At 35.7% G+C, this 72089-nt stretch overlaps 4 protein-coding genes across 5 annotated transcripts in view; 3 read left to right on the top strand and 1 right to left on the bottom strand.

Moving 5' to 3' along the window:
* Positions 1–10566, top strand: part of Smp_159150.1 (hypothetical protein) — a gene marked incomplete at both ends in the record, with an annotated part of 64772 nt that extends 54206 nt beyond the window's left edge. The window contains 4 exons of one of the 2 annotated variants that reach the window (XM_018794962.1): positions 976–1731; positions 4804–5025; positions 7523–7713; positions 9482–10566. In XM_018794962.1, coding sequence (XP_018649321.1) covers positions 976–1731; positions 4804–5025; positions 7523–7713; positions 9482–9692 — 1380 coding nt within the window. The remainder of the gene's footprint in view (positions 1–975; positions 1732–4803; positions 5026–7522; positions 7714–9481) is intronic. The other variant, XM_018794961.1, reaches the window with a different exon arrangement.
* Positions 10567–18044: 7478 nt separating this feature from the next.
* On the top strand, positions 18045–50106 carry Smp_159160 (putative ef-hand domain (C-terminal) containing protein; the record flags this gene model as incomplete). Its single annotated transcript, XM_018794959.1, has 11 exons — positions 18045–18092; positions 18129–18504; positions 20837–20973; positions 21980–22207; positions 24008–24161; positions 25364–25551; positions 28363–28503; positions 35870–36003; positions 39061–39336; positions 43386–43449; positions 49886–50106. 11 exons carry the CDS (start codon positions 18045–18047, stop codon positions 49955–49957), a joined length of 1818 nt encoding a protein of 605 aa, XP_018649319.1. The 3' UTR covers positions 49958–50106.
* Smp_116370 (hypothetical protein) lies at positions 44038–44226 on the top strand (the record flags this gene model as incomplete). Its single annotated transcript, XM_018794960.1, has 1 exon — positions 44038–44226. The coding sequence occupies one exon, from the start codon at positions 44038–44040 to the stop codon at positions 44224–44226; it is 189 nt and encodes a 62-aa protein (XP_018649320.1).
* An 8923-nt stretch (positions 50107–59029) lies between the features above and the next one.
* Smp_196690 (nuclear lim interactor-interacting factor-related) lies at positions 59030–64708 on the bottom strand (the record flags this gene model as incomplete). Its single annotated transcript, XM_018794958.1, has 6 exons — positions 64219–64708; positions 62574–62644; positions 61753–62303; positions 60597–60795; positions 59849–59991; positions 59030–59192 (listed from the first exon to the last, which is right to left on the bottom strand). The coding sequence occupies exons 1-6, from the start codon at positions 64379–64381 to the stop codon at positions 59030–59032; spliced, it is 1290 nt and encodes a 429-aa protein (XP_018649318.1). The 5' UTR covers positions 64382–64708.
* Between the last annotated feature and the right edge of the window lie 7381 nt (positions 64709–72089).

Genomic DNA, 72089 nt, shown 5'->3' with positions numbered 1-72089 from the left:
CCTCGACGAGGGGTAACAGGCGTAAGTAAGTAAGTAAGAAACGTTATTCGTTAAAACTGGATAGCCTTGGTCCCAATCTACCGGCCAACATCAGTTTCCTGAAGATTTCAGATACCCCTTGCTATGGCAAACCTTATTAATATGAAATATATAGATTTCCTGCCTACTATCTTAACCACTTACTATTGTCTCATAACTCTTGCGATTATCGTTATTTCCACTTGTTAATTATACTATACAATTTAAACGTAATAATTCAAGTCATGAAACGTTACTATTATCATTATTATTATTTGGTTATTTATTCTCTGAAGAAGTGACTTACACTTAGTCCCGAAATGTCAGAAAATCTAATTTTTCTACTCATTAGGATATTACAAATATATTATTTAATAATTAATTAATTATTATTAAAGTCAATCAGTTATTCACGCTAACTTGAATTCTGTCAGTAACTTTATATCTGAATTACCTCCAATATTGTTGTACTATCTATTTGGATTTGAGCAAATAACGGAATTTTCATCCTTCTTTTATATCAACTAGAATTAACCGAAAATCTTGAGTTCTCTGTTTTATCGATAACAACTCAATCATATAGATCATTAAATTATTTATGATTGTTGAAATTTTACTATGCATTTTAAATACTAAATATACAATCATCTCAGTCACTTGTTTTCTTATCTTTTCCACTTACTAAATGTAATTTTTATATCCTATCAGTGATTGTCAAGATACCGGCTGTGAAGTCTCATACTAAGACTAATAGTTCACCATTCCCACCAGTTTTCTATGGTGACCCAACTGATGTTATCCCTTACTAAAGCCACTTAACAAAAGGGTTTAGTTCCCCTTAAAGTCATCTCTAAATTAATGTTTGCTCGAATAGTTCACGTTTAGTACAAAATATGCTGTAAATATTTTCATGTTCTATTTGCTTATCGGTTTCTTTTTATATCTTCCTTTTTTCAGCCTGATACATCCAGTTTACTCCTACCTGAGAATGTAGCTAGTGGTAGTTCTCAACCACTTCGAACTGGTTCATTACCTTCTACTAATGGGGTTAACCCTATCAGTTGTGGTGGATATGACGCTGGTGGACGTAGTATGATTAGCGGTCTAAGCGGTATGATTGGTACATCAAAAGATGATACATGTCCCAGTATAGATCCATCTGTTGCTGTCAATTCGAATACAGGTGCATTTTCGTGGTCAGACAGTGGAGATAATACACTGGCACGAATATTTGAGTTTCTTGGCGTATCACCAAATCAAGTGTTCAATAGTCAAAATCTAATCTCCATCGGTAATAATAATGTTCCAGGTGTTGGTTCTTCAGGTTCATCTGCATTGTCTGCTTCAGGATTAGGCGTTTTAGATAAAGCTAAAGCTGGATCTAAAAGTCATATAAGTGGGGCTAATGTTATCTCACCAGAATCACTTAGTACTCCTCATACTGGCGGTATTGTTACAGGGGGTTTAAGTGGTGGTGTTGCTGCTGGTAGTATTGGCCACCTAGGTAATTCAACAATGAACATTTCGCCACATAATCTGGCACTTGCATTTGCTTATCTTTATCGTCGTCAAGAATGTCAATTCGCCTCTCTAACCAATCAACAATCACAGATATTTCAAGAACTTCGTGATGAATTATCTGTTATGCATAGTGAAACACTTAGTATTCAGTCTACACTGAATAATTTAACAACAGAATTAGAAGCTATTCGAGTTAGTTTGTATTTGTTATCAATTTTACTAATGTTATTCGACTGTTTATTATCATTACTATAGATTGTATTTGTGTTTATTTATTTTGTTTTATTGTTCATGTGACATTGTTTTTCGACATTACTTGCCTCCTGATAGTTATGTTTTTTTTCAACTAATGATCAAGATATTCTGGTGGCATTTTTTATATAATAGTATAGTAGTATATTTTAATTGATTTAAATAGTGAGATAATGAGTAACCATACTACTATCTATAGCTGGTTTCATTCCCCATCATTGTTCATGGACAGGTACTCTTTTTAAAATAAGATATCGTATGCTGTCTTTACATCTCTATTGTCATATTGATACATCAAAAGTAATGTACTGAATGGATTTCTATGGTCTGAAGCATTTAAAGTACATCACTTCACTTTCCCTGCTATCACTTGCCTAAACGACAAGTATCTGGAAAAAGTCCCCATTAATTTTTACGTCATTGTTTACTGTTTCATAATCGATGCCAGAAGTATCAGTCTTTTTCTTGTCATAAAATCTCGATTGTCTTAATAGCTTATTACTTGGTTTTTCAATTTCTGCACTGATCATCATTGTAAGAAGAAACTTAAAAGAGGTCAATAAATGTACAAATCACCAGCATCTAAGAAATTCTGAATGCTTCTTTTAATCACCTTGATACATATCTTATATTAGCTACAATGCGATAAGATGCTGACTCATTACATCACTTTCCTTTTGAATCCATAAATGATTGTTTCATACCTAACTATCAAGGTCACTGTTATTGTTGTTGGTTATTTTATTTGTGTAACACAAAAATAGGAAAGAATGTAGAGGTGAATAACTTAGTTTGTTCCTCTCCTCACAAAAATACAAAAAAAAACACAGTAAATGTTACCTTCGTACTTGTTATATCCCTTGGATTGACTGTTTCCTTTCCCAATTATGTATGTTTGCACACACATATGCACCTATGGGTGCATGACATTATCACCTGCCTTAAAATGTACACACTGATGTTTTTCTGTACTTAACATAAACATTGTTATTTTCCTTCTTTTCGTATTTATTTATTTATTTTCATCTCTTTCTAATAGAAACGATATAATAAATATTATTCCATATATATTTTTATTGTGTGATTGTTGGTTTCAATAATTTTTTTAAAATTATATTTTTCATTGTTCATTAGTGAAAATGAATTTATAGGAAAAGGTAACAACTGTATATCCAGATTATGCTGAAAAAAAACGGCTAATTAAAGGTACTATCAGTGTAATTCACTCATTATTTTATACATCTTAATAAAAGACATAACAATTGTAGTTTTTAGTATTTACAACAGAAAAATTCAAACCTTAGATATAATCATTATATGTGAAAAATTATATTTGAAATAGTCTCAGCGATTAAAATTTAAATAATTCCAACGTTTCGTCCAACTAGCTTGTCTGGACTTCTTCAGGGAAATAATCAAAATCATCAAAGAAATATATATATATATATATATATATATAGTGTTTTTTTAACAATTACATCAAAATCTTTACTACGTTAATCCGATCATATTTTGATGTCGAATTTTGTAAACAGGATAATATGAGTCAGTTGAATGAGAATCAAGTGAAAAGTTCAACGATGTGAAATAAAAGGAGATTGGATGAATTGTGTGTGTGTATGTATGTGTAAGATGAGTTATTAATGAATGATATTCAGTGTTGACATGTTTCTATGTGAGTAAAAATAAGAATAAAAGTGCAAATTGAAGGTTGAAAAGTTGTTTCTTAATCATCGAATTGCAAGTAAAAGTGAGAATCATCAAGTACATAATTGTAATGCTAAACATAACTCATATTGATTTCAGTCATAATAACGATTCATGTGAAACAAACAGGTTGAATAAAGGAAGGGTCAAATTACTTGTCGATGAATATTTGCCAAATGGTTGCTAGCTGAATACCATCCTTTCTGTTTAGGCTGTTTTTATTCACCCATATATACGGCGCTTCTGCTGTCAATCTTTCTTTATGAGTGTTGAAACCTTTCTAAAGTATTTTGGCCCCTTCAAAATTAATCATGTGTCCTGTTTCTAACGCGTGTAACGTTATTGCAGACTTATTCTCAAGTTTCCTTATGTCAACTGAAGTTTTGGGAACATTTTTTAAACACTATTTGTGTTCCTTCAACCTTACATTCAATTGTCTGGATGTTTCTCCAATATAAGCTGCATTACAATCATGACAATCGATCTCATATACAATATTTTGTTGTTCTTCTTTTGGTAACCTATCCTTAACTTTCACCAATGACGATCTTATAGTGTCACATATCCGAAAATACACTCTTGTATCACGCTTGTTTAAGATCCGTTTGATTTCTTCCGATGTTTCATTACGGTATGGGATATAATGTCGTACCCGATAGACAACTTAATAGCTACCTGGACTCAGTAGTTTAGTGGATGTGTTTGTATGATTCACAAGTGAACATGTCTCGACTAGATAGAATCCATTTTATGGAAATTATAGTATGTCAAACTGTTAGTCAGGTTTCGACGGCTGTCTCGATCGAACAGTAAACAGGAAATCAGATGTTGTCAATTACTACAGAGGCTTTTTTTCGCCCCTCATTATCATCTTCGTCTCAGTGAGATCAAGAAAGCACTAAATAACTGTTTTGTCATAGTGTGGGGTTTTTCAGCGGTTCGCATCTATGACCCCTCTCTCGCTGAGGATCAAACCCATTATGGCTTTCAGGTCTGGCTGCAAGAGCTTTATATTAAGACCACTAAGTTGCCATCTAAAAGTATACACGTCTAATTTTAATTAATTTGCTATATTGCACAATCATTTTCATTTGTGTTCGATGGATAACTTCCTCACACCCGACAAGATTGTACTCCAATGAACATAGCTTTTCATTAGAACTTCGGGGATCTCCTCGCGAAGTTAGTCAGACCAATTTTATTAGCTAACTGACTGACAGACTAATTTTATGCATTCATTTAAATGATAATGATGGTAACAACTTTAACACATAGTTTCGACCTTCCTCTCCTTTTTTATTTTAGCGTGATGCAACCACAAAAGCCGAGTTACAGAATCAAAAACTAACCGATGCCAGTTCACGTATTGAACGATTGGATGCTATAGCTGAAGAATCTCGACAAGCTTTACCACATGAATTAGCAGCTATACGTAATGAATTTCATGATTCCTTATATTCAGTTGAATATCAAGTGACTACAAAAATACGCGATCTAAGTGATAATATTACAAGTATTAATAATAAGGTTGGTGTTTGTTTGTTATTTCTCTGCATTATGTGAAATAAGATTAAATCCATGTAATTTTATTGAATCCATTTTTTTAGTGTAAATTTTCTTTTTAAGCCGGCTTTTTTAATTTGATAGGTAATATTAAATGATGATTTTTGTAGTGATAGAACGTGATTAGAGTTGACCATGTTCAAAAGTTGAGCGATCAACTAATTGACTTCCATTTGGCTTTAAATAATCGTATAGGATTCACCTATTATGTTATCCGTAATTGCTTAGCAATCAGAAGTTGTTTTCATTTCAGATTGATTTTTTTTCTAAAGCTTTTTATCTTGACGGCTTATAATAATCAATGAACACGTTATTATTAAATCGTATATATAAATTGTGTGGAGTGTCGTTTTTTCCTTCTAACTCTGTTACATCTTGTTGATATAACGTTTTTGCAGTGGTAGCCGAAACCATTACATTAATAGTAAGGTTTAAATTATCTCGTTGTTGACATGGAGGACTGGATTTTAAATTAGCGTTTATTGAGATAAACTCATCCTGTTCGGATTAGCCTCGCTATAACCATATTAACAATTTTATAGAGTAAATGAACTTGCACAGACTGACCACTGGTCCGCAGTGTCAGCAACAGGATAATTCAAACCCATACTAATACTGGTCTAAAAAGTCTACCCATTGTATGAGTTAGTGGTTATCTGTACTCATTAGGTCAGTAAATAATACAGTAGATGTTTAGCGACTAAAGTTACTGGGTTTGAGACCCGGTATGAATGTTAACATCAGGATGTGGCTCAGTCAGTCAGCAACAATGTAGAACTTCGTACGTACGTACATCAGTTCAGGTTGCCATACCACATTAGCACAGAGATACAATTGTCGATTCAAATCCCATAGTGGTAGAAGTAGTAAGAGTATAAGCAGTAATCTGAAAGATTAGGGTTTGAAGATGTTATTCAAGGAGTATATTCCAGTGAAATAAATTTGGAAAGAGGAAAAAGATAAACACATGAATTTAGAAGATTAGAATTTGGAAGAACACAAAGAATGAATGCACCTTCTCCTTCGCAAACAATTTTGAGCCACGTCATTCAAGGTCTCTAACCATCGGTTGTTGTCATCTCGCGGATCCCAACCAGGTAGTCTACACCTACCAACATGGCTCAGTCCACTTGTCAGTGACTTCATGGATTTGTGCCACGGTTTGGTCTGACCGCCCCTAGCTTTCCTCCAACCTACTCCTACACCATGAAACATTGCACGTCGGGGCAGTCGGTGGTTGGGCATACGTAACACATGTCCCAGACATCTTAACTGATGAAGTTTCACTACTTCATCAATCAATTTGCCATCCTTACCTAGAACCCGTTTCTTAACGACTGCATTACTTACTCGGTGGTCTTAGGATATATGAGCAATGCTTCGAAGACACCTATGATCGAATACTAGTAGCCTACGAATATCCTGTACTCTTATCGGCCATGTTTCGCTGCTATAAAGTAGGACGGACCGAACTACTACACAGTAAACCCGTTCTTTGGTTGCTAGACGGATATCTCGCCTACGCCATAAATGACGCAAGTTGGCGAAAGCTAGTCGAGTCTTCTGTATCCGTGTTGAGATTTCGTCACACACCAGACCACAAGGGCTGATGAGACTCCCAAGATAAGTGAAGCGGTCGACACGCTCAGCTGCTTTACTCCCTATCATTAATTCAGAGTAAATTTAACGGACGCATCTCAAACAGAATAAAACGTGCTTTCTGAAATCCACGTCTAATCATATTCCATCCGTTTCGTGAAACTATTATATTTCAATTCTTGAATGAATTCTTCTAGAATATATTCTGCTCCCGTTGACTGTATTGATTTTTAATGAATTTATCAACTGAACTTTTGTCACAAGAAAAGAGTTTTTTCATATTTATCAAACTTCATGGATTATTTATAGTATTTAGAAAAATAACTGTCCACACGTTATACATACCTAATGACTGAAGCATTGAAATTTCATATCTTTCACCATAACATTAGTAGCCAGATGGTAGTTCAATCTACGTTACTTTCAAAAACTGAATACTATATCCTATCGGTTGAATAATTTAAAAGCTATAGATCCTATTCCATGTGTATACATTATTGAATTATGCTAGATTCAAAAATTAAAGCTACGTATCACACTTCTCCTTAGTCACTCGTTAACTCTAAATCGGAGTTCATGATGGAAACTATTTTAAAGATTAGGCGATCGAAAAAGATTATCTCCAAACAATATCAACTTCATATTAATAATTGATCTATAAACTTAACTATCTTTTAAAATACGATTAAGATTTAATTTCTGAATAAAAAGAAACTAATCTTATCAGATAAACAATTTTAATTCGTTGATAATTTATTACCTTTTACTTATTTATAATAATTATCATTTGAGTTATAATTTAAATTAATTAATTTTAACTAAATGAATATTAAGGTCAATTTTTTTTTCTTCATTTCGATAGGTAAGCATGATTGAAAAACCTCATGATCAATCCAATACACTTGAATCACATGGTACAGAATTAGATCGTATTCGTCGTAAAGTTTTACACTATTTAACTGATTTATGTGTGTCATTCTTCGCACTAGTTACTATGCTACTTCAAGTGCTTATACGTTGTTTAAATCTGGGCGCTGTTCTAACGGAAAATAGGTATATTTTATTGTTTTAAAGAATTATTTTTAACAATTTGTAATACACTTTGGTTTTGTTATAACATATCATAGTCAAAAAAAGTTCGAATTGTCTTGTTAATATTCTTGACTAAATCTTCACTGGTCCTTGTTGTCTTGTACATCGCGTTTGGATTGCTTCGACATAGCCATTTAGTAAAAGCTCGTGATTCCAATCAGATTCAACAATCTCTACAACTCCTTACCGACAATTAGCATGTGCTCACTAGTGACTAACTTCGGGAAATTCCTGGAATCCTAGTGAGAAGCCGTGACTAGTGGGGCCAAACTGTGCCGGCTGTAAGACAGTCACCTACCAAGAGCAATGGAAATTGGTCGAAGTTAGACATTCACACTTCTGGATCCCAACTCAGTATTATAGAAGTCAAGCGTCCGCATGCATGTTCATGGATGCACACTACCGAGTCCTATGCTAGAACGAAACGGCCTTCCAGCACATCCAGGTTTCTAATGTTGGCCTTAGATCTATCGGTTCATGATTCCAGTGTAATTCAAAACAGTCGGATTATGTGTCTTCCACTCGTGTTTCTTCCTATTCGTGACTCTTCAGATTAATGTACCTTCATCCCAATGTTGATGTTCACTCTGGGACTTAAACATGATACCTTTCGTTTCCTACACACTACGCGTTATCCACGGGACCAGCTAGTTCAGATAGCCGTTAACCTGTACAACGGTGTTAACGTCACGGCTGAACTTCAGGCATATCCAGCTAACATGTCGCAAATAAAACGAAATAGTCGTTCAAAATTCCACTGCTAACTAAAATATATCTATTCTGTTGGCTTGGTAATTCTAAAATGTTCAAAATTCTTATTTCATACACACTTTTCACAAATTAATATATTTGGTTAAATGGTTCAAATTATCTTTTCTTGTGTTGTAAGTAGTTATTCGATGTTTACAATTTCCGTCATCAACAATTGGGTGTACCTATCACCCTTATAGAAATCCAATTTATTCATATGACAGGGAAATAGTTTTTATCTCTATTTTGGAATAAGGATCTATATTTCGCTCATATTGTCTTTGGTATCCATATTTTACAATAGTAACCAAATTCTCATCTTACCATAATAATAACAACAAAAAGATCCCGTATAATCTCATCTTGGTCTATTTATTTATTTGAACACACAAACATTGATACAAGGGGGCAATAAATACATATTCTCTACACGATAGCGATGAAGCCAGTAGTAGCTATCATTGGTTTGCGTGAGGGCCGTGTTACTGCCTGCATGCACAAACCAAAGCAATTGGTTTTCTTAGAGAGCCCCACCAAGAGCCTTTGGTTTGGAATGAGGGTTTTCTAACTCCCCTGGGTTGACCATCCGTGTCCACCAACCCGGATAAAGTACCGGAATTCTCTTTTCACCCTCCCAATTTCGTAAGACTCCCGCTTCGAGAAGGCAGTGAGCAGGACTTTCCTGTTAGTGGCTGTATACTCGTGGTCATGTGGGGGCATTTCGAGAGGGAGAGCATACTCTCCCTATCCTCGGTCATACCAGGGCATTTAAGTGACTAGCTACATCAACTTCACAACTCTTGTTATATATCTCATTGATTGATGTTATTGAATTTGTTTTCGAAATACCATAGCATGTCATCAGTTTATAATTTCCACCCTATTGATTTATGCAATAGACCATCGTTTCTATTCTAAATTTGTTTAATTAATTGTATATTTGTTCATTCACTTTCATCTGTTTTGTTTTTTCGTATAGGAAACTTGCTGTTTGCTTTTCCATGACATTGTTAGCTAGTTGTTTGCTTGTATATACATCGGATCCTATTATTTTATGGCTCAGGGAAGATGATACCATTACAAATCCGGCTACAACAACAACAACCATACATCGAAGATCTCAATACTGGAGAAATATACTTATTGCTATCCTGTCATTTTTTCGAAGTTTTTCCCGTGAAATGACTTGAACCAATATTTTGATTTATCTAATGCACGCTTGTCTTGTCTCCTTTATTCAATGGTTCTCTTCACCTAAAGGTTTATTGTCTTTCATGGCAATTACCTGGTGCTTCATTATATATATATATGAGTATTCTTGTTTACTGAGATTAGTGTTATTTATGCTTCCTTAAAAAGCATGATGGATTTCTATCATTATTCACACATATTTATACATGAAACAAATCTATCATGACAAGTGTTCTATAAAAATGCTTTATCTGAAGGCTTAATTCTATTTTAAACCATCTCATTGATTAGTTGAATAGAATTTATTTATCAGTAATAACTGATCAACAGCATTATTTGATCTTGCCCTGACACAGTCTTATTTACAATTATTCACTTATTTTATTTATTTTCCCATGAAATTTTCTATTGAGTTACCTCATTGTAAAAATGTGTTTTTACTTTTAAGTGTTTTTTTTTAAATTGCTATTGCATCTTCATTAGCCTATTTTTTAACCTTTCGACTTATTCATTATGTTCCTATGTAGTTTTTCTTCTTATTATGGACATTGTTCTGCTCACACCCGGTTTTGTCTATCTACCCCCTGTTATGCACTGTTACACTGTGGATTGGGTACTGATGTCCGATGTGTACTCTGCTTGTTCTTGAGAGTTTTCTGAATCAACTAAATATTCTAATTATATTAACAGAATAATCTAATTTCTTTTATTCATCTCATGTCGATTTTCGTGGAACAAAATTTATGTTATTATGATATCAATCCATTGCTGTATTTTGTAACACTTTCCTATGAATACCGTTACAAACTAATGTTGTTTATCATTATCATTCAATATTACTTTTTAAAATCTCGTCATATACGTATTATCTCTTGACTAGAACCAGTCTTTCAAAAGAACAAACAACGATTTGTTTTTCTCTTATTATTATTTACTTTTCCTTACCTCTTAGTAAATCCAATCAGTTTGTCTAGTAATCATATGCATGAGGAGATAGACATCGATGCAAAGCTGTTCAATTTTCTTTGTATTAAAAAAAGAACATTTCTCCGAATATTTTCATTTTAAACTTTTCCATTTTGCTTTATTTGTCTACTAAAAACAGATAAATGAGTGGCTTGTTAATCGTATATATATATTCGCTACATTGTAAATCAAATACTATTATACAGTTTGAACAGAAACTTGCTTGTCTTTTCTTATATTCATATTCACTCATCCACCCGTTAGAATCAAAAACGTATAGCCGAGCTGATGTAGTATGTTGTAGGTTATACGTAGCATATAAAGACGTATAATACTAATCATTTGCTCGAAGCAGAATATAAAGTGTAGCCTATGACTACTAGACTTCATAAAAATATGAGTCGAAGTATAGCATGTGAGGTAGTTGATCAAGAAAATACTTCTCAGCTCTTTTATGTAATTCAATACACATGAGCAGCAGATATAACTTTACATGGTTCCCAGGCCGTTTAAAACTAAAATGAAAAACCGTTTTATCATCGAGTAAAAATGATAGTAATAAACGTGTCGAATGGTCTATTCTTTTTACGTAAATTGTATATAACACACAAATCAACCCTAACCAGAAACACTGTGAAGACTCAGAAAAATATTTGCGTTCGAGAAGATATACTGTAGTCATGTGAACCATACGCCGTCTCATCAATTAACCTAGATAAACCTGGTTAGTTAATGAACTACCAAGCCCATCCTTTTACACATTATATACATAAAGGATACAAATTATGTAGCATTACTAAAGTCCTCAAACATAATGAATTAATTACTTACATTAGAATTATAAATTTTGGCGGACAGTATCAAAACATATATTAAGAAATTGTAAAAAATGACACTTGAATCTTCAGCTAAAATTAATTTAGCTTATTGAATAGTATAGTGCAAAATAGGTAGCTACTTTTTCAAAGGATGAGTTGTCTGAATTTAGCGGATTTTCGATACTCTGATCCTGGGTTTCTCATTAAAAGTATTTTTGGCCTCGTGACCAGACTTTTTAAAATTTCGGGCTGTTTTGCTTTGTGTTAAATTCATTAAACAACTTAAGTGATAGTTCTCTATTCAACTGTACAGTAGCGGTCGGCCAACCGAATCCAAACATAAAGATGCTGGTAGGAAACAGCACACAAGGTTTGTGAAATAAGGAAAAGAACATTATGTTCGGTATACTGCAGAATTAACTGATGACGCAGGTGTAATGGCAAACATGTAGTTTCTTTTTGAGTACCACCAGTATACTTTTAAAAGCTATTTCTTTTAAAATAAGCTATACACTAATTGTTCGTCTAGTAATGACCAGTGTTATTTTTGTCTAGTCCTTAGCAATGCACGGATTTTACCAATCAAACTTTGATGGCTACTAGCGCAAGCGACTCTACATTCTATGCATTATATTTTGAGTTTAGATGACTGTAGATAATCAGTAGGAAACCGTGGGCCTACGTTTAGTGTTAGTTGGTACACCTCCATTCCCCAAAGATTTTAGGGAAGACAAATGGTCTAGAACATATGCAAAGAAATTGGGTTTAAAGCAGTGCAATTCTCAGCCTACACTTCATTTATGTGAACATAAGTGGCATCTGAATACTGCTAAATTGTGACTCTTCTCTGTTGATCGCAAGGTTGCTGAGCCATTGTATAGTCAAACAGCAAAATCATCTTTAAACGACCCTATGAATGAGGAATAACGAGCAAGCCTAATGGATTTGTAATGATATAGGAAACTCTGTGATCTCTCGGTAAACACCATGTACTAGACAACTTAATAAATATTCATTATCGCTTCACTCACAGCACCATGTTGACTTAGACAAAGTAGTGTGCTTCAGAACAAATAACAGATATTGTAGTATCTGATTGGGATATTTTCGCCCTACCTGGTTGAGAACTTTAGGTGAGAATACCTAACCAAACTCTGTGTCCTGATTTCAATGATGATGGAAGTAAATTCTTTGTGTTTGACAATCGGACATCCAAGTTACACTTACAAATAAGTTCAGTCAATAAGACAATGTACTTTCGGATTTCAGTAGGAGTGGATGTAACTAGATATTCGCTTATCCTATGTAAGTGGAAGCAAAGTATATACACATACCTCGTACCGAGAACATTTTCTCCTCAAGATGATGCTATTGTATTAAATTTGGGTTTCGTTTCTGATTTTTTCAGTGTGTCATCATTGCTTGCATGATGTACATAATGTGTTCATTTCATTTTACTTGAACTTTAAACTTGGTGGCTGCCACCGTTTTTCTCGATATGACCATTCCCCCATGAAGTAGATGCTTTGAGCTAACCAGAGATAATACAATAATGTTATATATTTGGTAGAAATACATCCTGTTCCTTTGAAAAGTAAATGGTTTCTATATAATATTGAATTAACTACTGAAGGCTTCATAATTTGATTAAACAGGGGTTTTACTAATACTTTACTGTTCGCGCTTGATTGATCATAATGCTTGGTCACTAGATGGTACAACGACTTCTATCTGAAGAAAACTCGTTTTATTTGGGTTGAGGAACTGGTTTAATGGCCTGAAGCAATCTATTCACTTCATGTATTTTGCGTATGAATTTCCTAATTTCGCTGATGAATTCCGTGATTGCCTAAGACTAGCGTCGATATTTGTTAAGGTATTTTTCTATTATCCTAATGATTAAGACCACACCTAACCTAAAGATCGTGTTTCTTTTTTGTCAGTGGGGAATGACAAGTATTCAAAATGTTGCAAAATGATATCGAGAATAGAAGCAATGGCACAATGGACGTAATATAATGTAGTGAACGAAAACTGACGTATGATAAACTACTATATTATTTCTTGAAAGCTAACACAGTCCTTTTGTAAAATATGAAAATCATAAATTAAATACAGCATTTGCACAGTTGTTTACATATTCCATCATTCTTCTAATTATATAGTTGTTCGGATTGCATTAGGTTTTCGTTCCTCTTCACTTAATTCCTAACTTCTTTTGATAAGGTTTCCACTTCCTATCCCCGCTACATACTACTTATATATGTTCACATAAGAAGCCCACACTACAGCAACTTCAACTGCTGACAATAATTAATCTATAGATAAACGACAAAATTACCATTAAAGGTGGTTATACTCTGTTTAAGAATCACTGAAGTTAGGTGTGTTAATACGTTTATTTTTATAACTCACAACTTCTGACTCGGCCACAGTGAACGTACGTTCATCTTTCGATCAATTTGAGAATTAATTTAATTTACTTCGCCTCACCAAGATCAAAGTGGATTGTCTTATGTTAGCATGTGAGTGCTCATTGTTGAGATACATTTGTAGTGGATGTCGAGTCGAGGACGGACTATGATCACCACTACTATTCGATTACGCGCCCAAAAATGACCTGGTTCCTTTGATAACTCGTAAATCAGAAGGCTTTATTAATCCAGATCAAGTATATTTATTGGCGATCTCGTGGTATCGAAATAATACCGAGACGTGCCAAAGGGTACAGGCGAAATGGGCAGTGCGTGAGCAAGTTCGAACCAAACAAGGCGGATAACGAAACAAGAAGTAGTGAATCTGATACAGTTAAACAAATACAGTAAAACAATCTCTGGTACAATTGGTTACAATAATAATAATTGTTTCTGTTATTCCAATCGTGTTCTTATCGAGACCAGCCGGTCACTACACATTAAAGTGAACCATGTTTGTTATTTGAACAGTATGTTTTCTCTTGATTGATAGAGGTATTTTATATTTTGATGGTTCATTTTTGACAGGCACAATTGTAGTTGGCATTTGCCCCTGTAGGAATAATACTGTTTAAACATATTTTGTTTATTTTCATAATCATATTTCCCTTAACGGTTCATTTTCTTAACCATTCAACACATTTTTCTACGCTACTTTACAAAAAGTGTTAGCTGTTGTCGTTTATGGTTCATTTAAACTCACGGACGAACTACTGAAACAATCAGCAACAAAGGTATGTCAGAGTTCCAGGAGTTCAGCATTTCATGATAAACGTATGTCATAGTGGGCACTTTTTTCTCCAGCCTTCCGTTTCCTCTTATTTATTAATTAGTTTCAGTTGTCGATGTTTCAATTAACGTGTGTGTGTGAACTTTTGGGTTCCTGAATTAATTCTCTTTCTGAATTTGGGAAATTAGTGTCAGCAATCAAACGATCGCGAAGTTGAGTTCCCGAAAGGCCCACGAAATTACACTTTGCGTTCTGTTTCTGTGGTTCAAGTAGAAAGTCTTTGACTTTCTGAACATTTTGTCGCATTATTTAATGAAAAACCAATCTATCTGTTCAGTCAAAGCTACCACATTGGACATGATCAAGCAGTAATTCTTTGAGAGATTCACTCATATGATAATGAAATAGGTTTCTCTGGAAAAGCCAAATTCTTTACCAGGTTTTATGCTTCTTTGCCGATGAACGTCAAGAAATGAGCTGTGAATTTGACGTCTTTATTATGTTTTGTAGTCATCCGCCAGATTTCGAACAGCTCCGTGTAGTCTTCAAAGTCATCTCCAATTGAAATAATATACAAATGCCCAATATTTCACTCAATAGCGACATCAGCATAATAAGTTAAAGCATTATCGAATTCATAATACATCCGCAATCAAGTACAAGTACTATAACAAGGTGTATGATATTTTCACCCAAGTGAAAATGGCCGCATTTAGTAGTATGTTAGAAATCAATGAAAATATCTACTATGCGATTAAAAGCTGAATTTCAGGTGGTGCTTAAAAAAACTATATGACATCCTTGCACCGAGAACAGACTGTGTCTTAAAGTACTTGATGTCTGTAGACCGCCAACGTCAGACGGTTAAACGCCTATTACAGTGAGATAGGAATGATGTGACAAATCAGCTGGTTTCAATGTCGCACCTCACGGTTAGTACCAAACGTGGATTACCCTTTTGTCATAATCATGTACTATGGCTGCTTTGATGACCGTACAACTGAAAAGGCGTTCTTAAAGAAATATATTAGTTAGAGAAAAACAAGAGACAAAGTGTGACCAGTCCATGGCGCTTACTTAACTGATAAGCGTTGGTTGTCCCTGACTTTAAAAAGGATCTGTAAGCCAATTTAATACAAGTGACTCGACTGTTGGATGATTTGGCCAGGGCCCAGTAACATACAACTGTCCCTAAATCTGGATCACTGAGCAAAGTTGAGTGCTTACTAAAATTAGATATCGTCCTCCCTTTCTTACTCTCACTATAACTCTCAACCTGAGGTTTCGCATGCTTGTAAACAAGAAGGTGAAAAGGCATTGATTGATGGTTTATGTCAGTTCATGTTGAAAACCCTTAATAGTAACACACAGAAATAAGATTCCAATTTTGTAGGGAATCTTCAGATACGTAAAAAATGCACTTATCAACCACTATTTGCCGTTTAGTATGTCGCATTGCATCAAAAGAACGACTGGCTGTATAGGAAGTCGGTGATGAACTTCGAGTATTCTTAATATACATGCTTACGCCTGATACAACTACTCGAGAAGCATAGGTCGACCACAAGCATTCTACATCCAAATATCATGCACAATCCAGTCCAGTTGATTCCACTTGACACTCATCCCTTTCATGTCTCCTTCCATTTCCCAACACAATGTCTTCTTCAGTCTGGCACGTTTCCTTCTCCCTTCAGGGTTCCATGTCAATGCTTGCTTCGTGATCCAGTCTCATGATTTCCACAATGTATGTCCTATCCACTGACAACGTCTTTTCATAATTTCCTCCTCACTTGCATGTTGGTTTGTTCTCACACACAGTAGGCTGTTGCTGAAGGTAACCAATCAAAAGATAATTAGTATCTTGTGTAGATAATTGTTTGCAAATACCTGTACACTTTCGATGATGGTTGTGGTAGTTCTCCATGTTTCAGTTCAGTACAATAGAATTATTTTCATGTCCGTATTGAAGATTGTGACTTTGACATTAGCTTGCAGATAGTTGTTTTGAGTTCGAGATATTCTTCAATTGTAGGAATGCTGTCCCTGGAATGCGTCTGTCAGCTATCCTCCTTACACGACTTTGCACCGCAGTCTGTCGTATGAATTCCGGATGGTGTTGACGATCTATTCAGGTGAAGCATAGTGCCGAAGATGTTTCCCTTATGTTCTCCTATTCACATTGTCAAACGCTTTCTCACCATCAATGAAGTTCATGTAAAGTTATGAGTTCCACTCAATTGATTTTCCAACGACAATCCGAAGTGTCGAAAATTGGTGTGTGCACGACTTATCCTTACGAAATCTGACCTGTTGATCTGGAAACTGAGTGTCTCCTGAACTTTTCGTCAGGTTCAGCATTATTGTGACGAATACTGTTCCTGGTACCAATAGTAGTTTAATTCCTCCATAGTTCTCACGTTTGCTCAAATATCGTCTCTAAGGGATCTTGATGAGATGTTCTTCATTTCTCTTAGCATATTTTCCATTAAAATTTTGTGTTAAGGCATAAATGGCTCACAAAATATGGGTTGGTATAATACGAAGACGTCACAGTTTTTCTGTGAATATATCTCTGCTCGGGAAAGAATACACTGTTCAAAAGTAACATATTGCATCAATCTCTCCCGATAGTTTTCATTGTTTGATTCTCAATTTTCTTTGTAATCCTGGCCCGATCAATGATAAAGCACCAATGGAGACTTCGGGACACAGGGTGGCCGGCATGTTCTATCATCGGATTCCTGCACGCGCAACATGACCCATTTTCCATTCGACCACTTTGTATTGGAGCATTCTAGTGGTCAGGAAATGCATAGGATGCTTTTGATAGTGTGTGATGAATGTTATTAAAAATAAAGGACATAATATCATTGCAAACGTTATAGTTGTTTAAAAGCATCGATTTAAAATGTTCGAAGGCCATGATACTCGTTCACATGACAACTATTTGAAGTAGTTTTCAAAAGCGACTAGCATTATGCATTTTCGATTTTAAGATTTTTTGACTGTTGCCTGTGTTATCGTTATCTGTTATTGACTGCTTTTGTTCTCAATTGTAAGCGCATCTCCTTTTTATAATCTTGTTTTATAATTCAGATTTTCTTTACGTTTCTCAAGCTAGTACGAAACGCACGTTCAAGCTAGGCGACAGCCGCTAAATATATACGTTTGACCTAGGTATTTACTATTGAAGTGGTTTCGTTGACCAGGTTAGAGTGTATGTTTTACATTCGTTGAACGTACGGAATAATAATCTTTCACTTTGTTGTCCCCAATATAATACCATTCCGGTTTCACCTTATTTTGACGCAAACGTAACGTTGACTGAACGTTATTGTATTTTGTGAGTAAAATAAAATTATGGAAGGTCTGCCGTTCTTACCAGGAAATGCCTTCAAAGACCCCACGGTAAGAATGTGGTCCACTAATTTGCTTTTTATTTAGCAAACCAATTTTCACCTATCTCACACTCTAGATATGAAAAATGGTTTTCGATATGCAAAAGCCTACCCAGAAGTTGGGATTGGCGGTCGTCCTTTGAAAGTCAACCAGCTAAACGAGGAGGAATTAGACGAATTAGCAAATTTTCAGCCCACGTTAACTTATGGAAGGACGAAACAGTCGCTTGTTTCTGAATTCATTCCTGCCCACGTTGCGTTGCATAATAAGGTCCTTCGATTCTACGGATATTTCAAAGAAACAGTTATCGAATCACAAGTTGAGCACTACAGAGTCCGACTGGTTCAGATATTGTACTTTCTAGAGGACGATAGCATGTTGGTGATGGAACCCTCACAGAACAATAGTGGTATACCTCAAGGTAACTACCAGACCATTAGGAGCGACTTTATCTTATATAAAGCACGTCTCGTACTGAATATATTACGTTTGAAAAGCGTATTGGTCATAGCATGTCTATATGAGCATATACTTCCTGTTCTGAAACTTAATTTACAAAACAAAACTATTTTACATTATTAAAAATGGCGAAATGGTACGAAAGTTAGTCGTCATCAATATTTCTAGTTACAACATCTGTCAAAATCATGTTTTGATTTAAAAGTCTTTTCCAGTTAAACTGAAATTGACTATTTTGATGATTTTTTCAGCTGTTGACCACTTGTTGAAGTAAATGCTTTCCATCTGTATCTATTCATTTGGATTCTATAAGCTTTTTGTCACCGTTTAATTTAGGCTGTCTGGTGATTAAAATGTTTGTGTGTGTTTCTATAATGAAGAAGTATTGACAAAAGACGAATTTGTTATCTTCTTTGGTTTGCTGCCTTAAAGGATAAAATTACTACAAAGAAGCGACTACAGCATAGATGCAAAAAGATAGAGTAAGATAGCCTACACCTTGAGGGATATTTATTCGAAGATTTTAGCTGCATTACTAAACAGAAAACAATTTTTATGAGCTGACACTAGTGATACATGAGTTATTGGCAAGAAGTTTATATACAACAATATTGTTTTTGGGATAATGCTCTCGGAGTATATCTACCTTGTGTAGAGAGAAACGAATGACCGCACTTGCTACTGAAATCGTTATTTCGGTTCTCAACTGATCATCTTATTAAACTCATGACACACAATAGCTAAAAACGGACAGGTTTGTAAGCCTTAAACCATTCATTTCCTTACTTGTTCTCTACCCTTAAGACTTACTGAAACATATCAACCTATTTATCCGAGGAATCTATTTAAATAAAAGAATCAGCCTCAAAAATAACACAGGTTTAGCGATTTGACAAAATTATTTGTGAGAAATAATTAATTTCTACCCAGTGAATTATTCACGCACTGAACCATTACCAAGAGAAATGTCTGGCAATGAGATGTTTTATTAGTGACTTTTATTTATATTAGAAGTTGAACTGCTGATAGAAATCACTGTAAGTCGCTTTTCTTTCCGCGTTTAACTTCTGCACCCACCATAAACCTTAGCAATCACGTCATTCATGACAATGCACAACTAAGCGCTAGTCTAAGTGCTTTTGTCCATATTCGGCGTCAAAACGCTTACAAATGAAATTAAAATAAGACATCAAATAATGAAATCAGTGTTAATGATATGCTAGACACAAAAAGTATTATCAAAAGGAGCAATCACATATAAAGAAATGGAATGCATAGGACACGTACGCGTTAAATGCTCAAATAACAACCAAAACTCATTACCTTTGCTTTTCTATAACATATTTTGAGCCGTGTAGCAGAAATTCAATGACATTTATTTACAGCTAATAACTGTCCTTAACTAAGAAATCTGAATCTTAAACTGATAATCAGCTCCACAGTTAATAATTTCAAGTGCTGATACCTTCTTGTTCGTGCTACTTGTTTTCCAATCGGAACTAGAACTGAAAAGACAGTTGTTCGTACGTACTAAAACGTTTGGTCATCATAGTCAATACATTTTCACAGAATCTTCGACCAACTATCAAACTGTACCCATTAACCTACTCAAAACCTTAAAATTACTCTCTCACTTTTACCATTGTACTCAAAAGAGCTTTGATATAATCTGTTATGATACATTAGGAAATATCTCATTCGAAAAACGTTTTTTTAACAGTTGTGAGGAAAACTATAGGTCGTAAAAGATATACATTTGAGATTCATTGACGATCTGTTTACAATAAAGAAAATACGACATCAAATATTCAGTAGATAATTAAACTCAGCTAAACGAGACCGATTTGTAAGGGACTTACACTCCGTTTGTTAGGTATAGGGTCATAAAATCGTTGTAAAGGACGGATTCTCAATTATGACTTATGTGTTATCAAGTGGCCGAATTAATCTTAATTTCAGTTGCAGTATTAGGAAATCACTATATATCACCTAAGTCATTTTAAACAACTTAGCATACCATGTATGGTTGTCATTTCTCCTTTGTCATTTCATTATTGAACATGTAATGACTAACTATATTAGCTTAGAAATACGAGTAACATGAACTATCAACTAACCACTTATAAATGAGCGAACTTCAAAGTTTAGGCACTTTAAAAGGCTTAAATCCACAATTGTGCTTTGGTGAATTCTGATATTACTATGAAAAACTCATGTAATAACTTAAAGAAGGAACTGAATGGTTTTACGTCGAGTCTCTAAATAGTTTGTATTCTTTTTTAATACAACCACAGGTAAATTAGTTTGTAGACATAGAATTCCGAAAAACGATATCGGGGATTTTTACAATTGGCGTGACCTAAATCTTGGTACAAATCTGGCTATATATGGTCGAGTTTATCGCATCACAAACTGTGACAATTTTACAAAGGTTTGTGAATATTTTTTAACATAACTTAAATCAACTGTCAATTTACTCGTTGGTATCCTATATTAAAAAGATCACTTAATGACGACTCATTTTGAAATATTTTGTACAGAAGACGTTCCTTCATGTCTGTTGCCTAACGGCATGTTTTTATTCAATACTTATCATTTAACTAAACTGAAATTATAAGGATACACCATTAGCGACTATCCACAAAAGGCTGAGTATCTAATCACCCAACTTCGCGTCATCTTAACTATTACCAACATCTACAGCTTAGATGACATTTTTTCAGGAGAGCTGAGAGTTTTGATGATAATCTTATGAACATATTATGATATAATTACAAACATTTAATTGAAATACTGTAGTTTATAGTGGTCTACTGGTCCTTTACAAATAAGGATAAAACCTTCCTTTAAGTACAAGTTAGATATTCAGAGCAACCTGTTGCTATGAGCACAAAGTTCTGTTTAGTTAAAGCGTGATACTTGATGTAAAATCATAATAATTAGTTCTGTTTGAATTTATTTCGAATTTGAGGGACTAACATTAAAATACCACTTATTACTAGTTTGTCATTTGGAGACAATCAGACTCATGTATTTACTTAGTTTTTTTTGACAAGACTACTTTCAAAACCTGTACAATCGTGTTTATAGTTAGTTAGAACATATAATTCTATAGTAAAACAGAAAAATACTACACCATATGAAAGGTAGTCGGAAAGGTTTTGAAGTTAGAAAATTATATAGTAAGCCATAGTAGAAATTCATTACACATGGAAGATAACTGTTAAGTTGAAAAATACTACTAAACAATGTATTCTCACTTGAATTGCCTTTCTTTTTTTTCAATAACTTAATACGTTTCCTTTGTTATTTAATATTTACTAGTTGAATTAAGAAAATTGGACATTGAATATATAACAAATTACATGCACCAGATTGCCAACTAAACATTGTATAGTTTATTAAAATTCACTCCATAATTTAAAATATGATTTTAGGATTTTTTAGAGAGTGAAGGAGTTGTTGTTAATGAACCCGAACAGGAACCAATAGATCCATACTTGGCTGAGAGAGCTAAACGTGAGGCTATTGCTCTTGGCAAAACACCCTCGTCATTTGATAAACGACGTCAGTATCTCGAACTTGATCGTAAGGTTTTACGATTTTACGCCGTACAAGATGAACGACATGAAATGTTTGGTGAATGTCGTAAATTTATTATACACGTACGTACATAATATTTTATGAGATGATATTCAAAGTAACATTCATCATTTAAAAAATCCTTTTCCCAGTCTGACTATGTTTTAAGATAGTAAAGCAGCAAAAATATTGATCATCTTCTTAAACTTTAATGTTAGGTTACTGTTTTTGTAACTTCTTCTAAACATGCACATCATCATATAAACATTATTTAGGCAGATTGACAATGTTTACACGTTCATTTGAGATCAAGTTTATCAGTGGCTTAATTGAGGAAATTTTAAGGGTCAGTCTATAAACGTTTACCAAAAAGTGTTGAGAGTCCACTAAAACATCAAACTATTCGACTGACTTCATATCTTTAAAAAGTCAACTTCAGCTATTTTGCTTCAAATCTTTTCAATCATCAGTTTAGTTTCTTGAGTTGAATTCCGTTAAATATATTCCTAAACTGTTCTTATTTAAATATGGTTGGTCAGCATTTCGTCATTTAAGTCAATTTCTGTGATTGGTAAACGTAATAACCAAACAAGATTATCTTCAACTATTACATATAGTTCGAAATATTTATGATGAAATTTATTTCCAAACCAAGTATTTTCCTACATAACCTCGTGTGGTGTCCAACAAGGCTATCCGCTATCTATGTTTTTATTCATTTTCATCATAGACCTACTTCTGGAAATAACGCTCTCGTCGACTGGATTTTCAGGAGTTGGTCTTATACCAGGAGGCCCAATTATCGACTTAGAATATGCAGATGATATATTCCCATTTGGTGAAGACGCTGATAAAATGCAGAGTGTTTCAGTAGCACTGAGCAGCAAGCCAGGATGTTTAGGATGCGTTTCTTCCCCTCTAGATGCAAGCTGTTGATTTAGGACTGGCCTGCGTTAACACCTGAACTAAGGATAGGGAGTGAATTAGTCGAAGTGTGATCAGCCCTAATGGGTTGGTGTCTGACGAAAACACTGCATAGATTCAGATGGGTGGTTTGGCTTGTGCAAACTTACGTCACCTATAGTAAAGGTGAAATATCCGTCTATCAATTAAGGGACGAGTATAACGCGCGGCAGTCCGTTCTGTTCTACTTCACTGCTTAGAAACGAGGCCATTCAGAGTAGAAGATACCTGTAAGTTACTTGTATTTGATGACAGATATCTTAGAAATATTGTTCGCATCTTCTGGGATCTCCAGGTGAACAATAGTGAGGTTAGACACAGTGTATTAGGGAACGATGGTAAATCGGTTGATGAGGCTGTGAATCTTTATCGATTGAGATGGTTGGGCCACGTGTTACGTATGCTCGAACACCGATTACCACGACGTGCAATGCTGACTAGTGTTAAGGATGTTTGTGAAAGAGGTGAGGGAGGCTTAACCAAAACGTGGCATCAGTCCTTGAAGTCCCTAACTTCTGGTTTGAGCCATGTTGGTAGATGCAGACTACTTGGCTGGGAGCCGCGTGACTATCTTAACCATTAGTTTGAGATTCTGGGTGACATGGCTCAGAATTGGTCACAGTGTATACACTCTCTGTCTTCCTTTAAACCGTGAAATTAAAATTGCTTTATACCTTTATTTCCACTAACTAATTCTTTCTCCTCGTATTGAACTAATAGTCGTCGCGGTGGAGTTCTAAACGTAAACTAGTTAAACTAACAATCTGTGTACATTCACACTTCTTTACAAGACAAAATAAGTTTATTCCAAGTTAAATTAAATACATATTTATACTAATAAATTGTTAATAATGCATATTCGCCTTCTCTTTTTATAAAATTCTAATCAACAATTTTAATATATTAAATTTAAAAAACAGTATTATTTAGCTGATGACACACTGGAAATACGTGAAATTCATACAGTGAATGATGGTCGTGATCCATTCCCTTTATTATTGAGGCGTGAAAGAATACCAAAATGTCGTGATACTATCCCTCAATCATTTCCAAGTATCAGTATGGAAATAACTGGTAATTTACATCCTTTTTATCATACAAATCGGTAATTTTCACTACTTTCATAAGTAAGATTAATTAAAAAGTAGTATAACTTTAACCACTCATGATAGTTGTGAAATCGTTTATTAAAGCAGAAGGAAAGATAATGTAAAATTTAGAACTACGTTTTCACGGAAATAAATCAAATGATGCAATATATTAATAATTTATATTTCCGTGGTGGTTTTACACTGCCTTATAGACTAGTTCGTTACATATCCAATATCATATAAAATGAGACCGTTGATTATTTATTAGCTATCGATTCAGAAACTTAATGATCACACCGATGGTCTCGAAAGATGAGTTGGAGTTGACATAGGGCTCACCAGGATTTTAGTTCAGTCTGATATTAAGAAGTGAATTTGTTAAGCATATTCACCAGTTAACTTAATTTAGTAGTCTCAAGAGCTCTAATGAGTTGGAGACTGAAGAGATATCAACAATGATCCTAACTGCTCGTACAGCTTTTCGCAAACACGATATCAGTCTATTTCATTCTGTTTCTGTGTAACACAGCTTCTGTCGGTTGAGAATATATATAGTCTGTTAATGTTTGACTATTTATACACAGCCATTATGAGCCGTGGCATATGAATGTCTATGGAGTAGTCGAGGTAAATGGTAGTTTACATGTTTCAACCACCTTAGTTAGTTAGGACTCAAGCGACATAACCAAAAACCTAACTCTTAAAACAAAGATTTCTGTTGCCCAATACATTTGTTATTTAATAAACAGACGGCTATCTATAGTACACCTTTACGACGTGTAAGTCTGAAAATATTAATCAAGATCTTCAAATATGCTTAAAGATTGTTATCAGTCGTCAATCTGTTACTTTTGCTAAGACTTCCAAGATAAATGAGATGGTCTCCACGTTCGATTATTTCAGTACCTGTGACTAGTGATATCTTTGAAGGATCACTTCCTTATATCTGGAAGGTTTATGCGACTTGAACTGATGTTCAGTACTGGACTAGAGGTAAAAGCTTATGAAGCCATTGAAGAGGAAGATTATTTGAGAGCAACTTACTTAACATCAGAATACATATAGAAATCCATTTAGGAAGGATCAGCATATTTTGCTTACAGACGATATATTGTTCACGTAGTGATTTTCTTCCCAATTTTCGATATATCCCTATATAATTTAGTTGGTTTTTTCTTCTTTAAGAAAATGAAGTGAAAGAATATTTCTCACCGAAAGATTTTCATATTGGTCAATCAGTTAATATTCTTGGTCGCAAATATTTAATATATGATTGTGATAATTTTACAAAAGCATGGTATCATAATAATTTCGGATTAACAGAATTTACTCCATTAGATATAGAAATTAAACAACCGGAGTTGCCTAAAAAGGTTAGTTGAATGCACATAACCTTTGTGTATTTGTGTACATACATACAATTTCACCAATAAGCTTATCAAGAATCGAACTAAGAACCTATTAACCTCATTTCATCCATAGAATATTAAGTTGAAATCTGGTCGATTACAATTTTGACTTTAATCAACTCAAGATGATGTGTGACCAATCTTCATCATCATTCCTAATACCTGTCAATGATACACTCTATTTCCTTCAGGATTTCATCAGCTTTTTGTTTTACCTTACTTATAAAGTACAGGTACATGGTTTACTTTACTTTTTAAACGGTTCAACCACATCTTTAAATACTTCCAGTTTACTAAATTTTGGGTAGAGCGATTGATTCATCATTGAATTTACTCGTCAATTAGAGATAAAATATTTAACCGGATAAATTAATTATAGATAATAAAGATTAAATGTTAATCTTTTAATTTCAAAGCCCCTCATTGTTGTGGACAACAGTGTTTTTTAATTAAAAAGTTTAATTAATACTTAGAGCTTATCAGTACAATATAATTGTTGCCTGGTATTTGTTCAATATGAAATTTAAAATGAGTTAATACAAATCATACTACTTACTAACAAAAAGTACTACAGATTGTCATAAGCATTTGAAGATAACCACATCATAAGAATCTGTTTTGATTTGTTAAAAGGCTTACTGTTATAGTTCATCTTAGATTAGTTATACGTCATAAAATCGATATACGAGTCGTATGAATGGTTGATCCTTACCATAAACCTTAACAAAATAACAAGCTGCTGCTGATGGAGTTTTGTCCTCTGAGATAGATAGTTCGGTCGTGGAGCTTTCATAGTTCTTCTAAACGACATCATCAGTTCACATCTGTGAACCTCATGTGGAGAAGTTTGTGCTAATGATTTCATTCAGAAGAACCACGAAAGCCCACGACCAAAACATCATCCTCAGAGAACAAAACTCCATCAAAATCATCCACCTGAGCTACAAATCTTCTCTGCCATCTCAATGATATGATACATTTCACTATGTTTTATGTTATTCCATCGTTTACATCTACATAAAAACCTATGTTCCCTCATTTCCAGGGGTTTTTTTTGATAAATTTCTACTGTTACAAATGATTTGTAAGGACTATAACACTTTGTTGTATTAGCGAATGATGGGACATAATGAACCCATCTATCGTCAAATCCAAAGTCTATTTTGTTACAATATAAAATATAAGTTTTTATCGGAGTAAATATTTAAAGTACATAAGTATAGCTCGTTGTTAAAAATTTGACATGTATGCATAGGAGGACGTTATTTTTACCCTAAATTATATTCTTTTTAGATAACTTGTCGTTTTACAAACTGGTTCAAAGTTTTGTAGTTGGTACGAGAAAAAAATATAAGTCTAAAATCGGTGACAGTTTATATGATATGAACTGAAACAAGCCGCTTAACATTGAATGGTCAACTACGATATTAATAACTAATAGACTAGATATAATATATCAAATATTTTGACCTACTTTAAACAAATGGTTTCACAATAGTTGAGCCCCTATTGTGTGGAAAACATAACAAAGAAATTATATTAGCAAAAGTTTTGGTGATGAAAATTAAAATTTTGTTTGAATCTGCCTTTAATAACCCTGGTTGATCAACACAAACATGTATGCACACTAAACCATTATTTCATACTCAAACAATACATGCTCAGACTAGTGTCTAACATTTGTAATGACTAAATTTGTTCCATACAATAGCCAGGACCTATATATACCCATTGGTTTTCACAGATAAACTGGGTAAATAAACACATTTCTCCATGTACTACAGTTGAAATTCATCTTACACCAAACAATCTCATTTCGAAAATTCATATTTAACATTATTGAACAGTCTTCTGATAAACTTCTGTTTTATGATCTTATTTATAGTGGATAATTTTGATTTCCTTTAGGAATTTCTTACAAAACGTCCAAGTGAAATGGATTTAGTTTTAGTTTTAAACGCTGAGATTTGTACAAAAATATGATTTCATTTTTATTGAGTGTTTCTGCGGCTTACCATTTATTAAACTTAATTCAAAGAGAGGTTATTTCTGCTTTATACAGCTAAGCAGTAGTATATATGACTGCTGTCCTATGAAAAACGAATTTCACTTTTGAATGAAATAGATAGTATAGTTAGTTATGGAATGTTGGTAAATGCAAAAGCTAGGTATATAATTTATTACCAAATTCTATGACGTGTTTCTACCTTCGAAATCGAGAAAAACGTGATTGAAAACAGAAAATAACTAACATCTCTGACCAACTTGGAAGATACTGATAATTCAACTCTAATAGTGGAGTTTCCAGTCATTTTATGGCGGGAAATCCACGACTGATCTTATCACGCTGTATTGTGAATTCACTAGTTGGTAAAGTAGTTCATAAGACTTTTATCCAGTTGTCCAAAGGTAATATCCTCGCTAAGACATTTGAAGGTTCCACACCTGATTCCATTTTAGCTGGTAGGTGCGATTTTGTTTGGAGTCTCGAACTAATATTCAAGGGTATAACTCAAACACTTACTAATGATAGTATGAACATCATACCTTAAGAACAAGTTAATAGCTATCTGGATTTATTAGCTCGACGGATATGATATTGGTGTGTAGCTAAAATTTATGGGTTTGAGTCCTAGTGTGAATATTAACATGGGTGCAAGTACATAGAACTTATGAGTCCCAAACTAGACTAAATACATATCATGCACTCCACTGCTACCCATGATCCACTTATTCTTATTATTTATTAACCCTTTCTTTTTCTCTTTAACATAGGAAATTCCACCATATAATGGCTATGGAACAATTGAAGATAGTTTAGTATCTACAAAATCATTCATTTTAAAGCCTCCAAAAGTTGATTTCGCAAAACAGGTGGATTATGCACAAAAAGTGTTAAGATATGAGGCTCGTTTAGTAAGTTTGAAGGAATATCGTTATTTTTAAAAATTTGTTGAATTGTTTTTTATTGCTATTTGACTTTTATAAATTATAGCATTTTTCTGTTGAGGGTACTGCATTATTTTTTGGCAATCTTTTTGGAAATTTGAATCGAATGATATGAACGAGGATTTTTGATGTTGACATTATGAAATAGTATCAAGTTATGATATAAGTGAGTTGTTCGTTTTCGTGAATTCAGTTGTGAAATTAGGCTTAAAGCTTTGCGGCATAGACGTTAGTCAGAAAATGACTATGGATTGAGTAAGGTGATTGAGGCGTGAGTTTTATGTGGCCCATTGATCTGACTCCGATTTGATAAAGTAATGATGCTAAGGAAATATACATCTCTCCTACCCTTGTATGCAATTATCGACTTAATACGTGTTAGTGAATGACGGAATAAAATAGGTCGAATGTGAGAACGAATTTTGGTTACGTATATTCCATAAGCTCGTTTATCCATGCAGACAATCAAGGAAACGAAGCGGAAAAGCAGACAGGAGAAGGTAAGTATCCCAAGTCAATTTGATAAAGCGTGATTCAATACTTATAGTCAAAAAAATAAGCTAAAGATATGTGATGAATAGGTAAACGATACACACGTGAGCTCATATAAAATTAGTCAATGTCAGTAAGCAGATGAGTTACAAGATCAAAATATGACTCAAGAACAATAAATAAGTTAGTCTGCCCAGAATTTAGAATAAACCATGTAGGCTAAACATAGTATTAGACCCTATAAGTTGTAGATTTTATTCCACTTCCTATTAAAATGTTTTAAGTTTATCATCCTGGGATTCAGTTAAAAAAGGAAAGCTCTCTTGAACTAAAAGCGTTGAAAGGGCTGGAGATAAGCTACACGTTGTCAAGCCATTTAAGTGTATAGTAGTCAGTGATTATGGTTATGTTTTCGTTTATCTAGTTACTCAGTTGTAGATATTTTGGAATACTTCCTATCATTGGAGATATTACTTTTGGAATGTTATGGCTTTTTTCCATTTTGACTGACTGCGCTACACTTGATATAGTAGTATGTTCTTCGTAAAAGGCTTTACATTTTCATGTGAACTAGTAAAAACGACAGAAGATGAAAAACGTTCTCCATCATGAATTACATTAGTGTAGATAATAATTCCCGCTTCATTTTGGTTAGTTACCAGAAACAAAGTAAAAATTGCCAAACAAGAGTTGAGTTTATCATCACCTGTTAAAAATGTTTTTCCTGATTTCTAATTGTTAACTTAACTTGTACATAGTGATGTTTTACTTTCTAGTAAAAAAGTAATAAAAGTTCTGTAAATGAATGATTGAAAAGTATGAACGGATTTATTCAAAAATGATAAGACTATAAAGCATCATCTATTTTCCATCTTAATAGTTGTCTTCTTCATCCATGTTCACTATCCTTTTTTTTAGGAAATAGATTCCTATAAAAGCTGAAAATTATTACATGATTCTAATCTCAGTTAAAAAGCAGATTTGTGTAGTGTATTAAGTATTCAAATTTCTTGAACTATCTTCTATCTATAATTTCAGAAAATGCTTGTGAAATAAGGCTATATCGAGGCAATACACACAGTATGCACATATGCCAATTAGAGACTGACCAGTTGCAGTCCTAAACATCAATGGGAAAATTCAAACAAACAATACTAAGTGCATTTAAATAACTGTTTAGTTTATTTTTTGCCAAGGTGATTTATCTTTAAGTAAATAAAGTTTTTCTTTTCTCTTTATAAAAATTCAATATTATAAATCTCTTATAATCATGGATCATCTACAATGATATTTATTAAGTTTTGTATTTTCTGATTGTGAATCTCTGGGTTGCTTTGTTTTACGTTTTTGTTTATTCTTTGTTTTTATTGTATGAGTCCTTTTGTTTTATTGTATGTTATGAATATTTGGTTACTTATGCATGTACGTGCCTGTTTAAATGACAAGAAAACGAATAAAAGATAGAATACATTGAACAAGAAGTAAAATACGGGTTCATTTTAATAGTAAATTTATTAGTATATAGTATGTCATTACCAACATATCAAAACCACATGAAAGAGAAAATAAAATTATGTTAGATCATTATAATTCAATGTTATTCATTAATTACTCTATGAGGGGGTAATAGGCGTAAGTAAATAAGTACAAGTTTATATAATCAGTTTTGAGCCACACTGTTTTCTTCAACTGTAATGACATTACTTGATTGTCTGAGTTGAGGCAGAGAGCGAAACATTCAAATTTAACATTACCAGGGAAGAGTTAAAATGGTTTGAATTATTTTTTTCTGGTTAGCGTTTTTTTTAGAGAGTTAGTTTTTCTACGGGATGGGGTCACTAACCCCATGACCAACTCTCCTTCTTTACCCGGGCTTGGGACCGGTAGTAGCTCTAGAAGAACTACAGGCCGAGTTCAAACTTAACATATACTGGTTATTTTCTTACTGATACTGTTACTTTCCATTTCATTTGTGATGATGATAATAATAGTCACCTGATTAGATTTATTTAAATCCATTCAGTAGATGGTTTTTAGTACTCAAGTGTTTTAATCATTAAGCGCTTAAACAATTCTACAACTGATTGTCAATGGTGGTGCTAGAAAATTACTAAAATATTATTATATAGTGAAATTTATTCATATTAAATCATTTTATAAAGACAAATGGATTTTCTACTCGATTTATTATCTGTAGTAATGGTTAACAAACTCTTCAAGACTTTATCCCTGTCTTTAATCAGTGTTGCCTGGATTGAAGAACACTTCAAAATATAGTGAATTATGGTTTTTAAATAATGTCTTTTGAATAGTTTATTAAAATAACATTGTTATATCGTGGCAGTATGTTTTCTTCGAATAAAGTTCAACAAACGACGTCTCACTGAATTGAATTAGATTTACGCTAATCGTCTATTTACAATATCATTAGGCCTGTCCAATCTATTCATTATCATGTCATCTATTCAGGAGATTGCTACTAGGATTTTGAAGCATAAAGGTAATTTCGACATACGGTTTATGCCTGCAAAACAAGTAGATTTATTTTATATCCACTTGATCAGCCAAAATGAACCTTCGGAAGTATTCCTACTGGTCTGAAATCTTGATTCCATTGAAAATTACTAATAGCTAAGGTTTTGCTTTACTAAAATGATCGTATGACTGAACGTCTGACGAAACAGAGGGAACTTTGATACATGTCATTAGTGAGCATTCTTGTCTTTTTAATAAGTTATAACAATGTATGAGACCCATAGAACTTAGCATCGATGGGTTTATCATTTGTGGAGTCATTGTCAATCAAGGATTTGGATGAACTATGTTCCCCTTACTCCGTAAATACTGGTTAGAATTCTTTGTCCCGATTTATGCTCTCAAGTGAGGAAAGAATCAAGATATTCACGAACTATATCTGAGCAAAAACGTCAAGGGACTTTCCATCCATCAGTGACTTACTAACCTGAGATAAAATTGATTGTCACATTAGTTGACACCATACACGTACAATTGAGTTTGTTCACATCTAATTTGGTTAAGCCCTTGTGTTAACTTATTTAACGGACAGAGTCATTCGTACAATAACAACCTATCTATACTATTGTACCTTTATTATGTACTCTTGAGCATTGTTTACTGCCTACGCATATATTCATTTTACTAGCCTTACTATTAATCGCTTAATTGATTCGATGATTCATTCATTTCACTATGTATATATATGTACATTTAAATCCTGTTCACTGACTCGTTGACTCGCACACTTGTTCACTGACTCGGTCACTCGCTCACTCATTCGACTGGCACGCTCACTCGCTTGCTTTACGGCACTACTCTTTCATGCTTGCTTAATGTGCCTGTAATTTTGCAATCTGTGTGTGGTTCAATAATAAACGCAATCAACACTTCGTATTCGCCTTCTGATTTATATACCGTTGGGGCGTTATCGAGTAACGGTTATCAGGACGAACAATATACGAGGTTTAAAGATAATATCGAATATCGATCACCACAACACAATTGTGTATTTTGATCCGCACTGTTTCAGTGATAAAACAGACTTGTTCAAGTCAGGCATTCCATTGCAAAGCGACTTATGCTTTAATTATGGAATTATCGGGGGTAGAAGTTTATCCACATTCTTCCGTTTCGATAACATCGATTTCAGTAATGTAACCCATTGGGGGACACAGGTAGCTTTCCTACAGTTGACATAGTGATGCTATGTCGTTGACACTGAACGAAACCTTGTCAATCTGTATTGATTTAACATGCCATTTGATGATCATTTTTGGTAGGTATATGTACTTGGCTTGTGATACAATCGTCGAATCTTAACTATTCTCACTATAAAGTTAATCATACTTTAAACCATTATACTGGAGTGTAGGTTCAATTTTATACGGTAGTTACAAGTAAATATACCACTAATTTAACAATCCATTACATCGAATTCCCAAAAAAACTAAAAACAATATAAAATTCAGATGACACCTTTATGCATATATCCGAATAAAAAAGCCGGAGCTTTGACTCCAAAAGAAATATGTTCAGCCACCCCTTTTAGCCTAACCGACTAGTTAATAATCAGTTTTACAACATTGTGACGTAATTTGATTGGTGTTCACTTTTATATCTTAAACTAATCTTATCTACACATCTTACCATTGTCATTATTATTATTATTATTATTATTACACTTGCTAACCTTTTAGAGAAATTTATTTAGCATCCACCCCTATCTGCTAATTCTTGCCCAATTCATATTATTCTACATATACGTAATTTCTGATTTGTAATCCGATTATTCTCTTCCACCCCCATGTCAACTATATTTATTCTGATCATTTATCTCACAATTTCATTTCACTTATAAACTGATTCAAGTTAACACTTCGTATTAGTCAGCCCCAACATTAACGATTTTATTTTATATGACAAACAACAATCCTTAGTCCATATGTTACAAGCTTTAATGATGTACTCTGCCTTAAACTTGGCCAATTTTCTATTGTGGACCATTAATTTGGACTTATAATTGTAGAACCTGATGAGAATTTATTGAAAAGACTGGTAGGTCCTGGGTTCGAATCTCGTTAGGCAGGATCGTCGATGCGCACTGCTGAGGAGTACCACGATAGGACGAAGCGGCTGTCCAGTGCTTCCAGGTTTTCCATGGTGGTCTAGCTTCAATTGACTCATGGTTTCATTTATGAAAAGAATATTCTTCGTTCATATTAATTATGTTTTAAATATGATGGGAATTTTTCAACGATATATTAATTAACCTACACATAATTCGTTATAAACTATTTAATATTTAACATTTAACTTAACAAATTAAATGTTGATTATAAGAAAATAGATTTAACTGAATTCAAATTAACTTAATCAATCAATTAGTAATTGAATAAGATTGAAAAATAACGTTCATTATTAAACTATTATATTAATTAATTTGATCTGTTTTTTTATTATTACAAAAATCTTTGTTTTAATTAATTATTTTTAAATAGTTTATCATTTTTTGTCTATTTTTAATGATTCAAAAAAAATTTATAATTAATTTATTTTATTGATTAGATAATTTAGCTTAACTTATTAGAATATTTAATTGGAATATTTAATGAAATAATAAAGTTTTAATGGATGTGTTGCTCAATTTCGTGGATCGTGTGAAGTTAGACATTAACACCGTTTGATCCCGGCCCAGTGGTCTAGAGGTAGAGCGCACGCACGCGAAACTGATAGGTCCTAGGTTCGAATCTCGTTAGGCAGGATCGTGGATGCGCACTGCTGAGGAGTTACATAATAGGATGAAACGGTTATCTAGTGCTTCCGGGTTTCCCATGGTGGTCTAGCTTCAATTGACTCATAATCTCAACTATATAAAATTACTATAATATCCACAAAACCCCTTCTGACAATAAAGTTTTTATTGTCAACAACTCCTTAATTAGATATGCTCTTCTTTACTGATTAGAAGGTATATATATATATTGAGGGTGATTTCAATCTCAATTAGAATCGTTTAAAAAATTGTTTGAAAATCATTAACTAATAGACAGTTATAAATTCACTGGGTATTGTTTGTTTGTATCTTCCCATTGATGTTTAGGACTGTATATGTGCATATGTGCATACTGTGTGTATTGCCTCGATATAGCCTTAATTCCCAAGCATTAAATGCAAAGATGGAAGGTGGGCTAGCAGTGGAATCTAGGACGCGCGGTTTCGTCTCGATAGCTGAGTGGATCACGCGATGGTGTTTGAAGCGGATGGTACTGAGTTCGAGTCCCAGAGTGAACATCAACTCTGAGATGCAGGTACATCCAGCTGACGAATCCCGACTAGGACGAAACGTGCGTCCTGAATTCCACTGCTAGCTACTATCCATCTTTGCTTATAATAGACAGTTAGTTATTTTCTGTTATTGTTTGACTCCTCAATAAATACGTAGATTAGAATAGGGACGAACAACAATAAATTGAAATAGCTTACCACACTAAATAATGAACCAATTGCCCTACAATTTATCGTAAGTATTTTTGAAATCTTATGATCAAACAATAGTTAAGCATTCATATCATTTATTGTTTTTAAATAATGTTATTATGACTTTTTAGTTTTACTAGACTGTTTGATTAAACATATTTTGTTTAAAATGATTGAAAAAGTAAGAATCTTCAAATATGCATGTGTTTGTTTATTAACAATCGCAAACATACACCAAAAATCTGCTCACATTATTTTGGAGATAGTAACTTTTATTCAAGAAAAATTGAAGGACCCTCATCATGAGTTATGTTTATGTTGGTTTCTAACCTTACTATCAAACTTGTTATACTCTTCTTAAAAAATATTTCAGGAGTTTCAGATCACATTTAAGAATATGATACTTATATTATTGAATATGTATTCATTCACTTACAAATCCAACCTTGAGATGTATACTTTGCATTTATTCCAAATTCATATTCGAAACATTTGACTTTAGTACTCCTGATAACGTTGAAATAGATGTCAGTACCATTTCGATTCAACACAAAACTAATACAGAAGTACTTCTAGTTTATCAAGTTAGTATAAAATAATGTATATATAAGATAAAGTGCTTGAGCTTAATGCGAAACTAAATTTCTAAATTGTCTGCTTGTAATTAATTTTCGTATGAAACTATAAATGAAGTGTATAACATAATGAACTCAAGTGTATGTATAAATTTAATTTACAATTATTGGATGTGTATCTTGTGTGACAACACAAAAATGTTTAATCACTATAACTTTTTTATTCAGGTACATAGTATGGAAATACATTATTCTCATTTTTATCTTTGTAGGATAGTTTTCGACCTGAAGATGCATCTCGACGATTTATCATATCGTATCATCTGGCTGATGATATGATATCAATTTTTGAGACTCCGATAAGAAACTCTGGTTTCCCTGGTGGAACATTTCTCAAAAGATCAAGGTAAAGCATGAACTAAATTTTTGATATCTTATCTAGTTGATAGTTTTGAAGAAGTCAGAGTACAGTTAGTTACAATAATGTTTTTAAAGGCCCGAGATCTGATTCCAGGTACGTCGTTTGCTGCTTATTATCGAAATATACATGTCGCTAATCCTCGTATATAATCATCAACTCAAATCGCATTAGTGAATAACGGAATTATTTAAGTCAAATACTGGAATGGATTTTTGAATAGGTATATTCCGTACAATCGTTGATCGGAAAGTAAAGCAAAATAAGACGACGCGCATTGGAGAGGGCGAGTGAGCCATCTCAATTCAGCCAAGAGTTAATCGGCATTTATAGTCGAACAAAAATAAGTTACAGACACAACATTATGAGTAAAGTACGTAATTAGCACACATACAATCATATAAAAAACAGTCAAGTTTATAAGCGAATGAGTGACAGTGTAAAAATGTGGCTTGAGAAGAATGAATAGATTAATCTGTCTAGAGTCTAGAATTACCTATGTGGGCTTGACATAGTATCAGTCCCCATATATTTATTAATTAACAAGACGTTATTTTGTTTTCATAGTGCTTTCGACTCTGGACAAACTATATGATGGACAGACACGTTAACGGATTGTAAGATGATAAACTGTTTTATTTATACTAATCTACCTACCTTGTATATCATTACGTCAGTAGCTATGTTATTTCGATTTGAGCCATTTACATGGTGTTAGTGTCCAATCGGTCCAATAAAAAGTTCTCAATCACGTGAGTAGACTGTGCCACAACTGGGGTGAACATTTCAAGGTCTTCTTTTCAATAAAAACCTCTAAGTAATTGAATTTGAAGCAATGGGCTAAAATAGAGTAAATTGATTCTATTTATCAAGTCTTGTTATTAACTCATGTTCTAGACGCTCTACCAGCACAACAAAACAGAAGACAGATTGTTGTTTCATTATATAAGTGATACTTAATATCTTTTTACTATGTTTAGAATGTTCCACACACCAAATTTATGTACCCTGATCGTGGTCAGGACAATAAACCGATGATCGTTACGCACAAATTTCGTTGAATCTGACACCTCATAATCTCTGACCATCTTATGACTTACAAAGTTCTGTTTGAATTTATCAATAAAATACAGTCAGTGACTGAAATTTAAAGAACAAATTCGATGTGTTGCTATTTCTAGTCATGGTAAATACTTCATATTTAGCGCTAACGATGTATACATCGTAATTCACCATGATAATATTTAACCGTAAGTCGGCAATCGATGGGTTCTGTAGCAACGTCGATTGCTAAGATAAATGAATTATTAATTAGTGAAGTCTCTACGGTTAATCCAAGAGTTATGATGTACCATTCAATTTCCCATAATTCATTGAATGAACGTTTAGAAATGTAGCTTATGTGTTCAAGGTATTTCCTGAGTAAAGGATTATTTGATTAGTATATCTTTACTCATTAAAAATATTTCCAAACATGTGCCATATCTAAACAACTATTAACACAAGAAAGCACTTCCTAGTTTTGCACTATTTCAAGTTGACATTAAATATGGAATATGTGGGAAAACTATGAACAGAGACTTGTTTAAGGTTTTATGAATTCAAGATATAGATCTATATTGAAAGTAAACAACTACCAGTAGCTATCTGCTCTAACAATAAACAGCATAAAAATCTCTGGGAATGAAGAGAAACATTGAAATACATTAAAATATTGCTTATTTTGCCTGAATTTAGTACTACTTTACTTTCTTACTCATGTTACCATTCGCCGAGTAGCATAGGTCGACCATAAGCATTCTACATCCAAATATCATGCACAATCCAGTCCAGTTGATTCCACTTGACACTCATCCCTTTCATGTCTCCTTCCATTTCCCAACACAATGTCTTCTTCAGTCTGGCACGTTTCCTTCTCCCTTCAGGGTTCCATGTCAATGCTTGCTTCGTGATCCAGTCTCATGATTTCCACAATGTATGTCCTATCCACTAACAACGTCTTTTCATAATTTCCTCCTCACTTGCATGTTGGTTTGTTCTCACACACAGTAGGCTGTTGCTGAAGGTAACCGATCAAAAGATAATTAGTATCTTGTGTAGATAATTGTTTACAAATACCTGTACACTTTCGATGATGGTTGTGGTAGTTCTCCATGTTTCAGTTCAGTACAATAGAAACGTCTTTACGTTCGTATCGAAGATTGTGATTTTGATATTGGCTTCCAGATAATTGTTTTGAGTTCGAGATATTCTTCAATTGTAGGAATGTTGTCCTTTCTTTGACAATCCTCGCCATTACGTGTGCATCTGATCTTCTTTGTTCATCGATGATGCAGTTCAAGTGGGTGAATGTTTTCACCACCTGTTCCAGAATTTCTCTATCGAGTGTGAATGATTTTGTTGGTGTTCTCTGTGTTGTATTTGTGGATGTTTATTTTTCCGTTGTGTTTTTTGAGGCCTACTGATGTAGAGACTGCTGCTACACTGGTTGTCTGAATCTGTATATGTTTGTGTGTATGGGATAGAATGGTCAGGTCATGTTCGAAGTCCAAATCGTCTAGTTGTAAACAAGTTGTCCATGCACTACTTTGCAGTGTAGTCTGTCGTATGTATTCCATTTGATGTGGACGATCTTCTCAGCTACTCTCACCATAGTGTCGAAGAAGTTTCCATAATGTTCTCCTATCCACACTGCCGAATACTTTGTCATAGTCAATGAGGTTGATGTGTGGTGACGAATTTGATTTGGTCTGTGCACGACCGGTCCTTACTGAATTCAGTCTGTTGATCTCGAAGCTGGACGTCTACTGAATCTTTAATCCGGTTCAGCAAAACTCCGTTGCAAACATTTCTTGGTACTGATCATATTGTTATGCGTCTGTAATTTTCACATTTTCTCAGATTATGATTGAACATTATAATATGTGTTTAAGGAGGTAACATAACCATAATGACAACTAAATCTGCATAGTAAATAATTATTTTTTTAGATAATTTATAGTAACTGGTTATCTCCCAATCATATTCTCTTCTTTAATCATTTAGAGTTATTAAACCTGGAAGTACATTAGATAATCCAATTTATTATGGTCCTATAGATTTTTCAATTAATTCAAAAATTGATATATTTGGAACACGTTTCATTATTACTGATGTTGATGAATATGTTATTAAATTTTTTGAATCTAATCATGAACAGTTTCCTGATGAATTATTGAATAATTTACGTGAACATTTAAATGATAAAGAAAATCAAACTATAGTTAAACAACAATCTCATTATAAATTGAATAAAGGAGGTAATATTGACTTTAAACGAGAGTAAGTTGAATGTAAATTAACGATTTATAATTTTTTGTTTTGTTTAATGACTATTGATATATATGTAGTCAATGTTATTTCAATGTTTCTGTTAATAATTTATTTTTCAATCTAACTAACGATAAGTTGACTAAGCTAGTTAGTTTATAAGCAAAGGCTCAGTGGTCTATCGGTTAAGTGCTCGCGCGCGAGACTGATAGGTTCTGGGTTTGAGTCTCGCGAGGCGGGATCGTAGATGCGCACTGTTGAGGAGTCCCACAATAGAACGAAACGGCCGTCCAGTGCTTCTAGGTTTTCCATGGTAGTCTAGCTTCAATTGACTCATAATTTCAACTATATAAAATTATTAGATAGCATAAAAAATCTCACATGTTCCTCATATACCAAGCAGAACACTAGGAAGTCCTGTCAAGTATCTGTTATTATTCTGTATTATCCAGACTTGAAAACTCTTATGATTGTATACATAGAACACAAGACTAAGACCTTAAATAAATAACACATATCAATATGTACACATCTGAGTAACAGATTTATAGTTAATTTACTGTGATGTATGAACGATAAACGATATTAGAAAAGGTTAATGAGTCAAATAAAGCTTACCATTAGTAAAATTTAATAATGTCATATACATCTTTCAAACATCTGCTTACAAACTCAAAACTCAAGTTGACAGATTACTCCTGTTAGTCTTCAACCATTTACTAGTGAATAGTGTACTACCAGATCATTTCATCTAGCTTAATATTCACATAATAAACTCTATCAATAGAAATAGATTGTTTGTAATTAATAGGCTGACGTTGTTTATTACTTGATGATTTATTAAAATATGTGTTTTGTAATTAGACTACCAACCTATACAACTAGTTAAAATGCTTTCAAACTTATCAACAACGATTTTTCCAATATGACTAAAAAGAAGTAGCAAACATCAGACTGTTTTATAGTCAGTTGAGTTCATCTAAGAAATCGACTTAATGCGCCGAATTTAGATTAATATCTGTTCTTTTCATGTGGCTAATTTAGTCAAGTATTATGTAAATTGAAATTCGAACAAAAAATAGTGATCTCTAATATATAGTCATACAAACGATCTGCATAGATTTTTAAGAAATGTTTAAAAAATCGATGTCTATGTCTACGTAATTCAGTCGTTTCTATACAAAATGTACCAGATTATTCAAATGCTCTACAAATCTAAAATCCTTACATGTATACTATAAACAGGCGAATATAAATGTATGATGAAGTTGAATTCGCGAGTCAATCTAAGCTAGACCACCATTGAAAACTCCGAAGGACTGGATGGCCATTTCGTCCTAGTGTAGGACACTTGAGCAGTGCGCATTCACAACCCCACTTGCGGGACTCAAACCCAGGACCTTCAGTCTCGCGCATTACCGCCTAACCTCTAGACCACATAGCTGGTATTCAACGACGTTAATGTCTAACTTCGATCAATCCACGATCTTGTGTAACCCTTTATCGATTGTCTGAGGTGGATAACTGCCTCACACCCGATACGGATTGAACTCCACTGGCCACTGCTTCTCACTAAAACTCCAGGGAATCTATCTTGAAGCTAGCCACTAATGAGCACATGACCTTTATCAATTTAAGCGATTTGTGAAGATTGTAGTATTTTCAAAGTCAGGTCCCGGCTCAGTGGTCTAGAGGTTACGCGTTTATGCGCTAGACCGAAGGTCCTGGGTTCGGATCCCGCGCGCGGGATCATGGATGAGCACTTCTGAGAAGTCCCATACTAGGACGAAACGGCCATTCAGTGTTTTTAAGTTTTCATTTGTGTCCTAACTTAGATTGGCTCGTGAATTCAACTTTGAAAATACTACAATCTCCATAAGTCCCATAAATTGGTATAGCCATCTGGTTAGTCTATACGGTAGTAACTAGAACTTACATTCAGTCAGTGTATAACACAAATATCTGTCTTAGGGATATTCCACTTATCGTCAAGCAATAGGAATGGATCGGGACTAACTTGATCTAACATCTGGAAACATCCTAACCCCTCTCAACGTTATACGATATGTTGCTCGGATATATAGATGTATGAGAATATGTGTCCTACCGATAGTTAAAAAAACCCAGATATCCAATGTTTATACCATTCAGTTGAACAATTTATCTTTCACTAATCTTATGAGCTATGAAAACCAGTAATAGCAGAATAATTCAAATAGTACCATATAAAAATTATGACCTAGTAAATGTACCAGTTTGAAGAATTCAATGGTACTGGGTGCTAATTTTTTTTGTTAACTTGGGGTCAATCAAATGGGAAATGACTAATTCTGAGCAAGGAAATTAAAGAGTAATACACGAATAAAATAATTTTACGTGTACTCCCAAAATAGTCTATTTAGAAAATACTAGAGAGAGCACTGGATTGGAATGGCTGGATAACTATTAATCGTAAGAAAAATTTGCAGTTTAATTCATTTGATTGATGGTAGTCCTTGTACATGTCAGAGACACCACAAAATTCTGTTGTGTTTAATTAAGTGTAAAACAAAGCTTGTTGTGGGTTAATAATTAGTAAATGCGTTCAGTACTTGTGTATCAGGTTTTATTTACGCATTCTTTATTATATACAATCAGATGACGATTAGTAGAGACATATTAAATTCACACTAATTTACACTTATTTCTGAATGCAGAATCTGATCAAGCATTTGACTGTCAAATCTACTAGTAATTCAGTTTTATTGTCTAACTTATGCTCACTTGTATGCCCTATTGAATGAACGAAGAAGATATTGCACTTTATATATATATATATATATTGTTGCGTGAGGATAACCATCCGTTCTCAGTGTTTAGTTAAAGTGCAATATCTTTTTCGTTCATTCAATGTATCAATGCTGGATATAAGAGTGTAGTATTCACTGGTTTCATTTGAATTATCTAAAACTGTTTACATGTGTCTTCTATAAAAGCTCCACTGTAGCTCAACCCAACTTTCCAGATAAAAAAAGATGAAGCATAGTTAGAGCTTGAAATGAAATCTCTAGTCAAAACTATGGTATAATAAGCAACATTCATTCACTGAATGAATGTAAAATTGCTAGATATTGCACATTGAGAAGCAGATATACCATAAACTCACGGATACATATCCCATTAATTTAAACCCACCAATCTCCGCAACTCTATATTAGTAATTTGCTTTTGTTTGCTTACCTGTCTATCATATTCTATTTTCACGTTGACGACACCCTGAACTCATTCCATTACAATGCAGATTACACTTGTCTAGTGAAATCCTGGATTTATTTTATTCCACCACAATCGTTGGATGTTCTATTGGCAGTTTCATTTCTGTCCTAATACAAATGATGATGATGCTAATGCCTAGATTCTGATGTTAATCTGATACTAATATTATTTCAGTCTAGTTGTGTCCACTCAGTTCTGGTATGCTTTGATTGTTTATTACTATTGTGCATGCCAGCTAATTCAGTTATTTAAATATGCATCCAAGAATATTACCATTCAAGTTTTTATATAAGTCATTTATCATCGATCATCAAGTAAACGAAAACAAACACAGTAATTTGGTCTAGTGCTATTTCTTAGTACTAATTCATGAGTTGTACGTATTCTGCGTTGATGTTTACTACAAAACGCGGTAACTTAGCATATGGTTTGCTGAGTTGTAGCTGGTAAATAAATAAAAATATTGGTAGACTAGTGATCGTTTCCTACTGATACTCCTATTCCTCAGAAATGCAATGACAAACAATAAATCTCAACCACAGAGGTCAAGACAATTTCAAACGTACAGATGATTGTGCACTATAACAGCTACTTGACAGGAACTTAGGTGGTGGAGACTCTATACGGCTAAGTTTTAATTGTTTTTGAAAATATAGTCACATTCAAAGGCAATGATGGATTAGATCATACACTTAACACATCCGATTAGAGAGATTTCATTCCATTGTATCTGATTGCGTATTAAAAGACAAAGCAAAAAATAACCCGCCTACCGAAACTAGTCCGTCATTAACTCTTATTATAAGACAAATTGATATAAAGCCTTTTTCTCTATATGGTCTGGATCCTCTGATAAACAAACATTTTGGTGTATGTCCATTAATCTTAGTATGCAACCAGTTTTTCCATTTTTATGTGAGTTGAGAATTTGAAATTTTGTTTGGTTTGAATTGTCCCATGAAGCACACCGGTCGATAATAGGAAACAAACTCTGCAGTAACAAACCTACCGGCTTTATTTTAAGTACTTTCATTTTTATAGTCTATCTTACATATCAGACGTGAATCACGTCGTAATCTGTTTCATGTATCGTCGTAAACTTAATATTGTATGTACTGTAAATAACTTACATTCTTATCCAATAATTAATCTTAAGAGGTTAAATATCATCCTTACTTTTCAGAAAGTAGCCACAGTACGATCCTGATATGGTTCAAGATGAAACTTCGACTAGAACACCTTCATCTAAGTCAAAAATTTGTTTCATTCAGCAGTTCCTACTTTATTTATAATTAAATGAAGTGTATAATTATTTCCTAAGTATCATGTATATAAAACATCTTTTTAAAACAAAACTAATAATAGGTATTTAAAACTAATAATAATAATTATTATCATTAATGGATTCTCTTAATTGTTTAATGTGATTTTCTCAGAGATGGCGATATCAACGATGTTATGAATGAAGTTAGAGTACAATTAAAGAAAATGTCAATAACAGATAAATGTAGAATTGATGATATGTTTCTTAAGTATAATAAAGACAGACGTGGTTGTATTGACATTGAAAATTTGAAAGACATGTGTAAGAAAATCCACATTCCGCCAGATGAAGATGTACTCAAGGAGGTAAGTTATCTAATTTAATGATAATTGATTATCGTAATAAATGATTGCTTTCTTTCATCAGTGGTTATTCTTAAAAGTAATTTCGAGAATAAGTTTTAGTGAAAATGCGGAATTCGTCCAGAGTTTTGTTACACAGATTTCAGAATATTGTTATGTGTTTGCCAGACCTGAGAAGATAATGAATATCACTCCCTCATCAGAACTCGTGTTATGATTTTTTTACCTGGTCAAAGCTATTTCGATTAGAGCCGAGTGTACTAGGCGTTGACCGATGATACATTCCGACAAACGCGACTAAACTTGAGCAAATAATCTCGACTCCTATTGGCCAGCTCATACGCGCGCTTTCTTCTGTCCCTAGACTTGTATTGGAATAAAGACAGTCTACAAGCTTCTACCATTTATTGTTCTCAGCACACTAGGGTTCATATACGGACATACTAGAGAGCACAGTCAGTCAGTCAGCTACAACATAGGACCAGGCACATATATGCATCGGTCCAAGTTGCCATACCTCGTTAGCACAACAAGATGAACACCGGATTCATAGAAGTAATTAATTTAGTGGTGGTAGTATATAAAGAAAGGTTGTATACAAGGATATAGTATAGGAAGGAAGGCAGATATGAAGCAATTTTAATCTCAAGGTTTAAGGGAAGATAAAGAGTGTATACACCGACGCCATTGTGATCGATTCTGAGCCACGTCACCTAGAGTCTCCAACCATTGGTTACGATAGTCACGCGGACCCTAACCAGGTAGTCTGCATCTGCCAACACGGCTCAGACTAGAAGTTAGTGACTTCAAGCACTGATGCCATGTTTTGGTTTGGCCACCCCTAACTCTCTTCCAACCATCCCCTACACTAGTCAGCATTGCGCGTCGTGGTAATCGGTGTTCAGGCATACGTAACACGTGGCCCAACTATCTCAGTCGATGAAGATTCATCACCTCATCAACTGATTTACCATCATTCCCTAATACCCTGTGTCTAACCTCACTATTACTTACCTGGCGATCCTAGCAGATGTGAGCAATATTTCTAAGACATCTGTGGCATCTTCTACTCTTTATTACCATGTTTCACAGCCGTAAAGTAGAACAGAACGAACTGCTGCGCAGTATACTCGTCCCTTAATTGATAGACGGATATCTCGTCTTCGCCATAGGTGACGTAAGTTGGCAAAAGCCAAACGAGCTTTTTGAATCCGTGCTACTCTTTATTACCATGTTTCACAGCCGTAAAGTAAAACAGAACGAACTGCTGCGCAGTATACTCGTCCCTTAATTGATAGACGGATATCTCGTCTTCGCCATAGGTGACGTAAGTTGGCAAAAGCCAAAAGAGCTTTTTGAATCCGTGCTGAGATTTCGTCAGACACCAACCCATTAGGGCTGATCAGACTTCCAAGATAAGTGAAGTTGTCGACGCGTTCGACTACTTCACTCTCTATCCTAAGTTCAGGTGTTGACGCAGGCCAGTCCTGGAGTAACAATTTACATTTAGATGGGGAGAAACGCATCCCAAACATCCTGGCATTATTACTCAGTTCTAACAGAAGACTGCATTTTGTCAGCGTCTTCACCAAACAGGACTATGTCATCTGCGTATTCTAAGTCGATAAGTGAACCTCCTGGTAGAAGATCAATTCCTGAAAATTCAGTCGAAGAGAGTGTTATTTCCAGCAACAGGTCTATAATGAAGTTAAACAAAAAAGGGGATAGTAGACAGCCTTGTCGGACACCACTTGAGGTTGTAAAATCAGATGACAGTTCGCCATAAGCTCTCACTCGACTAGTAGTGTTCGAGTAAAGAGCCTTCACAAGGTTTATGTACTTCTCAGGTACACCTTTCAATGACAGGCACTGCCACAGAGCCTCTCGGTCTACAGAGTCAAATGCTGCTTTCAAGTCAAGAAAAACTATCATTGTCGGACGCCGATAAGCATGTCTGTGCTCTAAAACTTGACGAATGGTGAATATGTGGTCGATACAGCCACGACCAGGTCTGAAGCCAGCCTGATTTTCTCGTGTTTGCAGTTCACGAGTCTTAGTTAGGCGCCTGATAATTATTGAGGCTAGTATTTTAGATACTATGTTAGTCAGACTAATCCCTCTATGGTTATCGCAGGATGATTTTGACCCCTTTTTATATATTGGGACAATCAGTGATTGTGACCAGTCGGATGGGATTACATCCGTCTCCCAGATTTTAGCCAGAATATTAGTCAACCTAATCGCTAAAATTGGACCACCATATTTAAAGACCTCTGGAGCCAATCCATCAGGACCAGCTGCTCTTCCTCGTTTCAGATTACCTATGGCCTTTTGAACTTCAAGTAGGGTCGGGGGCCTACTTCAATGTTCCATTCAGGTTTTCTAGGAATAGTGGGTAGTTGTGCAGTAGCTGAAGGCCAGTTGAACTGCTGCTTAAAGTGTTCTGCCCATCGTTCTAAACGTCTGGGCTGAGAGCAGATAAGGGTTCCGTCTTTTTCGGAGATCGTTTCACTTACACTTGACTTATTAATTCCGGTTTCTTTTATTAGTCTGAAGAGTTGCCTGGTGTTGCCTACAGCCGCTATCTTTTCCATCTCTTTTGCTTTCGTTGCCCACCACTGCTCACGATCGTTCCTTAGACTTTTAGTCAACCTTGATCTAATTTGTTTACGCTCTTCGTCGTGTTCAGAGCCTGATGGGATGGATTTACGCGAATCCATCAGTGAAATAGACTTGGAAGAAATCCATTGGTTTTTTGGAACCCTATGGTTTAAATAACTAATAGATGTGACTGCTGTTTCCACAGCTGTTCGTATGTCTTTCCAAGCAGCATCTGGGTCAGTCTCGTTTACAGAACTGCCTAGATGTGAACTCAGTTGTTTCTGGAATTCGCATTTGGCTTTCTCGTCCTCCAGTTCAATCCTAATGGGTCTTCTTAGTGTAGTTTTCCTGCGTCCATTGAGGCGCAGACAAATGCGAGCTCGTATTAAAGCGTGATCAGAGTCTAAACAAGTATTCCAATACGAGCGACAATCTTCTATCGAGCCTCTCCAACGATGACTGATGACAATATGGTCTATTTGAGTCCATCGTTGATTTGGTGAAGGTGGTCGCCATGTTAGGCGATGTCTTTCCTTATGCTTAAAATTAGTGCTTGCTAAAAATAAACGATTGTCTGAGCATAGTTGCAACAGACGATCACCATTATCGGTTCGTTGAGCCGGAATACTAAAACACCCACCTAAATGTCTTTCTGTTTGATTTAAGCTGCCTACCTGGGCATTAAAGTCACCCGCTACGACTACTATGTCTGAGCGCTTAGCTTTCTGTAGAGGTCATCTTTCACTTCATCATGGCTGCAATCAGTGGGAGCGTAGGCAGAAACGACGAAAAGGCAACGAAGTGTGTCCCTATCCTTCCGAGTTCTTACGGATCCATTCAGCCGGACAACACACAGGCGACTGTTAACGGGGATCCATTCTAGTAGTGCTTGTTCTGCCCTCGTACTTAGTGCTATGCCTACACCTGCCAGTCCACGAGAACTAGTCATGGGGTCGCCAGATACACGGGGGGTGTATTCCGTTGGCTGTCCATTTTGGCGAGGCGATGTTAAGTGAATGACCACACTGGGATCCTGTATGCGTGTTTCGGAGACACAGCATAAATCAATGGTACGAGATTCTAGGGTCTTAGCCAAAGAGGCCTGTTGACAGATTTGACTTAGGGTACGTACGGTGAAGGCTCCAATGTGTAGTTTGGAGCGAGGTTTTAGTAGACCTGGGACAGCGTTTCGCGCACTAGAATCGCTGGCCATGGTGACACTTGAGGAGGAAACCGAAAGAGGAAGTTTAGTGTTGAAAGTCAAGGTAGAAGGAATAGTAGGAATTGAAGAAGGAGATTGGTTATGAATACAGTGGTTTTGAGTGCTGTTTGAGGTATGAGGGCAGTTATCACTTCCCGGTTGCCCACACCGTGGAAGGGTTCTTTTAGAGGTACCTGAAAAGGAAATTGGGTGAGAAGTGGTCTTAATGACCTGAGAGCGTGACCGCAGTGCCCAAGGGACAACTGCTTGAGGTCGGTCACACACGACCTTCTTGTGGGTAGTTTTTGTGTTAGCTCCGTTCTTTAAAGGACCTTACCGCCGGAGACGGATATCCGTGGGATAAGGCGAGGTGTGCATTTTTCAGGGTCGACCTTTTCTAACTCCACCCCTCCTTGTGGGAAGGCAGCATCGCTGTCACGCTGGTTGTCTGAAGGAAACACCTTACTGCTGTCACACCTCTGTACAGTCAGCAGTACGATTTCGCCTTCGGACCTTGGGTCTGCTGCTTTTAGTCTCACCGCTCTTCAACCGACCTGTCTGGCATGGTAGGACCTTGAGGAACGATTGTTCCAGCCAGTATAGCTCGGTTGACTCATCACGATAGGCAAGCCCGACCACCACGTCAAGGTAGCAGCAACGGTCGGGGGGAGGAGCACAACATAAAACAGATAATCGTTGTTATGCAGAAACAGGCCACACGTGCCAATGAAACTGGAGAATCTGTAAATAACTGACTGACAAATTGGGAAATATACGAAATTTCTTGTTTTCTCATATTAGAAACTAGCTACTCTTATTGCTCAGTATATTTTGGACACTGCTTTTCTCAACAAGTCCCTAAATCAGAACACGGTTGAACAAGGACGTAATAGTATTCCAAATAACAAGGGTGGGTGGGAGTAGGAATCATAATAAGAAAGACATTAGTATATTTATAATTGTAACATAAGTAGGTTCTTGAGTCTTCCTCAAGTCTCTGCTATCGCTGATTGGTTGAGAAATACTCAATCAGCGTGCCCCAACGCAGTTGTGCGTGGGATATGTTTTCATCCAATCTGATCTCGCTAACAAGCGTGGAGACAGTCATTTTGCAAAAACAAGCTTACAACAAACAGAAAATAAAAATATGGTAGTTCAATAATTTAGTAGTTGTGTAATAAATAGATATACACATACATTGAAAGTCCATAAAATATTTTCCAGAGTAACCATTTCTTAAATCTTCGTCCTCTTATAACAAGGTTCTTTGATCACTATATGAATTATTAAAAGATTAAGCACTCATGATGATTCCTGAATATTCTAGGTTCATTCCTCAGTGGGGTTGTGGATGAACACTACTAAGTAGTCTCACATTGCATTGAAACAGCTCCTTAATACTTCCTGGTTTTAAAGTCAAATCATTCATAGAGGTCTGTGATTTAATTAGTTACTGGATGGATTTTTTAAAAGTATATACATCTTATTCTAAATGAAATGTTGAAGTTTGTGTTGACATTAACAATCTAGATTGACACCAAATTGTTTGGTTTCTGTTCAAAACCAGTCATTTCATTTAAATCTCACTCAAATTCGTTAGGGAAACATTTTGCACAATAATTTAGTTAAAGTTAGGAATACCTCAAACAGTATTTTTTTGCTAAACAGATTAAAATGATATTATAACTATGGAACTAGATATTCTGTATTATTGTTCATGCATAGTCACAATCGCCAAACATTGACTGACCTGGTATGTCACATTATTTTTAGTGATTTAAACAATAAAAATACAAACATCACTTTAACAATATTTTAAATTGTAATATACTTAGCGACAAAGTTATTTAATGTTGTGTCTTTTTTCTAATTTTGTAGTTGCTTGATAAGTATGGTTCTGAAGGAAAAATGTCACTAGAACAATTTGGACGATTTTTTGAACAACCATAATTATAATGGAACATGAATAGTACTTATAATTAAACAAAGTTTTTGCACTTACTTGTCTGTAGAAGAAATGAGTGAGATATAACTAACTTCTGATTTGTTTATGAGATAGTTGAGTTCACAAAACAAATTTAATATATATACATATATGTATGCCAGCTTTATTCCCAACATATGGCTTGTTTTGATAAAAAACTTTCTATAAAGCATTCCTACACACATGTGATCTCTCATAGGGGAGGGGAATGCACCAATGATTTTTGTTACGCGCTATTTCATAAATTTTATGAAATACCTGTTCCATATACCTTTCAGTACATTAAGATCGAATTAGCGTTACTCATTGAAAAGAGCTGTATGAAAGACAGAAGAATGCGTTAGTAACTAAACTAGCCAGCATTGTTACCTAGTCTTCTAATTTTTTCTCGATGATAAAAATTTACACTATTAGTGACTTATGTCGTGTAATCAATAATTCACCAGGATATTTCCTATCTATCATAACTGAGGTCGGTGTAATATTCGAAACTCGAAAAATGCTCTCATGATATTCAGTTATCTTTCCAATAACGTATGATGCTGACCACGTCAAAGACTACTTCAATTTGTTATCTCCACAATTTTTAGGTTTATGTATTTACAAAACAATCAAGTTTGAAAATGTAACCTTATTGGACTAACGGAACATGAGTTCCAGTAGTCCATGCTTCTTCGACTGGAAAGATTTGTAGAAAAAACGCACTTAGGGATAATCAAATGTGCTTCAGGGTTCGCATTAGAAGTGGATTGATCTCTTCTAGTACTATTTACAGGTGTTCTATTGAATCAGTTGTTTGTACGTAAAATGATATGTACTACCTGATTATTAGTAAACTACAAAATTTTTGGTCCTAAACCAAAGACAAATTTACTAAATACAGTGAAATGAGCACATTTTATGCGAAAAACAAAACACGAGCGATGTTTACATCATCATAAAAATCTTATTGAAGAGACGCTATAACTAAGTTGGCAAGTGTTAACGAGTCCCATAAATAAGTCAAATCAACAACCACAAAAATTAAAAGTACCAAATACATGTTTTATTGAAATTACTAATAAGATGTGTATAAACTGTGCAGTAGATAAACGGCGAGAGAAAAACAAGGTATTTAAAATCTTAAAAGTAAATCATCAACGATGACAAAAAGTCCCACCCAGTAAACAAATTAAAGGTGAAAGAAAAGAAATTTCCCCTTAAAAATGCAAGATTTAATTTTCTGTACACCACAGCAGACATCCCAAAAACTGACAAAAGTTGTCATATCAGTAAAACTATCTCATGAGCGCTAAAATACGAAATTCCAATTGTAAAAATGCAATGGGCAATGCGAAAGAACAAAACATCTAAAGAATTAATGACAACGATAATTAAAAACAACAGAAAACTGACAATCGAATTAAAGTAAAACAAGGTACTGAAAACAACATTATTACCGCGGTATTTATCGCCTATAAGAATAATCATAAAAATTTAGGGAGAATATGTAATGTTCACCAGTTTCAAGAGCAGATAGATAAGAATGAAAAACGTTCTCCCGTTTACGGTAATAGAATTAAGTTGTGAAATTCAAAGCGACCAAATAAAAATACGATGCAGTCGTTTTATTGATTATCGCCAAAAAAAAGCAATGAATGATAGGTAAGGAAAAGGTGAAGAAACATGCGTACGTACACATCTCTATACACATGTAAATTATATGATTATAAGGATATTTTTATTAATGATATATAAATATACATATAATGTAAATGCAAATGTTGACAAGAAATAAAATGAAGAATATATAATTCTCCCAAATAACGAATGCGTAATAGTTAGCAATAGATGTCAGGCCATAAATCTTGATGAATATAGAAATTAAAAATTAAAAATAGTGGCAGTAATAATAATAATAATAATAATAATGTAATTATGATGCAAATAATTTCGACTAAAATAAGCGAGATATATCGATTATTATAATGATGATTATAATAATAAAAAACAAGTAATCTTTACTGTTAAAAATGGAAATAAAACGAAATTATTCAAATATGTTTGTTTACTTACGTAATTGAAATGAGTGAATGAACGAATACAGATAATATGGTGAATATTATCAAATTTATACAGCATATAAATGCTGCAACGCATTGAATGTGTGTCCATGTTAGCTATGCGATGATCAATCTGTCTAATGTGTTAAAAGATAAGTGATGATGACAAAAAAAAGGTTATTGGGATTAAAAATATAAAGAAGGTTTACCGTAATAAACAAAATTAATTTAAAGGAAGCTTTAATTGTGAAAAATAGAAAATAAATAACTGCTGCTTAAAAACAATTTTTTTGTTTTAAGCTTAACTGCGACCTACAAAAGATTGAAATATATCAATTCTGAACATCGGGTGGTGAGAGAGGAGCTGCCAGAACTTTCTCATGTAACCGGAATCGATCAACTATTAATGGTCTAACATCATCCTGAAAGAAAATGTGAACATATTCGAGTTTAAAACTGCGAAACATAGTCAAAAACATAATATTTCATCAAAAATGTACTCCGATTAATAGATGACACGTATATGAGCCAAAACACTACGAGGTTATTCAAACTCGACTAAGTTTAGCACGACTTAGTCGTCTAGTATTCGGTTTCAAACCACTTAATAAACTTAATATATCTTATGATATTAGCAACAATATTATACATACATATATAAAAAGTAGGTTTGCTGTTTTTATTTGACGGAATTTTCGGTTGTCAAAATCAATGAATAGGATGTTAATCGATCAATGGACGCTGTTATATAGCTTGAGTGGGTGGTATCTACTCATAAGATCGTATTTTTGAATTGAGCAATCGAATGATTAGAAATCAAAGACAAGACCACTAGTCAAATGAAGTTTTTCATGTACTAAAATAACATGATTTGCAGAATGCAAACGCAAAAGAAACATGATAACATAGCCATAGGTGATTGGAGAAAATTAGCTTGTATGTCACTCATTGTTCTCCAAGTAATTAAGGAGTCTATTAGGTCTGATTTTGGAGCATAATATCATAGTCACATACACTCAAACAAGCCCCCAAATGCCCTGGTACGGCTGAGAGTGGGAAGAGTCCGCTCTCCCTCTCCAAATGCTCTCACATGGCAACGCGAATATATAGCCTCTGACAGGGAAGTCCTACTCACTGCCTTCTCGTGGCACCGGTGTTGTTTACGAAAGTGAGAGGACGAAAAGCGAATGTCCGGCGCTTTAACCGGGTTGGTGGACATGGAGGGTCCACCTAGGGGAGTTGGAAAACCCTGATTCCAAACCAATGGTGCACATGGGCTCCAGGATCCTGATGGAACGAATGGCGTATGAACCTATTGTTGGTCACCGGCTACCATGGGACTGCATCTCCTCACGATGCTCCACTGCCTTGTGGATCAGACCTTTAGGTCAAAGGCTCCGGGTGTGGCCCCCTAAGAAAACCATCTGCTTCAGTCTGGGCGCCTGGGCAGTATCACAGCCCTCACACAAATCAAATGAGATTTGTGAGGCGCATATTTATCTGGTGCTTTTTGTACCAATATTTATGTGTATAAATAAATAAATAAATGAATTTCGGTTAATAGAATCGGCAACCCAATGGTGTAAAATTATTGGTGTCAGAATTACTAAAACAACTTTACATGAACAAATTCATAGAAATTAAAAAAGCTGGTATTCACTCAAAACTAGTTTCAGAAGATCACAGTCATTACCATAAACAGTAAAAAAGTGGTATGAGAAGAGAACATTATATTAAAATAACTGCTGAACATAAACAAATATGATCGATAATAACCATAAATACTTACGACTTTAGTTATTTCTTTTAAAAACGGAATAAGTTTAAGGAGTTCACAATCATTTGAATCAACAAACCAACTCTCAATTGGAACACCATTATCCAACTGGGAATGATATGAAAATGCAGAAATAAAGATTTATTCATTATTAACATTATGTCACAATTTCTCCAATATGCCAAAAATGAAATGACTCAAAAACTATATTCTAAACTGAACTTTACCTATTGGAAAGATACACAATACTACTACTGCGCTATGAAAATGAACCTTAAAATGAATATAGTTTCCACTTGTCAAACTGAAGTCATAAAAGCCATTTCACCGATAAATGTGGAAAAGTTAAAGTAAAGTCTGTAGATGATCAAACAAATAAGAACATAGAGCATGTAAATTTATTTTATTAAATCAATGACTAGTCGCTAGCACAGAGACGACCATAAGTTAGATGGTCAAACATGTGATAGAATGCTTTTTCTTGTGGTTGAAAATTAGAAAGCTAAACAAGATTTCTGGAGGTGAATTCGCCGGATGTTAGAACACCGTCACCGACACAAGTCTCTATCATGAAGTCAGGTAGGATGAACAGAGGGGTCAATACTAAATGGGCTAACAAATGTTGTTATAACGTAGGTTTAATAAACAGTTACAAAGAAAAGGTTATGTCCTTAGCTTACACAATCATCGCGAAATACGATTGCCAATTAGATACACTGACTTTACGACCAAACTAATGATGCACACATCAGCACGAGCAGCCTAGAGTTCCGGTTGGTCATTTTTCCGTCTAGCCCTGCTCGTTAAGTCCAGAACGCCAATCTGAGCCTCAGTAATATGAGTAATATATTTCAAACATACTGGATTTATATACAAACAAATCAGATCACATCGCACCATAAGATAGAAAATAACATTTGTACAAAATCTAGCCCAAAATACCTGTGATTGTGAGATAATGTTACTAATAAATTGGGAATACCTCAAGAATAGTAAATCTTATGATAAGTCAGTAGGTCAAATAAAGGTTTATAATATAGTCAATAGTCATACAATAAGAATATACGCATAATATTAGTCCATAAGTAATTCCTAACGGTTACCATTCATTTATTCTCGTCCGGGTATGAGAAAAATTATTTCCATCGTCACTGCTAATCAAACCTCATTATTCAATAACCATACATTTTGAGTGCCAACCTTTCTGATGGCTGATTTCATAAATTCACCACTGTGTGTGCAGTGTTATTAACACACACTAATAATTACATTGCTACGAATAGAATTAAATTAACACAGGACCGTTGCTGCTACCTTGACGTGGTAGTCGGGCTTGCCTATCGTGATGAACCAATCGTTCCTCAAGGTCCTACCATGCCAGGCAGGCCGTTTGAAGAGCGGTGAGACTGAGAGCAGCAAATCCAAGGTCCGAAGGTGAAGTCGTACTGCTGACTGTACAGAGGTGTGACAGCAGTAAGGTGTTTCCTTCAGACAACCAGCGTGACAGCGATGCTGCCTTCCCACAAGGAGGGGTGGAGTTAGAAAAGGTCGACCCTAAAAATGCACACCTTGCCTTATCCCACGGATATCCGTCTCCGGCGGTAAGGTCCTTTAAAGAACGGAGCTAACACAAAAACTACCCACAAGAAGGTCGTGTGTGACCGACCTCAAGCAGTTGTCCCTTGGGCACTGCGGTCACGCTCTCAGGTCATTAAGACCACTTCTCACCCAATTTCCTTTTCAGGTACCTCTAAAAGAACCCTTCCACGGTGTGGGCAACCGGGAAGTCCGGGTATGAGAAAAATTATTTCCATCGTCACTGCTAATCAAACCTCATTATTCAATAACCATACATTTTGAGTGCCAACCTTTCTGATGGCTGATTTCATAAATTCACCACTGTGTGTGCAGTGTTATTAACACACACTAATAATTACATTGCTACGAATAGAATTAAATTAACACAAGACCGTTGCTGCTACCTTGACGTGGTAGTCGGGCTTGCCTATCGTGATGAACCAATCGTTCCTCAAGGTCCTACCATGCCAGGCAGGCCGTTTGAAGAGCGGTGAGACTGAGAGCAGCAAATCCAAGGTCCGAAGGTGAAGTCGTACTGCTGACTGTACAGAGGTGTGACAGCAGTAAGGTGTTTCCTTCAGACAACCAGCGTGACAGCGATGCTGCCTTCCCACAAGGAGGGGTGGAGTTAGAAAAGGTCGACCCTAAAAATGCACACCTTGCCTTATCCCACGGATATCCGTCTCCGGCGGTAAGGTCCTTTAAAGAACGGAGCTAACACAAAAACTACCCACAAGAAGGTCGTGTGTGACCGACCTCAAGCAGCTGTCCCTTGGGCATTGCGGTCACGCTCTCAGGTCATTAAGACCACTTCTCACCCAATTTCCTTTTCAGGTACCTCTAAAAGAACCCTTCCACAGTGTGGGCAACCGGGAATTGATAACTGCCCTCATACCTCAAACAGCACTCAAAACCACTGTATTCATAATCAATCTCCTTCTTCAATTCCTACTATTCCTTCTACCTTGACTTTCAACACTAAACTTTCTCTTTCGGTTTCCTCCTCAAGTGTCACCATGGCCAGCGATTCTAGTGCGCGAAACGCTGTCCCAGGTCTACTAAAACCTCGCTCCAAACTACACATTGGAGCCTTCACCGTACCGTACCCTAAGTCAGCAGGCCTCCTTGGCTAAGACCCTAGAATCTCGTACCATTGATGTATGCTGTGTCTCCGAAACACGCATACAGGATCCCAGTGTGGTCATTCACTTGACATCGCCTCGCCAAAATGGACAGCCAACGGAATACACCCCCCGTGTATCTGGCGACCCCATGACTAGTTCTCGTGGACTGGCAGGTGTAGGCATAGCACTAAGTACGAGGGCAGAACAAGCACTACTAGAATGGATCCCCGTTAACAGTCGCCTGTGTGTTGTCCGGCTGAATGGATCCGTAAGAACTCGGAAGGATAGGGACACACTTCGTTGCCTTTTCGTCGTTTCTGCCTACGCTCCCACTGATTGCAGCCATGATGAAGTGAAAGATGACCTCTACAGAAAGCTAAGCGCTCAGACATAGTAGTCGTAGCGGGTGACTTTAATGCCCAGGTAGGCAGCTTAAATCAAACAGAAAGACATTTAGGTGGGTGTTTTAGTATTCCGGCTCAACGAACCGATAACGGTGATCGTCTGTTGCAACTATGCTCAGACAATCGTTTATTTTTAGCAAGCACTAATTTTAAGCATAAGGAAAGACATCGCCTAACATGGCGACCACCTTCACCAAACCAACGATGGACTCAAATAGACCATATTGTCATCAGTCATCGTTGGAGAGGCTCGATAGAAGATTGTCGCTCGTATTGGAATACTTGTTTAGACTCTGATCACGCTTTAATACGAGCTCGCATTTGTCTGCGCCTCAATGGACGCAGGAAAACTACACTAAGAAGACCCATTAGGATTGAACTGGAGGACGAGAAAGCCAAATGCGAATTCCAGAAACAACTGAGTTCACATCTAGGCAGTTCTGTAAACGAGACTGACCCAGATGCTGCTTGGAAAGACATACGAACAGCTGTGGAAACAGCAGTCACATCTATTAGTTATTTAAACCATAGGGTTCCAAAAAACCAATGGATTTCTTCCAAGTCTATTTCACTGATGGATTCGCGTAAATCCATCCCATCAGGCTCTGAACACGACGAAGAGCGTAAACAAATTAGATCAAGGTTGACTAAAAGTCTAAGGAACGATCGTGAGCAGTGGTGGGCAACGAAAGCAAAAGAGATGGAAAAGATAGCGGCTGTAGGCAACACCAGGCAACTCTTCAGACTAATAAAAGAAACCGGAATTAATAAGTCAAGTGTAAGTGAAACGATCTCCGAAAAAGACGGAACCCTTATCTGCTCTCAGCCCAGACGTTTAGAACGATGGGCAGAACACTTTAAGCAGCAGTTCAACTGGCCTTCAGCTACTGCACAACTACCCACTATTCGCAGAAAACCTGAATGGAACATTGAAGTAGGTCCCCCGACTCTACCTGAAGTTCAAAAGGCTATAAGTAATCTGAAACGAGGAAGAGCAGATGGTGGCCCAATTTTAGCGACTAGGTTGACTAATATTCTGACTAAAATCTGGGAGACGGACGTAATCCCATCTGACTGGTCACAATCTCTGATTGTCCCAATATATAAGAAGGGGCCAAAATCATCCTGCGATAACCATAGAGGGATTAGTCTGACTAACATAGCATCTAAAATACTAGCCTCAATAATTATCGGGCGCCTAACTAAGACTCGTGAACTGCAAACACGGGAAAATCAGGCTGGCTTCAGACCTGGTCGTGGCTGCATCGACCACATATTCACCATTCGTCAAGTTTTAGAGCACAGACATGCTTATCGGCGTCCGACAATGATAGTTTTTCTTGACTTGAAAGCAGCATTTGACTCTGTAGACCGAGAGGTTCTGTGGCAGTGTCTGTCATTGAAAGGTGTACCTGAGAAGTACATAAACCTTGTGAAGGCTCTTTACTCGAACACTACCAGTCGAGTGAGAGCTTATGGCGAACTGTCATATGATTTTACAACCTCAAGTGGTGTCCGACAAGGCTGTCCACTATCCTCATTTTTGTTTAACTTCATTATAGACCTATTGCTGGAAATAACACTCTCTTCGACTGAATTTTCAGGAATTGATCTCCTGCCAGTAGCTCCACTAAGCGACCTAGAATACGCAGATGACATAGTCCTGTTTGGTGAAGACGCCGGAAAAATGCAGTCTTCTGTTAGAACTGAGTGCTAACGAGATATGGCAACTTGGACTGATGCATATGTGTGCCTGGTCCTACGTTGTAGCTGACAGACTGACTGAACACTGGAAATCAAGGTCCACCAACAAATTTGGATCAAATGATCCATAAAAGTCACACGAAGCAAGAATCAGCATCATATCAAGAGCTTCCTTATGTGGGTGACTGACTCCTTACTGTGACTCTAGTAGGAGGCAGATGCAAGCAGAAACAATGAGAACTATATTAGTCACATCCAAAGTTAGCGCACCAAGAGGAGATAAGTGAAAAAACCGAATGAATGAAAACTGATAATATCAATTACGCATTTATGCTGGTAGAAATAATCATGTGATAATCATGTGATGGCGCACTAAAAATATTTCCCAAAAGAATACTGTAATAACACATTAGTTGAAAGTAATTAACAACAATAAACCAAATACCTGATAGCCAAACGCCTGAGGAGAATTATCAATAATCACAGTTTTGCGGAGGTCTCGGCCTAGGACTCGTAAGTCTTTGACGTAATTACCATTTACACAGACACAGTGTTCACGGAATAATCTATGCCTAGAACGGGAAAAATTTTGCAACTTAGTATTTATATGTCAAAGTCAAACAAGCTCTTACCGAAAAAAGTGTAATCTGGTACAAAAATAGTTAGAATAAGATGAAAAAGAAGATAACTTCAAAAGTATATTGTCGGAAAGAATAACTGTATCATAATGCTTAAACATCACTAAACTGCAATGGTAATCCAATTCCTACGCCTCCGAGAATATATCCTACACCTAATCAGGAGTGAAACAATACAGGGAAAACCACAGCCGTGTTAACATGTCTACAATTATAAAAATTGGCGAAAGTAAACAAACTTCCAAGACATTTGAAGTATGTGATATACTATTTTTGTGAGGACTAGCTGAAACTAGGAATTAAACCAATGCTTCTTCGTAAAAGAAATTTGAGTGGCATCTAACGTATCATCGGGGATAATATTGTGTCTCGCTCATAATCAACCTTCAGGAAATTAACAGGTTGATTACAATTCAATGTAACAGAAGACATTAGGTTCCGTAGTAATCAAAAAGGTTACGGTAACATGAGCTATGATTGACAATAAAACGTCAATTTAAAATAACAAATACAATGATAAAATGCTAGTTTGTAGGTCTGTGAGATAATAAACATGTAACAGATGAAGTGCGCAGAACAAAAAAACTTACTTGATCCATTTCTTTTTAGGATCGATCAAGTTTACAAGACGATCAGCGTATACTTTCGTGCTAGCTGTAAAAAGCACAACTTCGAAGTGTTCAGATACATTGGTAAGAAATTCGTATAAGTGTGGTCGAATTCGGACGTACACCTGGATAGCGTAAAAAAAAGTTACAAAAATCCACTGCACCACATAATTTATACACCAACTTAGCATTCATATAAACGTAGTTCTATGGTAAACTAAACTAGGTGAATAAAGTAAACAGATGTCTTTAATAGCCGATATTATAATGAGGGAAAATCTAATATATAGGATATGATATTATGCTCCAAAATCAGACCTAATAGACTCCTTAATTACTTGGAGAACAATGAGTGACATACAAGCTAATTTTCTCCAATCACCTATGGCTATGTTATCATGTTTCTTTTGCGTTTGCATTCTGCAAATCATGTTATTTTAGTACATGAAAAACTTCATTTGACTAGTGGTCTTGTCTTTGATTTCTAATCATTCGATTGCTCAATTCAAAAATACGATCTTATGAGTAGATACCACCCACTCAAGCTATATAACAGCGTTCATTGATCGATTAACATCCTATTCATTGATTTTGACAACCGAAAATTCCGTCAAATAAAAACATAAATCCTCCAAAACAGGATACATGCTATAATTATGACAGCGATCCTGTGATCTAATGCTATATTCTGACTTGCATAACATTAGGAAAATATAATTTGATAACGTACCATGTAGACAACACCTTGAAAAACAACTTGGAAAATAAACTGAGCGTCCAAAAGAGGGTTCAGACTACAATGAACCAAAGTTTCATCTAAATCAAGAACTAAGCAAAACTCTGGAGAGGAGCGTGTTTTTTTCGGCAGCGCTGGTGGACGACAAATAATATCAGGAGGCAGTGGTGGGAGGCTGCGGATGAAGGCATATCTGGAAATAAAAGTGCGAAACGAATGAAACTTCTACGATACTATGATGTTAAAGAATAAACCTCCAATAAAATAACTGGAACAGTGGGCAGTGGATAAATCTTACAGTCACTGATAATAACCAGATAAAAGCAGTATGCAGTATTAATGTTCACAGAAACTTACAACTGAGAGTAAAATGAGGATCTTAGTAACAACTCATTTGGCAATGTACTAAGATGCAACCGGTACCTAACGAATTGGAAGGACGCAAATGTATGATGAAAAGTGAAGTGAAAAACTCGACTAATTTATTGAATCACCAAGAAAAAATTGGACCACGGATTCCAGTGGACTTTCCTAAGTGATAGGGTATTCAGCGAAACATGCCGATAGTATAGTCGATATCTAAAATTACTCAGCTTTCTTCATTTTCATTTGGATTTATACGCTTTATCTGGGGTGTGGGGAAATTAAAGTTATTCAACACTGCACCATATCTAACATGGACCGCTTGGTCACTATCCTAATCTGGGTGAAATTTAGATCAAACTTCTTGGGGACGAGTTGCGTAATCTGAAATTAATAGACGATTTTGGTATTAAATAAAATATAGTCAAGAAAAGTCCCTGAAAATCTTGTTCCTGCGGTTTAAATTTATCAAGAGGTCAATGAAGTTTTTTGGTTAAGGAAATGTATTCCTTACACATGAAATGTAACAGAAAACGATGGTCTGAGCCGTGTGACAATACTTACAGTTCGTAAAAGCTTTGCGGAAAAGCAGTCTACAGAACGCAACCGCACTAACACCTTAAGGAAACCAGAGGTGAGGTAAGTACTAATAAGGTTATTGACATGAAAACCAGTTACGTTTGATCACAAAAATAAGATGTTAGTATTAGTTAGTTTAACTGGCCTTCAGGTATTTTACATTGTTGACAAGGGAGGTCACTGGTGATCTGTAAAGGTGGGGACTTACGCATCAGCTTCTTCGAAATCTCCGTCATCGCACTCTTCAATTGCAGAGATTTCCGTAGAAAGTTCTTGCGGAGGAGCGATAGAAGACGAAGAATCGCTTGGTTCACTTTCCTCGTCGGAAGGCTGCATAGTTTCATCCTCGCCAATAAATCCAACCTCTCTGAATAAGTGAGGTTTAATGTCATTAGATGAATCGACTTGTTGATCTGAACTGGTAATCGAATTCGGAAAAGTAAATCGCTCAGTGCATTCAATAAGCGTAACACTTGGGTTTGGTTTTACAGGTAAGTAATTGTTTGTACTAATTTCCACCAATGATTCTGTTTTCGATGTACTTTGTAGCTCTGATAATATACGATCATTTTCTGAATTATCATGAAGGTTTTGACAGTTATGATATAACTGTTCGTTAGCATTTTCACAAGAATCAGAAACACACAACGGTGAAGGTAAATTTGGAGGGTCTATGAAGTTATTACGGTGAATTTTCGTATGAGCAGAATTATGATGATTACAAACTGAAGGGACCTGAATATCTACATCATCTGGCAGCTGAAATTTAACAAAAATACGTTTCGTTATGGAGATAATGTTTTAGCTGTGAACGAATAGAAAGTATGAGATGACACTAAGATTTAGGAGAATAAATTAAAAAGTTCTCATAACTTCCAACTATGGATTATGGTTAGTTTGAATTTAAAATTAAGTTCCAGTAGCCGTTATAAGACTCTACATATAAAATAAGTTACTAATAGTTGATTGTATAATGTTACGAAACAATAGAGGGATGAACGACATAACTGGTATAAAATCAATACTTACATTTTGGTTAGTCACACTTTGAGATTCCGGGATAGGTGCTTTGTGGACTTTCCGCGCTCTTGGTTTTGCGACTAAAGTGGGGAGATAAATTAAAATGCTATCACTTTAATACAAAACTTGGAAAAAACACCAACCGCAAACCGAATAACTGTATCAGTCAGTATATCTAAACAGTTGAGTCGAAAACTGACTAACTGGTTTTATTTTCTTCAAATGAACAGTCAATGCTTATCTGTGAAAAGCTGCAACTATAAGATTCCTAATAACATAACCTTAGTAACATGTTGCTGGGTTTGATCTAATTCTTAAATCTGACCACGCAGAATTAATGGACCACCGAGATAACACAAAATACATATAGGCTCTTGATGAGAGGATATTTAGTTATCAGAATATCATCAGGACTAATGTGGCATATAAGTATGGGCATGTCTATGTCACGTTTTTTTATTACACATAAATACTGCCATCCCATCCCACCACCAGCAATCAATAAACGATGTACAATATCCTGGGATGATTTTCGTAACACAAGTCCAAGCTACTGAAGTCGATGTTTCAGGGTGACAAATCGAATTATCATCTATGACCCAACTGGTAGCTAACCTCGAGGTCATTAATGGGTGTTACTACTGGATATCAGCAATCCTTTGGAGACAATGGTGATCGAGCATATGGAGTTGCCGAACATCCTTAACTTGAAAAATTCAGGTCCCTCGTGTATGGAGCAGGACTGAACCGACGGATTGTAGACCCAACCTATGCTTGGTGGGGAACTACTTTCGACAGGGATACAATTCCTTTGACTCAAGACTTTTAATTTAGTGAAAACTGTACCTTTTTACAGCTGACAAGAGTAAATTATTAAGTGCATTGTGATAGAAGTGAGGGGATCACGTACAGACACCAACAAATTTATTGCCATAACGATGCGCATACACCTGAATACATACGGTTCTCAAATAGGTGATCTAGAGTTTTAAAATATTGTTCACTTACCAAATGATTCAGATGGGTATTAATTTCAGACTACTAATAACTTTATGTGCTTAAGATACTAAGGTTTTAGAAATGAATGTTATGTCTGTAAAAATCTCAGTGACGAAAACTGGCCTGAGGAGCTTTAGGGAAATTATTAAAATCTTGATGTCTTACACTAAGAGCCTAAATGCTTTGAAGTTGTACATCTAAATAAGAAAGGTCCCAATATGCCCGGATGTTGAAACGTGTAAGTAAAACGGACATTTAATGACGAGACTATAATTTATGGACGAATCAGTCGGATTTAGGATAACAGGTCTTAGAGTTTAGTACAAAACTCATTTGACTAAATAGCGTCTTGGCATTCTACGTTATGTCAGTTCGTGATGAAAACCATAAACCTAACTTCTAGTCCTAAGAATTGGTTGTAAATCATAACTTTTTCTTCAAACTGCTTTGTAACCCTCATTTAGCCCTAGTGATGGTTACAAAGCAGTAAGTAGGTGGGCATTCTTAAGCTCATTAAGGAGTCGCTCAAAGTTTGTTCATAGACTATAGTCCCACCAGTTATGGGCTAACTCGTGAACAAAGCTTAACAGAGAATTAACTAGATCATCAGGAGGTATAGCATTTAAGGAAAACGCATCCCTCAACAGAAACCCACCTGACGGTAGTCCCGTCGGTTTGCGACTGGATTTTCGGAAATTTATACATTTTTGGTGCTTTTTAGTCCTTGTTGGGGTTGTTTTAGGATCTTTTCTTCTTAATGGGTAGCTTGATCCACTAAGACGCTTTCTGGCTGACCAACTATGAATTTTGCGAAGCATTGTAATGAATATCCGTTTCTTTGTTGAAATAAAGTAGTGCGAGGGCAGTTAAAAGCTCGGAAAATAGTCTCGTATAAGATGTGTAAATGCTTTCAGCTGATAAGCCAGTAGGATTTATTAGGTAAACTGAATTATAACTCCAAGCCAGTGGTCTCCTCAACAATCAACACGGAGCATCACATCTCAAACACTAGATTAAGCCAAATGTTGAGTTTGTAAGTCGAATTAGTGAAAAGAGTAGTCTGCAACCATAATTGCGACTGACAATAAAATAAATCCCAAGATCACTAAAACCTTCAGCGGCTAACAGTTCGAAAAGCTGCCTATAACGTTTTAGAACTTACTTAAACAAGCATAACCTTTTGTTGTTAAGACTCTTCCGAGTGACGTAGTAACCAGATGAGGAGGAATGAAATCATTCATTGCAATGGAATAATAACATGAAGACTAACCGTACTGTTAAACTTTCTGGGTTTGTACATCTTATTTTATCACCACTTTAATTGCTCTAAGTAGTCCAATTGACACCTGACATGATTACAACCACTCTATAATTATGTTGGAAAATCTTTTACTCCTTCTCGAAACAGAGTAGGATCTGTGAAAAAACCATGACTTCTCAGACAATGGGTCATTTTAACAGGTACGTCACAATCAGTATGCACACTAGTGGTGTTTCGGAACCTGACACTTTAAAGAACGATATTCCTGATCGTGGAGATCAAACGGGCCAACAAATTTCGGGTCAGCTTTTCAACAACATCGAGCTGCAACATGGCTCAGTGACAGAAATGTAGCTACGTATGTGCGGGGTCATTGGTCAACAGATCTTCGTCGAGGGCCTGTCTAAAATGTTCTTCTTGTCTAAGCTTCTTCAACAGGTGCAGATGGTTCTTAGCTGATTTCAAAATAACGCTGAGGACAACTTGGCTGCATATGCCAACCGAGTTCTCGAGATCAACAGAACCTTCAGTTCAGAGGTTTATTCTGTCAAAGAAAAGACTCGAATGATAGGATCCATCATACTCTTACTCGTTATCCTAATATTCATTATAATTGTGGACCCTAGAGAACCCCTCAACGAAGCTCGTTACAAAAACGAGTTATCTGTAGACAACGAAAGTCATATAATCCTGACTGATGTTGGCAATACAATGAATGTGGCAAGTCTTCTGGAAATGTCAGGAAACCTTACAGTTTTTCAGCTCTCAAGTCGTCAGATACGAAAAACTTTCTAGGAAACTTCCCTACCGACATGCGTTAATGGCAGCCATATCAGGCGGGCATATTCGTCCGTAATACATCACTGATTTGATGACGACAGTTCACTATCTCGTCGATACTGACTCAGAAGTTAGCTTTCTTATAAGAAATTCTGACGACAGTCCTCATGAAGCGATATTAAACTTACAGGTGGCCAAAGGAAAATCAATTGCCACAGATGGTAGAATATATGTGTATCTTAACGTGGCTTTAAGCACACTCATTTACTGGACTTTCGTCTTGTCAGATGTTTCTATGTTAATCATTGGTATCGACCTACTACAACACCAAAATCTACTCATAGACTTGAGCAAACGGAGGTAAGTAGGCGGAAATACTAAACCAACTGCTCAATTTCGTGGATTGGTTGAAGTAAGACATTAAAACCGTTAGATCCCGGCTCAGTGGTCTGGAGGGTAAGCGCTCACGAGCGAGACTGATAGGTCCTCGGTTCGAATCCTGCAAGGCGGGATCGTGGATTCGCACTGCTGAGGAGTCCCACGATAGGACGAAACGGCCGTCCAGTGCTTCCAGGATTTTCATGGTGATCTAACTTAAATTGACTCACGATTTCAACTATGAAATTACTAAAAATCTCCACAAAAAAACTTTTCTGATAGCTGTTTTTGGAGCTTTGTTTCCTGGTTGTGGGTTATCCTTAGTTACTATAAGGCATAGAACCTATTCATTCTATCAGCGAATGCTGTACGAGTCCTCCGGAACTGTACTAAATGCGACCGAATTCGCTGTGCGTTACGGTGCCACTTACATTTTCGAAAGCGCACCGTATAGCTCCCATAATGCGAAGGACCTGAAGAAATTCAAGTACGTGATATACTTGGGAATTATTAGGCCACCAAGTAGTCCATGAGTACCTCCCTTGAACGTGTTATCGAAAAAGAACAGCAATGACTGACTTCCGACCAGCGATTTTCGATGACTGAATACGAAAACCGCCCTCAATCATTACACTTTGTCTCACACTCACGACTTAACGGCTACGTTAAATGGCCCAACTATTTATTCGAAAATCGACCTGGTTAAAACATATGACCAAATTTTTATGGCTGCGGACGACATCCCTAAAACGGCTATCACCACTCCGCTCGGACTCTACGAAGTTTCGCTCATGCCTTTATGTTTAAGAAATGCTGTACAAACTTTCCAGAGAATCGTCGACGACTACTAAAAAGGTCTCCATTTCGTGCTTGGGTATGTAGATGACTACTTGATCACAAATCCGGACAGAGCATCTCACCTCCAAAATCTAGAACTTGTTTCTGAACGAGTAAAAATCACGACATTACAGAGATAATTCAGAAATGTCAAATCAGCACCAACTCCCTGTACTTCCTCGGACATACTATTATTGCTCAAGATATTCACTTTCTGGAAACAAGTGTCGGCCATTCTAGATTACCAATAACCGACGGCAGTCAGGCAATTAAGCACGTTCAACTTCCTGGTAAGTTTCTATCAACGGGTCATACCGGATCGCATATCTGCCCCGTGAATCTTAACATACCTACTTTGTGGAAACGCGAAAATCATCAATTTTGGAGAGAACTCGAAAAACACATTTTCTCCAGTTAAAGAGATTATAGCAAAAGCAACCATACATGCACACCAGGACATCAAATCACCCATTTATATCGCAGCAGACACATATGACTCCGCAATCTGAGGACTCTTAAACAATGTGTAAACAACGGCTTGCAATATTTAGTCTTATCGAGACGATTGCAAGACACTGAATCAATATATAACACCCACGACAGGGAACCTCTAGCCTTTCACTTAGCCGTACTGCACATTGGAAGATGTGGAAGGTCGAGAAATCACGTTGTCTACCGGCAACAAACCTGTAACATTTTTCCCAATCCCATCTTCAAGCAAGTACTCCGTTGAGAGTCTCGACAACTAGACTGCATTTCGCAGTTTACATCAGATATATGACATATTTATGAGCCAAACAATGTAGTGACAGACACAGTGCCTCGGATAATTTCTCTGACTAGTTTTTGAGTAAATGACATTCTTAAGCCCACCTAGCTTCAGAAAGAAGACACTGATTTTCAGCAAGAGTTATATCTGACCACCTTGTAACTACGGGTCAAAGAGATGGAGACGGGTGAGGGAACTTTACCATTTGGTAGATCTACAAGCAAGGATTTTCTGGCCTTACTGAATCGTTAAACACGCCACGACATCGATACGTTTCACGAACATTCTTGTTCGGGTGTTCGAGCAACCATCAGGCTCATAGAAGAACGACCTTTCTGGCCTGGTATGGGTAAATACGTAGGAGAGTTGGCACTCTCCTGTGTAAGTTGTCAAAAATCTTAGGTGATTAGACACAACAAATGTCCTTTAGGCTCTTTCAAACTCCCAACGATCGTCTCGAACATGTTCATCATGATTTGGTAGGACCCTTACCAGATTCGAATTGACACTTTTACCTCTTGATATGTGTAGACCGCTTCACACGATAGGCAGAAGCAGTACCTATCAAAGACATCAACACTGAAACAATGGTTGAAGCTTTCGTCAAACGATGAGTAGCGAAATTCGTCTGCCCTTCAATCGCCACATCAGACCATCGACACCAGTTCGAATATGAACTTTTCCGTTGTCTTATGACACTACTCAGAATCACGCGATTTCGAATGACTGCCTACTGCATACACACTAACGGGTTAGTGGGACGATTTCACGGGTGGATTAAGGCTTTATTCTCAGCTGCAAACATATCACAGTGGACTAATACTCTTTCCTTCGTGTTACTCAGCATTTGCGATTCAATGAAAGCTGACATTGGTTACACTGGGGCTCAACTTGTTTACGGAATGACATCACGATTTCCAGGAGACTTCTTCGATACTCTACCTTCTTCAATCATTATGAATCTAAACTCCTACACCAGTAGGTTTAAAAACGCCAAACATTGAGTTAAACATGTTTCCACTCAACCTCAGTCAATTGGTGTTTTCGTTTACCCTGACTTACAATGTGGTATACACGTTTTCATGTGTCTCGATTCGTCAAGATGACCTCTTAAAATGGCATGTGAAGGACGATTCAACGCCCTTTAGCGTGAACCTAAGTACTATATCATTGATAGAAACGGAACTAATGATAAGTTCAGCACTGACCGTCCTAAAGCCACATACTTTGAAGGAAACACTAATAGTGTTAACTTTCTTCCTGCGCAATCTAACACTACGAGCCTCACAATTACTATGATCTCCATAACAATCAACATTCATGACGAGACTTCTCTGGCATCTGACGGCCGTTCCAAAACAACACGCTCTGGAAGAAGCATAAGGTTTCCGGAACACTCAAATGACGACTACTCGTAGGACACAGCACAACGTTTATTTTACCTCGTTTATTTATGTGGTTAGGTCAAAAAATATACATTATTTTTATCTTGTATGCTCATATACGTGGGCATATTCTTTTTCCTTAAAAATCCAAAATATGAAAATCACTGTGTAAAAACTGTCTTACGCTCTCGCACGTTATCTGTACTCATGCATGTCAGTTTCTTCACTTTTCTCACTTTTCGGGTCGTGACGTACGTACGAGTGCGTTTTGACATTCACTTTTACTTTACTCTTTTTGTTTTCCAGGATGGATTGAAAAGACGAAAAACCGACGAAGAATAAGATGAATCAAAATTTTCATTCTGAATTTTTTTTAATTCTTGAATTGTATCACATAGCCCCTTTTATTTGTGAAAGATGACCAGATGTTGCGTGATATAGCAAGCTACCATTAAAGTGATTGACAATGGCGAGCTCATCAGGATTAAACTTCTATCTGCCACGTCTTAGGATCATCACTATCCTATCAGTGTGTGGGGTCCCTCTGTTACGCAGACGCAGCAGATCACGAGTGGATACTCTGTGTACGTATTCCTTGCAACTGTTAGCCAGCTAGGACCAAACACACCTTGACATATCGGTTGCTTCCCAATATATATCTTCGAACCCCTTCATTTCCAACTTCTGACATGACTGGGTTAGTATCCTTCGACCATAAAGGTGTTATGGGTAAAGGCCTTGGTAAACTCCGAATACTTGTGACACCCTTGATCTAGATAAGTCAGTAACTCAAAAAAGCCAAAATGAGCAGCCTAGATACTGGCTTATTGACTGATGATGTCTTTCTTGAGTTGATCCATCCTGAATAAACAGTCCTCGAGGATTGTCTATCTCCCATCCATTGTCTGGACAACAATGTATAAAGCTATCAATCGAAAATCATACGATAAGCGTTCTAGAAAGACGACGTTTTAGGTTACTTAATTCACTGAGACAATTGTTAATAGTGAACTTCCTACTGACAACTTTCAAGTATTTCGCAACGACATACTCGGCTTTGTAGACAATAAGATAGTGTTTTGCGCATCCAACTCTTTCAGAGAGTATATGATTTCATCTCGCAAGATAAGTCACCTGAACGTATTGTGGTGCAGTTTGCATGGCAATAGTTACTCCTATCCGATTTGTGCACTTTATAAACCACCTGGAGCACCGGATTTGCAAGCAGCTCATTCGTCTGAGTTTTCATAGATCTGAAAATGAGAAATTCATCTATGAAGTCTTGTTACTTGCGAATTCAACGTTCCTACCATTTTCTCAGATGGAAATTTGAAACTTATAACTTCTTTTACGGACAAGATACTGTAACTCAGCGTGTCCGAAAACCTAGTGTAATATACCAGTCTGGGAGCAAATGGATAAACTGGAAGGAATGGCTGAATCTTATTCCGAAACCAGTGAACCAGTGGTAGGGTAACAAAATCCTACCAACAGCCAAAACCAGGAAGAGTGAGTAGTGAAACGAGACATTTGTCTTATTCGACAAAATGGTGAATTATAATCGATTGGCCAGTAAAATACGTAGTGGTGCCTGAATTAATATAATAACAATTAGATAATTACTTCACCTGAATATTATCATTAACTTATTACCACCATCGTAAAGAAAAAGATATTGGTGGAATTTCCTTCTCTGAGCTGGCTTAAAAATCGTGAAACCTTCGTCATTCCTCCGAACATCACCACTGGTACTAACTTTAGGCAGGAGTAAAGTATCAGATCACCGACGAAGGTGATCCGTTTTCATGGTTGTGAGGCTGCTTGAGTTAGAAAGGAGATGGATAGTGGCTAGCAGTGAAATCCAGGACGCTCGTTTCCTCCTATTTGGGACTCGTCAGCTGGACGTACCTGCACCTCAGAGTTGATGATCACTCTGGGACTCAAACCCAGTACTGGTCGCTTCAAACTCCATCGCGTTATCCACTCAGCTACTGACTCCAGCTGACGAGTCCCAAATAGGACGAAACGCACGTCCTGGATTCCACTGTTTTCCACTATCCATCTTTGCATATAAAGAAACTATGTTGGTTTACCAAACTCCTTAGACTGCTGTAAGTAGCTCATTACTAAAATTGACACATATTTTCTCGAAGTTACTTCCCCCAAATATTGTAGCACATTTATACGTGGTTAGAAAAAATAAAACAAAGAATAAAAACATTATCACAAACTAAAACAGATTGCACCAGAAAGAAACAACGTGTAAAAACAACGCGTGTGTATGTGTGTGTGTGTGACAAAAAAGCACAGAGTGGGGATCTGACTACTTGAAAATGTCTGATCTCATATAACAAATAAATGATTGAAAATTTTATTTGGAAACCACGATTAAATGTAAATATTCAAGAACCTTGCATTGATCATATATTTCTTCTATAGTTACCTAATGTTTAAGTGAATCAAACATTCTCAAAAATATTTCCGTCTGTATTTCATTGTTTATGTTAAATGCCAAGCCATCGATAATACTCACATGGGAAGTGACACATCAAAAATCTATAAATAGTGAAGCGTCTGTCATTAAATAACTTTACAAATATTCAGTTAATGATACTAGTTGAAGGTATATGTGGTGTAGTTATAACAATTTTTACTACATACATATACCAGGTGGTTTAAGGATGAAATTAACATGAATAAACACAATTGTCTTTACTCCGAGCCTCGTAAATAAACTGAAAAGAACGGGATGCTAGTACTGATTAGACTACAGTGCATGCATGACCAGATATCGAATTAAACAAATGTTTTATTGAGTGCCATGTACCACTCTACTCGTAAGTAAAAGTATGTACTAAAATAATTTCAGTCATTTCAAATGAACTCTCATTCAACAAGGCTTTATTCTCAATTCTCATATCAGTCAAAATAGTTGTACAGGAAGACAGAATCTTATTACATTTGTTCAAGAATATTAAAACGATACTTTGACAGAATGAGCGGAATCTCAACATTATGCTTATTCATCACTTCCTTCTCATAAAAATGCTATGAACTCTTTTCCTATTCTCAAGCCAACTTATTTAACTCTGATAACGTTAGATTTCGAATCTTCA

The sequence above is a fragment of the Schistosoma mansoni genome, chromosome 1, assembly GCF_000237925.1.
Source record: "Schistosoma mansoni strain Puerto Rico chromosome 1, complete genome".
Taxonomy (NCBI): domain Eukaryota; kingdom Metazoa; phylum Platyhelminthes; class Trematoda; order Strigeidida; family Schistosomatidae; genus Schistosoma; species Schistosoma mansoni.
The sequence above is the reverse complement of the archived record's forward strand: the minus strand, read 5'-3'. Positions and strand labels throughout refer to the sequence as shown.